This window comes from Coffea arabica, chromosome 2e (assembly GCF_036785885.1).
Source record: "Coffea arabica cultivar ET-39 chromosome 2e, Coffea Arabica ET-39 HiFi, whole genome shotgun sequence".
NCBI lineage: Eukaryota > Viridiplantae > Streptophyta > Magnoliopsida > Gentianales > Rubiaceae > Coffea > Coffea arabica.
The window spans coordinates 70,675,172-70,733,167 of NC_092313.1; the positions used below are offsets into that span (position 1 = coordinate 70,675,172).

The following is a 57,996-nucleotide window of genomic DNA, read 5'->3' on the forward strand; positions in this document are numbered from 1 at the left end:
ATTTTTACACTAATAAATTTACATTATGCCACATAACATAAATTTAAATTTAAAATTTAAATAATGTACATATGATGTACTTTCAAAACTTCTATAATAAAAAATAATTATATCGTCACTATATAAAAAATTAATCCTTGTTTAAATAAAATAATTAATGCATTTTGAAAAAATTTTCCATTGTATCATAAATATCTTTTTTTTTTTTTAAAATTTAAATTATTTTTTAATTTCATATCTATTACATCACCACAAGCACTTATTGCTATTTAAAAAAAAAAATCCAAATAACTTGTGAATGGAAGCTTTCATCACTCCCTTAACTTAACCACGAAGAAAGACAATAAGTTAAGTCAAATCAAATCAGAGCACCAAACGAATGAAAACTCTCCAACAGGCGTCAACACGCCAATCACCGCCATACGTAGGAACTCTCCGGCCCTTTCCTTAGCCCACACAGCCCACAAAATTCCACATCGTATGAAAGCCAAAACCTTCAGTTTCCTAGAGATGCGCGCCTAAGTTTCCGCACCTATAAATTATACTATCATCAACTTCCTCTGTTCAAATCAATTCAAATCACAAGGAAGGCAAAAAGATCCCTCAAATTCTTCTCCAGATCTACGATTGGCATCGTCTTTGTGATGGCGGAAACTGATCCCAAACCTCAAAACCAGATGGTAATTCTCTTTTATTTTCTTTTTCTGTTTCTTCTTGTAGGGTAAAATTTTTTTAATTGGGTTTGAATTTTATGGTGATTTATGTGGGAATTATTCTAACTTTTTTATGGTGGGTTCTTGATGATGATGATATGATGAAGGAGGGTAGCGAGGAGCAGAGGTTGAAATACTTGGAATTCGTGCAAGCCGCTGTCCTCCATCTGGTGCTTTGCGCTGCTAGCGTTTACACTTACGCGAAAGATAATTCGGGCCCGTTGAAGCCCGGCGTCCAGCGCGTTGAGGGCACCGTCAGAACTGTTGTTGGCCCGGTATATAATAAGTTCCATGATGTGCCCTTTGCGCTCCTCAAGTTAGTTGATCGCAAGGTATTCTTCTGTTTAAGAATTTGGTGTATAATTTGTTTATCTGATTATCATTCAAAATACATCTGTTTCTTGAATTGGATTTAATTTCTTTGTTGATGTATGGTTTGGCTGGAATTTGAAGGGATCTTGTTAATTCGAACGTCTCGTATCTAAGTAAAAAAGCAATGAAATTTAAGGGCAGATTAGGCAGTAGATGGAAGTGGATGCACCCTTTATTTATGCCTGTAAATCACGTTTTAAATCTCGCAATTTTTGTTTAAAGAGCTAGGATATTATGATTGGTTAATTAGATAGTTCATCTCTTTTGGGCCTCTCTATCACCTCGTTATAATTTGGAACTAGTATTGTCTTAGGCCAGGAGTTTCCTTGTGAGTTATTCACCGAATCCTTGAGGAAGGGGGCGAAGTATTGGTGCAAGGCTTGGTCATTTTACAAGAGTCTTTCGTTGTAGAAGACAATTGTTTACATGGTCTAAACTCTTCCAGCAACAACGTCAAATTTTTAGACTAAAATTGGATTTTGAGATTTTGTTTTCTTGTTTCATTTGCATAAATTGCCTGCCGGCAGAATGATCTTTAATTTTTCCACCTTATGCACAGGTCGATGAATCTGTGAGCAAGATGGAGAACTATGTACCTCCACTTTTAAAGAAGGCACCTGCTGCAGCTCGCACTGTTGCTTCTGAAGTTAAGAGTGCAGGTGTTATGGAAACTGCTTCAGGACTTGCAAAGAATGCATATGTCAAGTATGAGCCAGCTGCGAGGGAGCTTTACACCAAATATGAGCCAGTGGCTGAGCATTACGCTGTATCTGCTTGGCGCTCTCTGAATAAGCTTCCATTGTTTCCTCAGGTGGCACAAGCTGTTGTCCCTGCTGCTGGTTATTGTTCTGAGAAGTATAACCAGACTGTTCAGCAGACAGCAGAGAAGGGTTACAAGGCTGCATCTTATCTACCATTGGTACCCACCGAGAAGATTGCTAAGATATTTACAACTGAAGAGGTGGAACCTAGGGTTGGTGGAGGAGATTCTGCCGTTGAGGCACACTAATGTTTCCGGTGTCTGTCTAGACTGCATGCTACCTCTGCGTTATATCTAGAAGACAGTTAGGTTTGAGTGTATTGATATTGGACGGTGTTCTCTAGTCTCAGGACCTTCGTGTGGACATCGTGGTGTCTGGTATTTTGTTTAGACAAAGCTGTTTTTTGTTGTTTGGATTGATGCTTTGTTATTGTTAAAGACAAAGTTGTTGGGTTTAACTAGTGTCGATCCAATGTGCTGCATTTTTTGTTTTGCTTGTTCGTTGGTACAGGCATCATATCAGTGCAATTGGAACCATTGACATGTTATGTCAATTTTGCAAATAATTTTTTTAGCTTTGAACAGCTCGTATTATAAGGTTGTGGTTTCTTTGTTTTTCTGGAAGAGTTTGGTTCCTCTTCTCTGCCATTTGGATGCTACGAGGACTATAGTTAGAAGATACACCTGAAGATAAAAGTCCTAAATGGTGCTGGAGTGCCCGAAAGTTTCCCATTTAATAGGTATGCATATTTGATCTCGAGTTACAGAAAGTAATTCTCACACAACACCACTGGGCTGTCTAAATTTGGTTTCTTGATAAAAAGAATAGAGGTGTAATGCCTATTTCTATAGAAGTTGACCTTTGACCAAAAAAAAAAAAAAAGAATAGAGATGTCATGCCTACTTATGTAGGTTTGATATTCCAGCCCAGCGATGTGCTGAACTAGAACGATTATAATGCAAAATCCAACCCATCAAGCGACCTGGGTTTTCAGGAGGAGTTATGGGCTTATGAGCAGTCCTACAATCATTCTGCTAAATGGACCAAAAGGACTCCATGTTTGGGTAGTCATTGACGTGTTTGAGCCTCTTTGTTTTCCATCGGTCAAATTTTTGGGCCGAAGAGTGACAAGTGGGCAGTGGAAAAGCCTTCCACAGCCAGCCTCAAGTGAGGCCGAATTCATTGTTTTAACTAATTTTTTCGAGATGTGAGATGGGCAACGGTTTTCGTAGTTTTCTGTTCTGTTAATAGCACTTTTTCATTCATGTTATTTTGCAAAATTCATAAAGGAGATGTCGAGCTAATATCACTCCACCGTCTGAAATTTTTAGTGTTTGTTTTGGGGAAGGAAAAAAGGAAGAAAGGAAAAAAAAGAAAAGAAAAGTTAGGTATATCTTTTTTTTTAAGAAACTGAAAAGATAAAAGTAACCATTTCTTTTGTTAAGTTTCATAGTCTTCTTCGTTAAGAATCTTGAAGTAAATTGAACCAAACTACTTTAGTATTTAGTTTTCTAATTCTTTTAGTTTCTCATTTTGGTGTCTTTTTTGTTTAGTTTTCATATTAGTTTATGAAATGCCAAGTCAATTTTCAAGTAGGTTTCTGTTTACAATTGTGTTTGTTTAGAAAATGTTGCAATTTATAAATATTGCTAGTCTAGGACGTTGTTCCTTGAAGAGTTGAGTTGAATCTTAGAGAATTGAGTCGAGTTTTAAACAATGAGTTTGAGGGAAAGTTTTTAAGTTGATATTTGTGAGTTCTTATAAGAGAATGATTATAAGAGAATGACTACAACATGATATTGTTATTATTGAGTTTTGAGTTAATAAAATTGTTGAGTATTTGTTTGTATGTTTATCATCCTCCTCTTCTCACATATTTTTATATGTGTTAAAATTGCTTTTGTTGTGCATGCTTTTTTGTGCTAACAATTGGTTTAAGAGATCTAGGTTTTGATTTTGGGGTTTGATTCATGAAATTAAAGTATTGATTTGTATGATTTACCAAGTTGTGACGTTTTTAACTTCAAAGGCAAAAACAATTTTGAGATTTGGAGTTGGATGACAAAGACATTTTTTCAAACTATTGGACTTTGGAATATTGTTCAAAGGAGTTCATGGAACCTACAAAAGGCGCGGAATTATCGAGTAGTGCAATTAAAGAATTAGAAAAAAAATAGATAGTTGGATTGCAACGAATTCCATTATCTCAGTACCACAATCCAGTTGCATGTAACAAAAAAATTCGTTCATGCAAAGACCAAAAAAAAAGCCTTGAAAATTTTTGATGAATTCCTATTGTGCTCATGATGGAGAAGGAAATTGTGTCAAGAAAGAAGAAAAAGAATTTTTGGACAAGGCAGAAAAAGAAGAAATTGCAGAAATCGTGGGTGCATTTAAAGATGAAGAATTTGTAGCTGAAAAGAAATTTTACATGTGGTTTAGAAAGAAAGTGAAGTCTTTGATGATATGGAAGCTGTGATTGAAGATTGTGATGGATAGAAATTCTTGATAAATTATTTGAAGAAAAAAATCAAATAGTTGAATTGGTCGATATCAATTACGGAGTAGATGATTTAGTTAAAAATTGTGACCGTTTTAAAATTGATGCGATTGTTAATATGAATCAATCAACAAAAGAGTATGGTGATGTTGAAAATATTAGTGGTGGTAACTATGATTTTGTAATTATGGGAGATTTTGCTTGGTCATGCAAAGGAATTAAATTATGGAATATTGGCAGAGCATGGGTGAATATGTTTGAGTTTTTTAATAGAAGTGATCGAGCCAAGAAATTATTTGAGAAGTATAAGTTTCATCCACTAGTAGGTGAAGATGCAGTTGAAAACCAATCATATTTCAGAAGTATAAGTTTCATCCACTAGCAGGTGAAGATGAAGTTGAAAACCAATCACAAGTTGGTACTGAATGTTGTGTTTATTGCGACTGAATTTTCCATGAAGATTCAAGTCCGAGATGGCATCGGAAGTGACCACAATGAAGAACTTAGTTTAAGAGGTGCAAGGAAGGAAATTAAACCAATCTATCTTAGTATTTAGTTTCCTAATTCTTTTAGCTTCTTATTTTGGTGTTGTATTAATTTAGTTTCCATATTAGTTTAGAAAATCTCAAGTCAATTTTCAAGTAGGCTTCATTTTACAATTGTGTTCGTTTAGGAAATTTTGCAGTCTATAAATACTACTAATCTAGTACATCGTTTTTTGAAGAGTTGAGTTTTGAAGTGTGAATTTGAGAAAAACCTTTAAGTTGATATCTGTAAGTTGTCGTAAGCGAAAAATCACGACTTGATATTGTTATGATTGAGTTTTGAGTTAATAAAATTGTTGAATATTTGTTTGTGTGTTTATCCTCTTTTCTCTTCCTACATATTTCTAAATGTGTTAAAATTATTTCCGCTACGCCTGTTTTTTTGTGCCAACAAATCCCAATCAATTTTTTAGTGTTCATACTCCTAATTGCCTAATTGTCAGGCGGGCACCGGCTTTCAGAGATAAATATTCTATCTTTGTTCATGTCGTAATCTTTGTTGATATCTTTATTGGCCAAATTAAGGTGCTTGCTCTTTTTCGACTCAATTAGTTGCTGGAAAAGTTTCCACGATCTCTGCGTTCGCACTGGAAACAAAAAGTAAGGCTTCCATACAACAAGAAAGAGCGTGAATGATAGGGATTCGATTCGCCAAATTCTCAGGAAATCTGTAGTCAAGTGGACATGAAGGGTCGGTGAATCTTTGTTCTGTGGTTTCATAAGGCGTCTGGAAAGTGTAGATGAATATGAAATTTTTTACTTTTTTTTTTTTTTGAAGATGCAGGTGGCAACAATAATAAAATATTTGCCATAATATTTACTTTTTGAAGTTTACTTTGTCTTTGAATAATTTCAGTCTAATCCATGATAATTCTTGGCTTGATTTCATCTGTTATCTTAGACCAGGACAGCCTTCCATTTTAAAACAACACACATGCATGGACTTTCAAGAATCGACCACCCGGAGCCAAGAATGATTTTTTGTGGGCGCAAAAACAACGTATAATGTATTTGTTTTTTTTTTCTTTATATGTAGAGAATAATAATAATATGGATTAATTTTCTATATACTAATAGTATATATACTTTTGTCATTGAATACATCACACATAATCTGAATTTAAATTTTTTATATGCGTCATTCATGCATCCAACCATAGCAACGTATAACATTGTTAGTATATATAAGATTAACTTCAATAATATATCTAGTTTTGACATTCCTTTGCCTTTCTTTTTGAGTTTTTACTCGTTGTAAACTATTTATTGCTTTATTTTCAACAAAATGGGTTAAATTTTGCCCCGAAAGAAAATGTAAGAGTAATGCAACTATTTCATGAATAATATAGCATAAAGAGATACTAGAGTTCAAACAAAATAATCATCTTCCTTCAACACTCATATACAACCTTTTACAATTCTCTCTTTAAGATTTATAACCTTCTGGTTTATGACTCCATGAAAATTTTGAAGGCTTAAGCAGGTGACTGGAGGAGGATGCAGAAGAGTTGGTGAGAAACAAAGATAAGAGGTGCTGTTTTATGCGGTGAAAAGAGATCAGGAAGCAGCTAAATGTCTCATAGTTTCAGAAATTGAATATTGATTGCTCGTATCTATGGTTTATACACAAATTCTCGACTAGTTTCATGCTTCTGTTTTGTACTTTCTTTTTGTTTTCCTAATTAAATAGCAAAAACCATACTAGCAGTAACTAAGTAGTTGGTGACAATGCAACATGCAAATGGTGGTTTAATCACAGTTTGACCAATATGAAGTCAGGGAAAAAAAGAAAAGGAAGCCAGTTATAATAACTAAGCAATCAAAGAGAAAAGGAAAAAGAAGAAAGACAAAGTGGTCTACTGATAATCAATTTTCTGTGAGTTAGTTTTACCAAAAACTTTGGGACCTTGAAGTTAGTCGACAACCCATGATCCCAAACGTTGTGGACAAAACTACAACGTGGTTAGTATTCCCTTCAAGGCTAACTTGCAAGTTGTGTTACTATCAGCAATTGAAGAAATTTTGTACTGAAAATTTTCTCAACCGGTCGAAATTTAAAAGTTAAGAGGACCAACTTAGTTATGATCATACGCTAAAGCTTAAGCACAAGAGACCATTGTGGTCGACACTCTAAAAATAGTAAGGAGAAGGTGCAATTCTAACAAAATAGATTCATCAGACTATTATGAAGTTTGATTATTGATTTACCGAAAATAATCATACAGTTACTTAATAAGAGAATAGGATAAAACAAAAGGTACTAATGTTGTCTGTTTTGTGCCCTAAAGGCGTGTTAAATACAAAAAAAAAAAAAATTAAAAAATGAAAGGGTGAATTCACTATAAAATTATAATATTATCATCACACTCTTTAAATGGCGTATGCTCTTGAAATAAAAAAAAAAATCTTAATCTTTATATACAATTAAATTGGGCACCTTTTATCCTATGCGTCCTTAACTCGAATGGTTTAGGGTTTAGGGTTAGGGTTCATAGCTGATGTTCATTTATAATTCTAGTACATCATGTCAGCTCAAATAACTAATAAATGTCAATGGCTAATTAAAATGTGCAAAATCAGACAAAACCGGTAAAAATTCCAAATGTTCAAGTTAATACTTACTTTAAATATTTTTCTAGATAAATCTAAGAAATACTACATGACAAAATATTCCACACAATTTGACCTTCATGAACTCTCTATGTCCACGTGCATGCATGAGTTTCTGATTTGGCCATCTTGGAAAACGAGTACCACAAAATTTAATCTATCACCTCAATAATGTTTGTTTGTTTTTGTTCTTTTTTTGGCAAATAATGGCTTCAATAATGATATGTAATTCAAATAAGAGAATTGGCTTAGAGAATCCACCTAAAAATACCAACATATGATCAGCAGCTATCACTTTGGTACGCTCAAAAAGACAGAACCACGAGTATCACGAATTGCAAAGCAGCGCGCAGCCTGATCGTTCTGTTATGTTGTAAGAAAGAACGAAAACAATTTGATAGGGAATTTTGGCCAGCTTCTGTCTCGAAGATAAATTAATGGCCATCCTTCCTTTTATTCTCTGTTCTATGGAAATGCGGCTGATAAACTGTACGGTCCATGCCGTGGAATATTGACTAGAGATCAAGTTTCTCGAGAAAAGTTATCCTGATTTATTCGATTTAATCACAACATATGGTAACAAGTTCAATAGAGGATAGAAATTTTGTGGTCCGGTAAATAATTTTCAGTTAGAATTAACAGACCAATATATATATATATATATATATATATATATATATATATATATATATATGCACTGATGTTAAGGGCATATGTAATGTGTGTATAATTCAGAAATCATTTCATAGGCATTTTATTTTTTATATAAATTATAAATATATCATTATCAATCTTTGGTTTATTTTTAACTTTTTAATAAGGTTCCAATTAATTTAGAAATTACAATATTTAGAAGGAGCAAACTATTCGGATGGCCACTAAACATTTGAAATTGTCAAGTTTTGATTGTTGAATTATTAACAGTTTGATTTTGGCCATTGAACTATCTAAAATTTAGATTACAAGCTATTCTGTCAGATTTAATCGTTAACTATATCGCTTTCTTTTGTCTTGTGAATCGTGCATGCACTCAAATCTAGTATAGTTAACGATTAAATCTGACAGAATGGCCTGAAATCTAAATTTTAGATAGTTCAGTGATCAAAACCAAACTTGTAATAGTTCAGTGACCAAAACTCAACGATTCCAAAAATTTAGTGGCCATTCGGATAATTTTCTCTATTTAGATATGGCCATATTGGCAGAATGTGATTGGGTAATTAGAGTTGTACGTAAAAATTTAACTTTTATAAGGGAAGAATTAGAAGTTCCAAAGAAAAGACAAAAAAGTTTTTATACTATATTCAAGATTCTCCCTTTATATATAGTATAGCTGTCTTGTATGTATGAATATTTTCTTTTTAGAAAAAAATTTTGAGCAAGTAGTTGTATATATTTTTTAATTTTTTTAATATACACATATATTGATTAATTTTCTATACACTAATAGTTTATATATTATCACTATTAGATATACGATAACTAATATTAATTTAAATTTGAAACTAAAATTTTGTATATGTATCATACATCCAACCATAATAGTGTATACACTATTAATGTATGGAAAAATGGGTTTTGAGAAGCAGAAAGGGATTTGAATCCATGATCTCTAAATTTTAAAACTTCAATATAAGGCATTTAATAACTCAATTTAGCACATAAAATGAATGGGTTTAGATCGTAACATATTCAAACATGTTTGATAACCAAATGTAGAACATGTTAATTAATTAAATGGCTTTGAATTAACTAAGAAAAACTTATTTAAAAAATAAGTGATAAGCTAATCATTTATCACTTGATACAGAATATGTCAAATGTTAGGATTTCAGTACTTAACAATTCAATAATTTAATGGGTTTAGATTTCAAATTTTAGGCTCTAGATTTCAGTTTTATCAAATGCACCTTTTTAGTCACTATATCAAGACTTCCTTAGTGAGTTGTATGAATGTTCTATTTTGTTTGTTTATTAAACGTTACAAGAGGAAGGGAAAAATAAGAGGTTAGTGGAAAATTGAATAAAAGAGCTCAATGTCATCCACAAAATCCTATTCAATTAGTAGAGACGTCAATCAAATGACTATCAGGTTTCAGGTGCAATTCTCAAGATCTTCCCTTTCTATCTTCCCTCTTAGGAGGCTTTTTTTAAATTTTTTTTCTCTAACAGTTGAGGGGTGGGATTTAAGAAGTGGGAAAAGAGTAGAGATCAAAGTACAGAATTTCTAATTCTTGTGATTTTAACCTTAGCCACTAAATTATGAGGCTTAATGTCCCTCTTGACCCAAAGAATAAGTGCTTATGGTTACTTGATTAACCAGTGGAAAAAGCACATACTAAGTGTGTGCAAACTAAGAAAAAATTAAGTTATTTTTATTAAAACAAATGGAAGTTATTAAATTTTTTTGGCAAGCAAGCAAAAATAAAAAAAAGAAGTTATTAGAAGTTACTAAATTTAAATAGTTATCTATAGTAAATCTTTATTTTAAAAGAGGGTAAAATTAGAAAAGTAAAAGATAGCAGAAAATTTTAACAGCAAACTCTTCCTCATGCCTTATATGATTAATATTTTTACTAGTTGAGCTAAATTTTGGAAAAGTTAACCAAGAAATAAGTAAATGGGCATGCACAGAGATGCACAGAGGGGGCCAGGCTAAAATTTGGCTCAGCATACCCATTAATCATTATTGGTTCTTGAGTAATTATTAAATTATGGTATACTTATGGGCCAAATTCTCTCTTACCAGCAGACAGTAGGCCGTCATGAACCTTAGATTTTGTGCTGCGGCAGACATCGGAAGGCCCAATCATCTTCCTTTACCTTGTTGACAAGAATTAAGACATGTAGGAGTAGAAATTCTGATTTATGAGGATACTGCGTTGGAGATTAGACATCTAAATTGATTTAAATGTACCATATCAGTTCAGGGCCACAAGACATTATAACTAATGCTTATGCTGACCAAGAAATTAAGGACAGCAAAAGCTGAAGTTAGAAAAATTAAGAAGGATATGTACATACTGAAAAAAAGATAATAATTTTCTTTTCTTTTCTTTTTTTCTTGTTTTTCTATGGTCAAGATCTTAAAGGAGAAGGTTTTTTTTTTTTTTTTTTTTTTGGTCTGCATTGGGTAAAACAACCAGGAGTTTAAAAAGTTAATTGTACTTAAGGAAAACAAAATACTTTGGAGTTAATAACATAGGAGGGCTTTTGCCGGAGATGGCGCCAGCCAAGAATAGGGTTGGGAATAAAATTACTCAGAAGATAACATGTGGTGCTAGAGCAACTTGTGGTTTAAAAGCATATTCATTTTACAATTTCTTTTATTTTCAAATCTATTCATAATTTTTCAGATCTATCGTATCTGTTAAATTGTAGATCTGTTTTTTTTAGTGCATATTTAACTTGCTATTGGGGTAATGATGTAAATCAAATTGTGCTGGACAATTTTCAGCAGTCTGTTAATGATATTTGCTTTTTATAAAAAAATATATTCACATTTTCCAGCAGAAAGAAAAGGAAACAACATTTGGAAATTAAAAGCTCAACAACCTCACATTTTTTTTAAATTTTTTTGCGAGTGAGAGCTTCAAGTGTATCACAACATCATAAGGAAGAATTGCTTTCTTTTTTTTTGGGTGTTAGATTTTCTGGAGGCCCTAAGGTCCGTGAACAATTGAATTTAATCCAATAACAGTTGTGTCAATAGACAGATGTTTAATCTGACACAAGATTTAAGTGCAAAATACATCGATTCTCCGTTAATAATTGTGCATTTCTGCTATGCATCCAACTGGACTTCAATGGAACAGTAGCGGCTTTCTATTTTCAATTTATCCATGACGCATATTTGTTATTTATTGATTTCTTCTTGTGTCCTCAGTTAATGAATCATTATGATGGATGATAGAAGTATGATGATGCGAGAAAATATGGTTTAGAGGTACACCTAGCATATGAGAAATTATGCTGCAATTGGATGTTTCAAGTGTTAATTGAAATTGTCGTTGTACGACCACAAAATGTATACAAGAAAAAATAGTTGGCAATAGGATTTTTTTGCGTCATAAAAAATCATAAAAAATAGTGCCAACATAAGTTGGTTCAATTGACAAGGACGAATTACTTTCTCATAGAAGGTTGTATGTTCGAATCCTACTGTTGATGCGAGCGTTATATTGATGAGCAATCTGTAAGAACCTTTATAAGTGACTTATGATTTTAGAAGCATGCCCTGATCCGTGGTGACGATTGGAACTGAATCCACCCAAACTTTTAATTACCAAAAAAAAAATACAAGAAAAAATAGTATAGAAGTACACCTACGTGGCCATACCTAGCATACGAGAAAGTTGCACAAGAATATTTCTGTCATTCGTTGAAATTGTCGTGTACAAGCCATAGAAGTATAGCATATCATCCTTGTCCTAGTTTGGCAAAGGGTTGGGAATTGGGACTAGGGAACGTGGATATGTTCATCATTGACTGAGACTGTCTATGGTGCGCACAAGAAGTCAAGGACAAAAGAATTTCTTTATGGGCATATTCAATCTTCTTTCATATTGCAATGCTGATAATAAAATGGGGAAATACCAGCCCACCAAACAACGAATTTGTTAAAAGAATTTCGCAAATAATTTGTTAAAAATAATAATTTAAAAGAAATTCTTGTTTTTGCACACATGCGCATTAAGGATCTAATAGGAAACAAGAAAATAACTTTTAGAAAAAAACTCGAAATCACTTGTTTTCTCACAAGTCACATGCTTGGTTGAAATATAAAGTTGGCTAACAATGGATTACTTTCACTCATTATCACTTAACAAATGATACACACACATATATATACACACACATACACACACAAAGATAATCAAGCACATGCGTGCCATTAGGAAAAAAAAAACAATTAGTTAGGCTAGCTATGATGACTATTAACAGAAGATATACTCACTTAACAAATGAGTACATGATACATACATACATAAACACTCATTTACACACGGATATGTACACACACACATATATGTATATGTGTGTGTGTGATGTCACACACACATATATTATATATGTATATATAGATAGGTATACATATATGTATAGAGTAAATCTTTCCTACACTGACGGTGTATACACTATCATTGTTAGATTCATGACATGTGTGCAAAAATTGAATTTCAAATTCAAATTTTGCATAGTTGTCAATAATCCAACGTTGATAGTGTATACACTGTCAGTGTAGAAAAGATTAATCCATATGTATATGTGTGTATATGTATATATATACATACATACATATACAAGTGTACATAAACACACATACATGTATAAATACATGTGTGTGCATATATAAACACACATACACATATACACACACACAAAGATAATCAAGTACATGCATATCACTAGACAAAAGTCAATTAGTTAGGCTAGCTATGATGAGTATCAATATGAGATATAATATTATCTACTAGCATTATCTGATGTACTCTATGTCTTTATGCTTAAAAATCCGAATACTTTTCTCAACCTTACACTTGCATGTAACCTATGAGATGACCTTAGACAGGTGAATACCAAATCCATGCATACAGGTATGACTAAGGTTGCAATTCAAATCACTATCAGATTAATCAGTGCTGATTTTATTGAAAATCTTGGATTCCTTTTACCATTGAAATGTCGAGATCCAAAGTAAGTAATCCATCATGAATTTGTAATTAGAAGACTATTATTAGAAAGATGCTAAACAAATCAGAATGCTAAACCACTACTGCATGTTGAAGTTTTTATTTTTATTTTTTTTGGGTGATCTGCCCAAAGTGAAGTATTGCATGTACGGCTTTGTTGACGGCACCGGCCAAAATTATTGGATGATAAATGGCGCACGTGCATACATGTAGGAATCATCACAAATTTAGGTGCGTTGTTTTTGACTTTTTTTGAGGGTACTGTCTTACTTGACATTTATGGTGGGATGGAGGGTTCAATAGATGTGCCTTTTTATTCTTCGAATGTTTACTTAATTTATATCTTAATAAAGTTATTAAGCTACTTTAAAAGAAAAAGATTGCTTACGCCTTTAACTTTTGTGTAGAAGAGGTAGCCATTTTTAACGACTTTTGTTTATTGAAAATTGTTTTCTTCTTTTTGACGTTACTAATATGCATTAGGTGTACATGTCGCTGATTTAAGCATTTCTTTTAAATCACAACCTTTTTATTTTTTGAACTTACACTTACCAAACCATGGTTAACAGCACGTCTATTAAATGGGTGAATGGGCATATATATCTTTCTTGACCTAGGTAACAATGCCAATACATATCAATTTGGAACAATAAAATGGGCATTTGTTCTGATCTCATAACACTCTACATGGACTATCCAAATTTTTTTTGAGTAAATCTTATGTACACTTACAGTGTATACACTATCACGGTTGGATATACGATACATATACAATGTTTGAGTTTCAAAATTAAATTCGAATTATATGTCATGCATCTAATGGTAAAAGTGTATACACTGTCAGTGTATAGAAGATTAATCCAAATTTTTTTAGGAGTCAAAATACATCATCAAATCAGCTGAAGGGTGACGGTTCAAACTTCAAAGTATTCTCTTTTAAATCCACACAAGAATGATGTAAAGCTAATTCTATGCGTTCTTTTGCATGGTTCAAAATTAGTGTTTGTGAGCTGTGTATTTGTTTCTCCAAGTAACTACAAGACTTCGTCTGTTTTCTTTTCTTTTTTTTTTTTCTTTTTCTTCTTTTGGTTAAATGAATAACAGTAAGGAAAGAGTGGGACAATGAACCCCTTCCTACCACCATGATAGCTCTTAAGGCTCTATATATAGGTGGTCATTGAGCTTAATCGTTGAGTACAAAAGACACTCTATGGAATAAGCCGACGATATTAATTTTTATGATGCATATGATCAATCATTGATGAAGTCATGAAGTGGTTGTATAAATGTGGATGCCTTTTTGGTCGAACTGTGACCACCAATAATAAAGTCATGACTCAAACTTAGCCTTTCTAAAATATATATTTTGATTTTTTTTAATGATAGGATTTAAGAAGCGAGGAGGATAGAGAAATATAAATTCAAGATTTTTAATTTTTGAGATCTCAACTTTAATCATTAGATCAAAATCTTTTTGGCAACAAATCCAAAATATTTTTTTTTGGTTGACAAGGGAACCTGCAATTGCTTCTCGAGAGAGAGTGCGTACTAGATGAACCCCACCTAGTGCAATAGCCTTCCAACCACAAGAAAGGATAAGTTTTTGGCAACGAATCCAAAATATCTAAACATTTTTTTTTCTGGTTGACAAGAGAATCAATGTTTTTAAACTTGGACTGGAGAGTGAATCGGAAAACCTTCTGGTTCACGGTTCGACCTGTTCAACCGATTCAAATGTTTAATAATTTTTTATTCAATTTAGTATTAAAAATTTTGAATAAAACTAAAATATTTATTGTAAAAAATAAATACTTAATAAAAATCGGTTGAACCTCCCGATTTTTACTGGTTTGGACCAGTTGAACCTATTCTTGACCGGTTCAATTAATTCTTTGGATTTTTAATTGAACCGCGAACCAGCCATGCCTCCGATCCGGTTTTCAAAACATTGAAGAGAATCTACAACCGCTACTTGAGAATGTGCACTGGGTAAAGCCCGTCCAGTGCAATAGCCCGCCAATCACACGGAAGGATAAGATGCACTAGGCAAATCCTGTGTGACGGGCGAATGTGCAATGAATCCAAAATATCTAAACATGTTTTTTTTTTGGTTGACAAGGGAACCTGTAGCCGCTATTCAAGAGTGCGTACTGGATAAACTCCATATAGTGTAATAGCCCACCAATCACACGAAAGGATAAGATACATTAGGCAACCCCTATGCGACGGGTGAATATTCCAGACGAGATTCGAACTTGGGTTGAGAGAAAGGCATGACGCCAACTCTACTATCTTGGAATATCTAAACATGTTGTTACTACACCACATGGTATAAGAATCAATAATATTTTGAGATCCATCTTGAAATAAATTATTCCCATCGTTATTAATATATACACATATATTCAATTCAAGTATCTACTACTTCTATATATCTTTCAATAAATGCATAAACTACCATGGATGTATAATTCTTATACATCAACAGGTCGAATAGAATCACGGTGCATAATTCAGTCAGAACATCTATCTCTTTGCTTGGTCCTTGATCCTCTCTGTGCATGGCTACTCTGCAAAACACATACACGATCCACACGTCTGGCCTAGACCCTTGGATTTGCAAAGCAAACATTTTTTAACCATTTCTTACCACAAAAAAGTGTTAGTATCTAATTGATCAGTCTGCCTTTTAGCGCACACATGTACCCAAGTACACATCAAATAGATGTGGGAACAGGGCATCTAATTTTGTCAATGCGAATTGGAATTGACCCGAATAATTGTCCCGGGTAATGATCCTTAGCATGCGGACATGTTATAAATAGCATAACGTATTTCAACATTAAAATTGAGAAAATTTTTTTCTGGCATGTGGATCATTAGAAAAGTTTCTTTTGGGGCTTATATCTATTTCATTTGGCTCAACGAGATGCTCATATCTTCCAGCACAAATAAAAAACCCACAAGCATGTATTTGAGCAAATCATGTTGTCAGAAGAAGATTAGCACACTCCACTTTTGGTCATGTTCAGGTCAAGTACAGAGATACTCTTGAAGCTTGGGACATACATTCAGTCTGGTTTTGTAATTTTTTGTGGAAATAGTTCTCTGTATAAGCAATTAAATCGAACATTATGTACTTTTTGGCCAGTTGCTTAGTTTGGTAGATTCTTATCTCTCTTATTCTTTAGTTGTTCTGGATATTAAGTATTAGATACAAACACCTAATTTGTAATATTTTTCTCCTTTTTAAAGCAGCTGACCTTTTCCCAAAAAATATCAAAATTTATTTTAGATTCAAAAAATAGATAAAAAGCACAGTTTTGAAAACGATGCGTACATTCAAGTCTCAAAAATCATTCATTCGAATAGAAACTGGTCTCCTTGCCTAATGATCACTAATTGTCATACTACAGAAAATGTCACCATAAACTTATTTAAGGAAAAATCATTCAACTCACATTTTGCTAAATAAATTTTTTTGCCATTCACTTTTAAAATGTTAATTTTATGCCCCTTACAAATTTAGGTTAGCAAAATTTGATCCCAATTTAAGTTTTCGACCACTTGTTAGTTTGAAATCAGCACATGATGCACATGGAATCATTTTTTATGTATAGAAAAGTCAAATTCCACAAAATGAATATGGATTGGGTCAAACCTCCTTTATTTGAAAAAAAAATGAATATAGTTTAGATCAGATCCTATTTTTAGGAGCAAAAATGAATATGGATCAGATCATTTGTTTAACTACAAATAGGATTTAACTTTTTTGCTCGTAAAGAAATATTCATATGTGCGTTACGTGATGGATTCGAGATAAAAAGTAATCAAAAAAATTAAGTTGGGATTAAGTTTTGCCATCTTAATTTTGTAAGGGACGTAAAGTTACTATTTTAAAAGTAAAAGACTAAAAAATTTATTTGATGAAATGTGAAAGATGTTTTGAACAATTATTCGAATTATTTGAGAATATCATAATAAGATAGTCCCTTCATCCATGCTTTCATTTTAGATTGTCCCAAAATGTTTGTTGTCGTATTGAAATTAAAGCTACATTTGGTCTCTTTTTCCACTGTTATCCCCACCCTTTTCTATATATCATACTGAATTCAAATTTGAAATTTGAATTTTCAAGAGTAACTTTGGAAATAAATCCATTAACATCACCATTAAGTCACTATTTTCAAAGGGTTAGAATCTCGAAATACAATAATTAATTTGGGACGTAGGAGTACAAGTAAAAGGTCAATGCTACACGCTTGTATTCAATTCGGTCCGTGAAGTACGAAATGTAATGAAAGGGAATGTTCTCAACAGCTTCGAGTTTTTCTAATTAACTATCAGCAAGCCTATAAATAAATTTGTTCAGAAAATTAAAAGAGTGCTTTTTAAAAGCAAACATTTGTTTTCAAAAAAACTCCCAAATGCTGTCTGATACATTCAATTTCTTAATCCATATGTGTGTTAGCTTGAAAAAAAAGACAGAAGGAAAAAAAATTCAGGACGACAATAACTTTTAACTGAAAAAAGTCCAATACTTATTTGAAACTGTTTCGAGCAAGCCCAACTTGTAGGTTGCCACAAAGTGTTAAACTGATTGAGTAATTATAAAATGAGATTGTGAGTTGAGATTACCACATTTAAATTTTTGGATTAATTTTTTTATACTGTGTCATCGTAAAAATTTTATTATACTAGTAGGTGTAAATGCATGTCATTTAATCTACAATTAAATTTAAAATTTAACTTTTATATATATGACATGTATCTATACTTATTATTAGAATAAAAAATATACACACTACTAGTGAATAAAAGATCATCTCATCTCAAGTGTGTTGATCAATAACAAAGCATAAGATAGTGTACGTCACATGTAGTCAAATTCAGAAAGTGTATAGCAGTATATGCTTTAGTCTAGAGGTGAGTTTCTCTCTATGGCTCTAAACTCTCTTTCAATGCATAGAAAATTGATCCTAGATGTTTAAACCGTTGAAATGATTTAGGTACAAATCTTAAAAGCCAGATACCTGAAAAGTTAAAACAGTACGCATTAGCAATTCTAATGATACGTTCAATTCTTTAATCCATATATTTATCGTATGGTAGTATAATTAAGAATAAACTTAGAGTACAATTATGGAGGTCCTTGGTCCCTCTTAAACCATCAATTGGACCGCAGGGTATAAATGCAAAGAATGTGATAAATGCCGCTCCATTCTTCACTTTCAGCGCTCCATTGAAGGAAGCTCAAGAACGGAGCGCAGAAGGCTTCTTTTGAAGCGCTGATATCAATCTCCAGACTTCCATCACTTCTGCAAGCGGTACAGAAGCTCAATCATTGCCCTGCTCCAACCTACTAATCTATATAAGATGCCAAAAACCCCTTAGCACCTTTCCACAAGAAGAAGCCCACAGCTGCAGTTGTTGAGTGAGAAAGAACCAGTGAGTTCATTCCCCCTTCTATAACTTCTCGTCGTTCATTTCAATAAGGTCTATACTGGAACTACTACATTTCTATCATAAGTTTGATTTGATCTCTCAAGAAAAATCTCTTCATCATTTTCGTAGTAATGGAGCCCGTTTATTTATTGGTTATCCAGGTGCAGAAAGTTGCAAGCAGATTTATTTGAGGTGATGGATAATTCAGCTACTTCATGGTTCTCTGATCTGGTAAGAATTAATTCTCCACTTGATAATTACTAGGACCTTGCATCGTAAATAAAATGAAGCTTGAAAGTTAAGATGATCTATCTAATTTCATGAACCATTGATTAACTTCTGTTGCCTCTATTGATTTTTGTATTTCACGTATAGATATTGGCAGTAGGCACATGTCACAAGATGATTAAACTGTATATGCATTTTCTTTACGATGAATTTGATTCTCTTATATCACACGTACTTGTATCTCTATATTGTATCTTATTTTCTTCTTCGCTCATATTTTGAATAACTTAAGTGCCTATATTTTGGCACTTTTTCTATACATTTGTCAGAACTTTTGCTGGACATTATTTTTTCTTTCTCCCATTGGCTTGTCTATATATTTTGAGTGATTTTCTTTTCTGTAAAGCCGAAATAATGAGGAAATGACTGTACCTGGAGGATGAAAACCACCACATGGGATGGATGTTATATGAAGCCAATACCCCAAAAAGCTCTCTTGTTTGTTTCTTTATAGCATGTACCAAAATCCTACCTACTCAAAGGCAAATCTTGATCTGGCTATTCCTAATTATACTTAAAAACTTAGTTATAAATGTGTGAAATACATCTACTATCATGAAGCTTGCCACCTTGGATTTATCAGAGACTTCTAAGACAGATGACACCAATTCTTTCCAAAGCATGAATTGGTGACATTCTTTTACTTTATTAACAGGGAATGGAGGATCCATTTCTGAGTGACCAATGCGACATTATGGACTTCTTTGATGAAGACATCTGTGCTGCACTTGGAAACGACTTTCAGGGTTCTCTGCCTTCAGAAAGCAACTCCCCCACTTGCATTTCCCACCTGATTCCAAGAAGCAGTTCCACTACGGCTTTATGTAATGCATCATCTTCAGCTGTGGAAGTTCCTCAGCCAGCTGCCAACTTGTGTACATCTTCAGCCATTGAAATTCCTCCAGGTGAAGTTGAAAGACCAGCCAGACAGCTCAAGCGCAACCGCTCCACTCCGGTAATCCTCACTTTTGGCAACCCTAGTCCGACAGAAACAGTGAATCCTCGACAAGTTAGTCTAGGAGGCTTGAACCCTGAGGATGATGCGGTTTCTGAGGTTTTGACATCCCGTGTTTCGTTTCCAAATCTTGAGGAGGCTACTAAAAGTGCCCCGGCACCTAAGAAAGGTCGTACCAGGCCAGCATCACAAACATATGACCATATTATAGCTGAAAGAAAGCGAAGGGAGCAGCTCAGCCAACGATTTGTCGCTCTTTCAGCCATCGTTCCCGGCCTCAAGAAGGTCTGGATGTATTTTCTTATTCTGATTTTTCTGAGCATTATCTTTTACTTTTTGGGTAAATTACTAATAGCCGCCTATAGTTTCATTTATTATTACATAACACCCCTATTGTTTTAAAATATCCAACGCTATGGTTTCATGTAAAATGAAAATTTAACGACAACTAGTCTATATAATGTCATTTGTTGAAATACCAGTGGTGCTCTTACTTAAACACTAAATCAAATAGGGACTTAACCACCTCGTATAAAGGTACAGGAGAATAAAGTGAATATTTATGCAAACTGTAGAGGATTAAGTGGATATTATGATTTCAGCATATGCAATTTTTGAGCACGTGTTGTCTAATCGTTATAAGTAATTATGCATTTCATCCATTTTTTACTTTATATAAAGGGTAAAAAATAAAAAAGCCCCCTGTGGTAAACCTAATACACAGAAAAGCCCCCCATGGTTTCAAAATATACAACACGACCCCTCATGCTTTGAACTAAATTGTAAAGGTGACGGAATCCGTTAAAGTTAACGGAAATGGACAAAATGACCAAAATACCCTGATATAATTAAGCAAAAGACAGCTCAAAAAAAATCATTTGTTTTATTCTCTAAATAGAGAGAATTGAGGGTTAAGGGGTAGAATAGGTATATTTGATAAAAATTAAGTATAAATTTTTTTTTTAGGTTCCAATAAGTCATTTCCGTTAAATTTAACGGATTCCGTCACCTTTACAATTTAGTTCAAAGCATGAGGTATCGTGTTGTATATTTTGAAACCATAGGGGGCTTTTCTGTGTATTAGACTTACCACAGGGGGCTTTTTTGTTTTTTACCCTTATATAAAATCACAAAGGGGTTATGTGACTATTTTGAAAATTTAGAAAGATCATCTGACATTACATAAAATCACATGGGGATTATATTTAATTTACCTTCAGTTTACTAGTAATACACATCCATATATAGTAGTTCACAATTGAACGAATGGTTTCCAGATTTTGAATTATTTGGCCTCGATCCCTTTGGTGGCTAGCCAATTATAGGCACACATATAATATAATATCTCAGATCTTCATATCAATCCCACAGCAATTGTTGAATTTGACTCCAGTAAAATTTGACAGAATTTTTTCGTAAAAATGTTGGAGTTTGAAAAGGTTATTATTAGACATGATTCATGTGAAGTTTAGAAAGATTACAAGTGCTTTCGGCCGCCTGGAAATAATTAGTATGACAAAGTTTGTATAATTAAATGAAGGGAGTATAATTTAACAGATCTTCTTGTCCATTTCACCCAACTGATAATCACAACACTGTATCAAAGCACTGTACCTTTTTGGATTCTTTCACATCCTTTCTAATTTTTTATCAAACCAAATGACAAGCATGTACATATATAGTAAACAATAATCATTGTAGGGTGTACAAGAAACCAAAAAGTGGATGTAAATATTCGTTACCCTCTAGATAATGACCCTTTGTCGCATCAATTTATGTAGACCCTTGTTTACATATAAATTTAATCCAAACATTCAAGTATTTTAAGCCAAATGACGAGCATGTATAGGAGACAAAATTCATTTATGGCAATACAAGTCAACTAAAAAGACTGTGCGAATATCATTACCATCCGCATAACCACATCTTTCAATATGTGCATGCGCTGATTTCGATTTAAACTTTATTCAATTTATCTTGACAAAATCTTGTATTTCTTGCAGATGGATAAAACCTCAGTCCTTGGAGATGCCATCACATACTTAAAACATCTCAAGGAAAGAGTCAAGACACTAGAGGAGCAAGCCACAAAGCAGAAAATGCAATCGGTGGTGCTTGTGAAGAAATCCCAACTCGTAGTTGAAGACGAGGGATCTTCGGATGAGCAACGTCCACTACCTGAAATTGAGGCTAAACTTTGTGATAAGAAGGTTCTTCTAAGAGTCCATTGTGAAAATCATAGAGGAGTGCTACTTAAAGTGCTTTCTGAAATTGAAAAGCTCAATCTTGCTGTTTCTAACGCGAGTGTGGCACCATTTGGAAGTCTGGCTCTTGACATTACAATCATTGCTGGGGTGAGATTTTAGATTTTATTTGGAGCTGCCAAAGAATCTTATTAAATTTAATCTCTTTCACTGATTATGCTCATCATTGAGTGATTTTTCATTTGATTATTCACAGATGGATAAAGAATTCAGCCTGACCTTGAAAGAATTGGTTCAAGGTCTTCGATCCGCTCTTCAGCGTGCAGCACGGGATTCTTGAATTCTTGTCAGCTACCTAATGGAAAATATGTACCTATATGGGCCGTCTTGTTCTTTTTCTTCTGATTGATGACTTACAAAGTCTTGTATTTTGTCATGTGACTACTGAATGTTTATTATGCTCCATTGGTATTTATTTACTCCCTCCGTCCCACTTTGATAGTCCTGTTTTCCTTTTTCGTCTGTCCCAAATTGTAGTTCACTTTCCAATTGAAAAATGTAGTTGTATTTTAATTTTCCTAAAATGCCCTTATTCAATATAAGTTGTTGTTACTATAAACCTACCCCATTTAATGAGAGTTGATTCTTTTTTTACCATCAATTCAAGTTCCCATAAAGTTGTACTCTATTTAATGTGAGGGTATTTTAGGAAAATAGTAATTTAAATTTACTTTTCCAACAAAGTTAACTACTTTTTCTTAAACTGTGTGAAAAAAGAAATGGGACTATCAAAGTGGGACGGAGGGAGTACTTTTTTTTTGTTATGAAATAACTAAATGAGATGAATGTCCATTAAATTCTCCCATGTCCATTGAGTTTTCCTATGTCTATTGAATTCCCCCAAAATATAAAAGGATAAAAGAGCTGGTGTGGATGACCATTTAATTTCCCTGTACAATTAATTTTGTAACCTCTCTTATAATTAGAGGTTAACCCTTTAGTTTTCTTATATTCAATGCCTCTATAAATAGAGGTCATTGAACATCTTTTTGTAAGTTTTTGATCATTTGAGTTAATAAAAGAATAATTCTCTACTTTTATCTACTTCTCTCTTGTCTATATCTCTCTTTTATTCCATTCTACATTTTGTTATTTCATTAGTATTCATTTTACAATATTTTTAAATTAATTTCTTTCTTTTTCTTTTTTCTTTTTATTCCCTCGGGAAATCGGTCCTACGGGATAGGATTTTTAAGCGTTGCTTTAAAGTTCAAACATGGAGAAAAGAGTTTAAACAAAAGGACCAAAAAAAACAAAGAAAGGGGAAAACCTTAACTTTTTTTTTTCTGACCAATAATTAGGAAGCAATGCACAGACCAAAGATTCAACAGCTGCTCTTGTTCAAGTATCAAACTTGAAAATTTGGTTGGCTTATAATGTCTTCACCCGTTAGCCTTGTCCAACGTGATCATGTCACAAGCACCAATAATGAGCTAAATCTTTGTACAGAGATGTTTTGGTCATAAAGCATTACCTTAGAGGACAATTATTATCCACCATAAGATTATCGCGTATTTTCTTGATAGTTGTAGTCTAAGCTAATTCTAATGAGGGTTAATCACATTTTATCCCCTTAAAGAATACCCTATTTCTCAGTTTACCCCCTAACCTTTAATTTTGCTCACTTAACCCCCTTTAGGACAAAATTACTCTTGCATTATTTTGAATTTTCATTTACCTTGTTTTCCTTTCTTTTATTTCATTTTCTCTTTCCCACAAAAATCTTCACCTTAATGATTGAAATTAAAAAAGAGGAATTGCAGAGATCTATCTTCTCCTTAAATGATTAAAAAAAAATATTCAAATCACTTTCCTAAAATACATTTTTTTAGCCTTTCAATTCTTTTAATTTTGGGTTTTCCTCTTTTCTTTCTAGTTTCTCATTTTATTCCCAAGAAAATATCTTAAAATGAAATTGTGACCTGATTAATAATCATCAATTGAAATTTGTGGCATGTGACATCATACAAAAAATCAAAATTAGTTTTTGATGACTTTTAAACCTTCACCCAGAAATATGCAATTACAAACTCAAAACAAAAATTTTCGTTGAAATGGAATTTCTATTGGGAAGGATGAAAGAGAGAAGAAAGAGAAAAAGAAATAAAAGAAAGGAAAACAATTTCATCTTATGATATTTTCTTGAGAATAAAATGAGAAACTAGAAAGGAAAGAGGAAAACCCAAAATTAAAAGAATTGAAAGGCTAAAAAAATTGTATTTTAGGAAAGTGATTTGAATATTTTTTTAATCATTTAAGGAGAAGATAGATCTCTGCAATTCATCTTTTTGAATTTCAATCATTAAGGTGAAGATTTTTGTGGGAAAGAGGAAGAATTAAATAAAGAAGAAAGAGAAAAAGAAATAAAAGAAAGGAAAACAAGGTAAATGAAAAGTCAAAATAATGCAAGGGTAATTTTGTCCTAAAGGGGGTTATGTGAGTAAAATTAAAGGTTAGGGGGTAAACTGAGAAATGAGGTATTCTTTAAGGGGATAAAATGTGATTAACCCTTCTAAGATGTATTTGTGTTGCTCATTTTAAAAAGGGTTATTATCACTTTGCCCTTTTAACATTTGGTGTCACTATTAATTTCCCTCTTAAAGTTATTTTCTAGTCACTTTATCCCCAAGACTAACCGTCAAATTTAACGGAGTTTGTTAATTAAAAGGAAAAGACATGTTTAGCTCTTAAAATTATTTTATCACTTTACCCATATAAACTATAGTTTCATTATCAATTTATCATCTAAAGTTATTTTTTTAGACAATTTATCCCACCATTAAACCAATTTAGGAAGTTAAAAAACTTTAGAAAAAAGTACCCTCCTCTTTGTTTAATAAAAAGGGAAAATGACCTATTTCATCCCTCACATTTCGCAAAAATATTCTTTTCATCGCTCACTTTTAAAATGAAGCAAATTCGTCCCTGACATTTAAAAATTAAAGTTATTACATCCCTGAATCTAATTTTCAATTTGAATCAAACCATCCAATAACCCAGTAATAAATTTCGAAAATAGAATTGATAGATCATTCGGTCAACTTTATCGTATTCACATGACATTTATTAAACCAAAAAAATAAAAATTATAACATAAAAGGCCATTCTTTGTCTTGGAATAGTAGAGTTTTTTTTTTTTATAAATCTTTTCATGCATCGTTAGTATATCCGCTTGCGAATTTAGATGTGTATCATAAATATAAAATTTGGTGTTTAAATTAAAATTAAAATGATATGGCGGTACATAAAACCGTGAGTGTATACAATGATAACGTAGAAAAGATTAATCTTTCTTTTTTATATTATTATTTTTTATTTTTTATTTTTAGGTTCATTAAATTTGACATGAATATCAAGTTGAGTTAACCAAGTGATCTACCAATTACACCCCTAAAATTTGTAATCAGGTTGATTGGTGGTTTGATTCAGATTGAAATTTGGGTTCAGGGATGTAATAATATTAGTTTTTAAATGTCAAGGACGAAATTGTATCATTTTTGTGAAATGTGAATGATGAAACCGATCATTTTCCCTAATAAAAATAATAAAAAATTGGATTAGTCTTTTCTACACTGACAGTGTATACACTATCAGCGTTGGATGAATGATAACTATGCAAAATTTGAATTTGAAATTCAACTTTTGCAGACATTTCATGAATCGAACGATGATAGTGTATACACCATCTGTATAGGAAAGATTTACTCTAAAAAATTTAGAGTGGTTCTTCTACTTTTCAGTATCAAGAAAAAAAGTTAAAACATTAATCTCTTTCTTCTTGACAATTTTATTAATATTGAAAAAAATAGAAAGAAGGGGAGGGGGAGGGGGAGCGAGAGAGAGAGAGAGAGAACTTAATTCTTTTTTTTTAAATACAAATAAGAAAGAATTAAATACTTTTATTAGTTTAAAATTATTTCACTTTTCTGTTTACCACCAAATTCCAATTTTAATCCCGACAACTTTAAAATAATACGATAATGTTAGACTCTTCTTTATTTTCTTTCTTTGCAAAATCTAATTTTCTATCTCCTTTTTTCCTATCTCTTTTTTTTTTCCTTGTATTAATAAGTGTGAAAACATAAATTTGAGAAAATCCTTTTATTTTTATATTTTTGGATCTCTTAAAGTGAACAAAAAGAAAGAATAATCATTCTAACTTTTTTTATTTTTGATTATATATAAAAGGGTAAATATATTTAAAAATTTTTGACCATACTAATTAGATTAATGATGTGGTAAAATGGCTAGAAAATAATGATAGAAATTAAAATGATTGTATCACTATAATTTAAAGAGATATGATAATAACAATGTAGTAATACTATAGAATAAAAGGGTATTTTTGTCCAAAATTTCTTAACATGTTGAGTTGAATTATTTATAGGGGTTGAGTGATAAAAAGATAATGTTATGGGGTAAACTGAGAGTGGTGATATAGTTTAAAGGGGTAAAGTGATAATAACCTTCACAAAAATCGACTTCATTCCACTTGATGTACGTATGCCCTAGTCCTTGAAAATTATGTTTAATTTCAAAAATTGTTGTCATGATTCCAAAGTTATCATGTTTATGACAGTTACCCCTCAAAGAACATTTTCTGTTATTTGTGTAGGCAGGTTAGCTACTGCACCATTACTTAACCCTCGTGGATCCATCGCGGACCTCTGAATGATTTACACTACATAAAGAGTCTTGATACTTTTTGCTTGATAAATGACAGCAACTTAAAGGGTAATCTTCGTAAACAAACTATACTCCATTTCTCAAGGACTAGGAGGCACAAAACGCGCTGCGCGCGTTGGGATAAACAGAAAATATGCCCACTTAGACATATGGATTCATGGAACAAAAATGTTTGTCAGTTAATAATTTGTGTACACAGCTAAATATAAATACACATGAATAAGTAGGAGGCAAAATTGTTTCACGAAAATAGGAATCCAAATCAGCTATCTTATCTTGAGCTTCAAATCCATAAGCTTCATTTCAAAATTTACTCTATGGTCAACCATAGAGTTAACCCATATAGAGTATATTTGACCTGAATCCTGATACATGATCCATATCAAAATTTACACCAAATTTCCCTTTATTCATATAGCAGTTGTATCCATGAAATCCTCCTTGCAACCGGGAGAAGAACAAAGAGGCCCGTTTCTTTGACGTTGACATGAAAATGAAGTCATCAATAAACCTTAAAAGTGGATATTTGCAGTGGTACATGACAGCTTTGTTCTCATGGTGGATTGCTGCAGACAAAGCATCACGTGTATCTTGGTTGCCAAATGAATGTGTGGGAAGCTCCACAAACTTTCTCCAGATTTGTATCCAAAAACTTGTTCCTACTTTTTAACATCTCTTATGAAAAATCCAAAAGAAATCAAACAAAACTCCAGAAAAGATAAAACATCAAAAAGCAGCAAACAATCACAGCCAGATATTTAACATAAGGGAAAGAACAAAGCATACAAGGAAAAAAGATGAAAAAATTAGCATTAAGACCATTGCATAGCAGCATTAGTAAAGCAAGGATCCAAGAAACACATAAAGGAGTAGGGGGGAAAGGCAATTCTCTAAGATTCCAACTCCGTAAAAAAATTACCTACCATCGAACAAGCGAAAAATTTAGGTAAAGCAAACCAGCAAACAACTGCAACCTTGAATTTTGGGCCATGGTACAATTTAAGAATTCAAGAGGGCTAACAAGAGTCAGTCAAGCCAATTTAGCCAACATACCGCTTTAGAACGTTGATGGCTTCTATTGTACCCAACATGCCAACTACCCCATCATATTTCCCAGAATATGGTATTGCATCAGTGCGAGAACCTGTTGAAACTGAAACTGGAGCAAGCTCAGTTTTGGAACCAGTCCTACAAAAAACCAAATGACGATTTGGGTTAAGTACATGTATAACAAGCAGAAGAGAATGAACAATGGATTATTACAAAAGAATTTTTCAATCAGATTAAATTTTTCCTACATTAACATCCAACGTCATTCTGCGAAATTGAGAATAATTCTTCTTAAACCACCAGTTCACCCTATAAATATGAAGTTTGGAGTTGATGATACTTAAAGTTCAAAATTTGGAACTTAATATCAACAATGTAATTTCAATTATACAACTTTTGAAGGGATTTCATCTTTTATTGCTTGAAATATTCTCAGTGCCAATTATTCTTTCTTATGGACCATAATTCACCAAATATCTCTCAAATAATCTTTTTAAATAGTTCAAAAGTAGTCAATCACTTTTCGAATTTTCAGTACCTTCTCTTTAAAAAAAAATTGCACAAAGAAAACAAATGGAAACAAATATTTCTTTCAACGTTAAAAATGGCAAAACTATGCATCACTTCCAGAGAATTAGACCTCTTAAATATCCTCAAGGCCATTTATAACCTGGCAATAGATAGAGAATGTAAAGCCAAATTGCTATGCACCATGAACCAATTTTTTTTTTGAATCGGTGAACCAAATTTTTAAGGCAGTCGGCTGCATATATTACCTTATCAGCAATTACAACTTTGTCTGGAATTTCTAATTTGGTTCCAGGTTTTGCAGTTATTGTCACTTTCCCCTTAAAACAAGGGGAAAAAAAAAAGAAAAGAAGAAATTAATGCATATGCCATATGGACACTAAATAAGAAATAACAAACCACTGTACAACCACAAATTGCCACATCACAAGAAAATCTTCAAGGAACAGATACATCCATAAAGCTTCAGAAACAGGGTAACAGGGAAACAGAGTAATAGGGAGACAAGTAGTTAGTTTGTATTACCTTCAGGGTGATACCAGATCCAAACCACCATCACCACTGATCTTTAGGCTGTCTAGTTCAACAATACTGGGAATAGACTTGATACGACTTAAGAAGTTGCCTACCTAAAAAAGTGAAAAAAACAATTAGCTATATAAACAATTCAACCTGTGGAGAAAGATAGGGGGCTAAAATCTCAACCTTCTTAAATTCAGGTCCCAATTCATAGTTGGGTTAGTTGGATTTTTCCTAGCCTCGTTGCAGACCACATAGCCGTCATCAGACAAAGTGTACAGGTCGGACTGTAAAGGTTAAATGCATGAATAAATAGCAATTCATATAGTATTCAAAACAGAATTCAATAGCATGATCAAAGAACTGATTGGGGGTGGGGGCTGAAAGTAAATGATTTTACTTCTTACCTTTGGTTGTTGGTAGAGAGGAGACTGAATGTGAAATGCCATATTGATAAACCTAAATGGAAAGAAATGGAAAATAAAGATGTTTAAATGAATATCAAGAGATAAGGTTAATGTATCCTTGTTGTAGCGCCAGTAGCAGTTTCAAGTTGAAGAACTTTCACCCCATCTACTTCCTATTAATCAGACAAAATTAAATAGAAGAACAAATACATTGGTAGAATGCAGAACGGATAGTTAAGAAATAGAACCTTTGGATTTGGAATAATCTCCATCTTCAGTGCACTTTCTTGTACAAGTCTTTTGATTGCTTTCAAGTTCACCCATCTATATGATAGCAGAAATATATCATTCCATTGCATTTTCCATGAAGGAAGCATTGCCCACAGTGCTTGAAGCAAATAATATTTTAGCTTCAAATGAGAAGCATAACACTTACAAGTTGTTGGGATTGAAAATTTTGAACTTCCCTATCAACTTGAATTCATTCACCTGTAAAAAAAGAGGAGCAGCATAATCCTTTAATATCAAAATGATGCCTATGAAATTGTGTAACCCAAGAAAAAGATGTTACATCAAGAATGGGCTAATTCTGGATACCCTTGTTTAGTTGCCTAAATAGGTCGATGGATCTAACTCCACATTAAGTAAACAACCATACTGATTAACCTAACTGGTTATATGTAACGTGCTTATACCCTTACATACATCAATCCTGGGACCTTCTTATGTAGAAATAGTTATTTAAAGAAACAATGTTTAAATTGCACAAGGTTGCATGCAGTATGCCAACAGTTAAAAGCATTTCGTTAAAAGGTAAAGAAACCAGAAGAAATTGAATCTCACATGTTCATCAGGAACTTGAGCTATTTCTAGAAGCTGCAACAGAAGATAGAAAATGAATTAATAGCAACTATTAAGCATGAAAATAGAAACATTCCAGTGCATCATTGAATATATCCATCTATCTCATGGCATGGTTTAAACCATTTAGCAAAATACAAGTAAGAAAAATACCATGTAAACAATATAGCATGTTTATCAATCTTGTCAAAATTTTACAAATATACCAAGTTTGAGTAGCTATTCCAATTTTCTCATAAGTACAATTTTAAATGTTCAAGTATGTATTAACCTACAAAAGAGTGAATATGGCAGGTAATTGTCCCTTTTATCTTTTGTAGAGTATACCTGCCGGTTTTAGTTTGGAGTGGCCAAGAACTTTCATCAAATCCCCGAGAAAGCACTTTCTGCAGCTGAACCCTAATAGATCAACAATAATAGGAAAACAATAATAAATCATCTAAAAGTATAGAATACAGGGAAAACAAAAGGCAGAAAGTTAAAGAAGACATTATTCTAAATGCAAAGGCTGGTTCGATATTGAAAAAGAAGTAAATTTGCATCACTAATCGGAGGCAGAAGCCATACTAACACAAATAATAGTCATCTTTAGATGGATTTTATCGGACAAAAAACCAACAGAAAATTTCAGGGCAGAAAAATCAAAACAAACAACCATGAAACAAGCAAAAAGAATAGCTGATAATTACAAAAAGTAGCAACACCACAATAGTTCAAACATGGAAGGAAAAAAAATGGAGAGAAATGACAAAATAATGAAGGCAGTACCTTAAAGGACTTAAGATTCTTCAATGCTAGCAGCTATCACCACTATTAAAAACACCAAACCATCCATTCACCATACTATGCCACTTATATGCCCCCAACCCCACCTTTCCCCTTTTCCTGAAACGAATATTGACCCCCATACCTAGAATAAGCAAGTTTGAGCCTAAGCTCTATCCTTGAGGCTTCATTAGTTCTGCATTTTATTTTTCCTTATAAATGGCATTATTGTAAAGAAAGAGCAATCAACATAAAAGTTAGTTTAAGTAGAAAAAACCCAATTAACTTACTAAACAAAACTTACACAGTCATCATGCCTTCCTTAAGAAAATTTATGTAGTTTGTAAATTTCAGTAAACATGTAAATTTAACTTAAAAATGCATGCAATAACTAAACCGCAAACAATTGACAAGATAATGAACAAGAATGCCTGAAATGATACCATGAAGATGATCTTCCAATGATCCCAAGGGCATGAACTAATAGACAAGTAGCCTCTGGTCCCTATTAGCACAGTAACCAATTAAATTTACAAGGTTAGAATGATATAAAAGACTGAACATAAGAACATCAACCAAAAATTCCCGGTTACCTTAGAGTCTATTTCTATCCAATTGCTTAACTGCAACAACCTGTCCATTCCAGTAATCTAATCAATTAGCAATAATAAACTTGAAAAGCAGCCAGAAAAATTTCGGTAGAGGCATTTCTAATAAAATCAATATTGCCATTCTAAAAAAATTTCAGGAAAATTCAGAAAAAAATCCTATGAAATGAAATAATTAGGAAAAAAATTAGAGAAAATCACACATACCTCACTCTACTACTTTAGCTTGAAGATCTAGGATTGAATATTTTCTTTCAGATCATCTCTAAGAGGGCCACCACATATCTACACTCTAGCTGCATTCCAGAAAAAACAAGACAAAACATCGACGCAACCAAATAGAAGAGAGAAAAATAATCACTAATTAACGAAAAGTAACGGAAGAACCGAGGTAGTACCTGAAACAATAGAGAGGAAGCAGCAGTCAATGCTTCACTCTCGGTTCTATATTTGACCGAAAAATAAAAGTCAACAAATCAAAAGTAATCCCAACCAAGACAAAGTCGGCAGTCTCTCAGCCAAGGAACGAAAATAAAAGACGATTGTGGAAAAGGTTAGGTATCGTTTACAGGGTTTGAAGCTTCAAATGTTAAATGAAAACACGGAACAAATAGGCAGTTGGCACGGGTAGTGGAGGCCTATGCTTTGTTCCTTCATCTAGCTGTAAGCTTGGGCCGGATGGACGGGTGGAGTGCTGTGGATAGAAAAGAAAAGCCTAGGGACCAGCAGAAAGTGGCAACTGGTAGCTTTTAAATTCTGTGATGTCCGGAGCTGGGAGACATGACAAATTGGTCGTAGTAGCCGGTGTGGCGAGTTGAGTGGGGAATTGGGGACGGCAGGCAGGCGCAGTAAACATGAGAATAAAGAAAAAAAATAAAAAAGTTGAAGTAATATTCAAGAATAAAATCAAAGAGTTGGAAGGAAAGGAGAAGGAGAGATAATAAAGATTTTGAGAGCAAGAGGAAGAGGGAAAGATCTGATCAAGGACTGTTGGGATGGGTTTAGCTTCTGAGGATAAAGGTGAGGCGAAGGAGAGAAGGGGAGAAGAGAGAAAGCGGCGGCGGCGGAGGAAATTTAAGAAAACCCTAGAGAGGAAGTATTTGGCGCATTGCGCGGAAAAAAAGAGGCTGGTGACTCACATGTGCGGCACGTGAGAGGACGACGAAAACCATTCCAGGTCATCAGAGGCCTTCGGCTCTTTATCTACTTATGTTGAAAAGGAGTAATGCAGAGTTACTGTAAAATCCTCATCATCAAACATGGAAAGGGATTTGGGTCTTAGGTTTTGTCATTAATTACATGATTGATTAATTATTTCTAAGAGAAAATTATAGTTTTGGTACCAAATGTTTGAGATATCGGCAGTTTTAGTTCTCAAAGTTTGGGCGAAAGCAAATCTAGTGCTGAACGTTTCAATTTTTAAGCACATTTAGTCCAATTGACTGGTTTTGGCAAATTATTACTGGAATTCGGTCACATTTAAAGCAAGTACGATGGCTTAATTTTGAAAAAAATTAGAAAAAAGAAAAAAGTGTTGGTGGCCATAAATTGTAATTAAAGGGCACAATTAGTCACGAGCAGAGTAATTAATCTTTACTCTTTAGCTACATGACTACTGTATATGTGAGTAATTAGTGCCCTTTACTTACATATTATGTACAAACATTTTTTCCTTTTTTTCTAATTTTTTTTCAAAAGTCAGCTGATAGGCACGTGTACTTATGTGACCGAATTCTAGTAACAATTTGACAAAACCAATTAATTGAACTAAATGTGCATAGAAATTGAAACATTTAGTACTCTATTTTTTTTCCTTTTTTTTTTCAGAAACATTTAGTACTCTATTTGCTTTTGTCCAAATTTTAAGGACTAAAACTGCCACGGCTCAAAACATTTGGTATCAAAACTGCAATTTTCTGCCTTATCATCCCTATACTACTACTAATTCCTAATTGGACAATTTACTTGAGCATCTGGGGGGCCACCTAGGCCATTACTTCTTCAGTTTCTTCTTTTTTCTCAGGTCCAATCATCCCCGAATCTGATGTTCCAATTTTTGCTGCTACCAACCCCCGTCTTGTCCGTCAAAACCGTCTCACGGCAGAATTTGAGATCCATCAATAATCAGTTAGCACCACCTTTGAGAACATAACGGGATCAAGACATCAAGAAGTCTCTTTAAAGATCTTGAGGCCAGCCATGCAAGTACCATGTATGCTGACCTCAACCCGGAATCAGGAACCTTAATTCCCAAGTTAGCTTATCAAATCTAGCCAGCCCAAAATGTTAACGTGGATATTCCAAAATTCATTTTGTTGATTATAAATGTTCAAGGTTTGGAGGGTGACGCTGTTTGATTACCAAATTCAACACTTGCATTTTATAGATTCACATTTTTACATGTTTGAGATGTGTTTGATCATAAAAAATAGAACATTTGAATTAATTAAGTGACGTTAAATTTTCTAGACAAAATTTACTCCAAAAAAAAAGTGAACTGTTAACTTATCATTTAATGTAATATATATATATTTAAATGTATCAAATTTAGTACTTAACAATTCATTAACATAATAGATTCATATTTCAGACTTCAGATTTCAAGAATTATTTTATTTGTACCATAAACATATTTTTTAATTGCACTTTTATATTTTTAATTATCTTTTTTATTTCATGTATATTGCATCACAAAAAAGTTATAACACTTATTCTAAATAATATTTCATATAATCTCTTTGTAAACAACAGTCTAAGGCAAACAAAAAGTTGTGAATGATCGCTGTTTCTCTCCTGATAGGCTTCTGGAGTTTTTTGCCAAAATAACATTCTTGCTAAAAAATATTCCCGATGTGATTCACTTTCAAATTTTATTCCCATAATGATATTATTGTTGCCATCTAGTTATCCTGATTGCCATTTTCTAAATATATAAAACATATTGCATATGTTTTTTCAAAAAAAAAATTAATACAAAAATTGCGATGAAATTGTAAGCTATTACAACAATTTCAAGGCTATCATATTTGTTTATGCTATCCTTCCTACTCCTTGAAAAGACAAGAAAATAATTTTCATTTCTCTTGAAATTATCAACTAGAGAAGAATATTTTTTAGATGCTGTTAATATAAATATTAGTTTCTTATAATTACGCTTTAACAAGAGAAAGATATAGAAAGAAAAATGCGGGAAGGCTTAGAGAGAAAATTGAAGAAGATATTAGATGGACAGAGAAATGGAGGGTGTTTCTATCTCCATCTTGATACATATGCATTATGCAGCCTAAGTGGCAAAAAAAGAATTATAAATGTAATAAATTTTAAAATTAAATTACTTTGAGGATATATTTTGAAAAAAGAGTTATTTTGGCAATAAACTCTAGGCTTCTGATAGGCTTCCGGCCGATACTAATTTGACACCGGCGGAAAAGGACATTTAATTTGAAAATTATAACCTTACTCCAGTTAAAATTTAAAAAGGAGAGGCTGCACCCTCTACTCAATCTTAATCGAACTTTTCCTGATAGTGCCAGCTCACTACCCTGAAAACAGCCTCCTTTTCGAAACCTCGTAAACTAAATTTGATTTTACTCTTAAACTAAATTTGTAACAAATTCAGAACACCATATAATTGAGTCTATCTATATATTTATATGTATTGCAGAAGGGGTTTTTAGCAGAGACCCTCTCAATGGCTTCCAAACTTCTCATTCTTTTTTCTAAATTTTTGTATTTATTTTAACACATAAAAAGTAGTGGGTTATAACTTATAACCAACCCTATCACCAATCAAATTTAAAATTTAAAACATCCCCACTATCTACTTCATAAACCGTTTATAGTTTGTTATTTATACTTTAAATCCTTTTTACTCCTTAATTAAAGACAAATGCTCATTCGTATGCTATTTTAATACAATGTTACATTTTTATAATTAAGAAATATTTGTCACCACACTAACTCTATAACCACCCCTACAAATGAGCTTTGCAAATTACAATCACGTTTCAAAAAAATCACAAATCTGCAACTAAATGTAAAGTTGAAGGGTTAAAGTGCAGCTAAATGTAAAGTTAAGGGGCTTACTATATTTAACCCTAAAAAAATCCCAAGAACGGAACAAGTAGTGAGTTATAGATTTTTGTATTTATTTTAATACATAAAAAGTAGTGGGTTATAACCAACCCTATCACCAGTCAAATTTAAAATTTAAAACTTTCCCATAATCTACTTCATAAACCGTTTATAGTTTGTTATTTATACTTTAAATCCTTTTTACTCCTTAATTAAAGACAAATGCTCATTCACATGTTATTTTAATACAATTTTAATTCGAAAGCATACAACATGATCAAGAAACAGCAGAACCAATTAGGACTAGATTTTGACCAAAAAAAAATTAGGCCTAAATGCCACTGGCACGTTGCCGTAACTTGCGATACAAATTAGGACTATTTAGCGCTTTTTTTTTTTTTTGCAAGGAGCTAGGACACTGTAAAGTTTATTTAGACAAATTTTGCCTCATCGGTGATTTGAGTATCAAGTTATTGAATATACTACAAATCCTATAATATCAATGTGCTACAAAAAATAATATTTTACTAACATGTGGTATTTGCGTACGAAATTTCAGTGGTAAATCAAATGCTTTTACTTATACTCTATATAATTTGAATAGTTTTTTAGCAAATATAACCATACTATGTAGGACCATCACTTTGTACAATTGGAGCTAGTAAATTGTATATCAATCACAATTTAGATTTTGCTCGATACCTGCGCAGTTGGTGAGTTCCATCAGTAACACTGCATCAAACTTTTAATGTTATTTCATACTCTTATCAACATGTATTTCAAAAAATTGTAGGTTTGAAAATGATACATGTGCTCGAAAGTTAGTTATGTGGTTGAGGTCAAGCAATTTTACAACATCACAAGCATTGTTGATAGCAAATTCAAAGAGAGTATGGATATCCAAATATACAATCATGCATACGGTAAACTTACTCTATTCAATTTAATTACTGTACAAATTTTTTAAATTTATAATCATAACCTGTACCTTCTTTCATTCTTACTAGGTTAAATATTTTCGAATACTTGCTTATATTCAGAGCATTAATATAGAAAATATGTTCTATGAGCTATGCAAAAATTGTGGACAACTATGTGAAGGTCATTTTTCAAAAACAGTGTGTATGCATTGTAATGACGTGGTCGACACCGTTGTTAGATAATTAATTTCATGTACCTTTAATTTCAACAAATTTTTTTGTATTGTATATAACATTTTATTTGTCAAACATGTACAATGTTAACATACAATCAAAGATTCCAGTAGTAACATGCATCTTAATCTACAGGACAGACATGCACGATTCGTATTTGGTTGTGATGCTTCTTATCTCAGAGAATTACAAAGGAAGGTAGAATTTCTTGATATATGTTTATTTTTTATAATGTTATTTATAAACTATGGAAAAAAATACACTAATTTTGAATTTCACATGTACTTAATTCTCAGGACAATGGTGATAGGTTGTTCAACCAACGAATCAATTCATACAAAGATCGTGCATTTTCATTTGTAGTACGCATTCCACAAAATTCAACAAAATTAATTAAATCACTAATTTTGGCTTTTGTACTAAAAGTTGATTGGTGTGAAGAGTGTTCGCACCTTCATGCAAGATTATCAAATCGAATGCATAATATTTGTAAGTATTTCATTTTAACAACATTTAATTACATTCATTTTTATTCATATATCATTCATTTTCTAATATAAATTTCTATTATTTTTTAGGATCTATCTTCCAAAAAAAGGTAATTTTTGAATAATATATACATTCTACCATATTTCAAACTATTGTTAGACAGATATTATATTTTAATTGTGTTGGTACAATTTTTTAACCTTTTTTAATTCACCCATTTATTTTCATTTTTTCAATAATGTCAGCACCGTGCGTAGCACGGGTATTCACACTAATAGGACAGTAAGTTAAAAGCAATATATTCGTTAAAAGTGCAACTGCTCTACACTTACTTCAAGAATGCTATACTTCTTACTTAAGAATTTTTTTGATTAGTTATTTTGTTACCCTGAAGAATTCTAGATTTTATGTCATAATAACACTTAAAGTCCTCAGGTATATTGAATATTTATTTTATGATGATACTGTTTCATAATGGAGAATATTTGGGCAAGTCTTCTAGTCTATAGACCCATTTATAGAACATGTGGTATATTCAAGCTATTAATAGACCTGTCTAACGGGTACCCATAAGGCACTCGTTAAAATATATTTCAAGTGTTATATTTTTAAAAATATAAAATTAATTAAAGAAAGTAAATAAATATAAGGGAGAGTAGATAAAATTAAATAGGAAAAGTATATAAATGCAAGAGAAGATAATAATTATTTGTATGTGTGTGTATATATATATTAGATTAGGTGAATGTTAAGTGTGTTAATGAGTGCTCTAAGCACCTATTCTTCTTGCATTTGGGTTTGTTGGCAGGGAGTTTTCATCCATTTGTAAGGGGAAACTTTGTCAAAATTTTCTAAAAATAAAATAAAAAAATGAGTGTTCTAAGCACCTATTAGAAAAATTTCTCTTTTGTGCATAGAGATGGGAATAAATGTGCACATAGTGTAGCAAAATTTGCTGTCAAGCTAACAACAAATGTTGAATGGGATGTATGTTTTCCCATGTGGCTCCAAGAGGAAGCCCAAAGTGACCTCAGAGGAAGCGAATCTGCTGTATCTAAGTCTTGTAATATCAAGTTTACAAAATGAAATGAAGTTATGATGTATTCGACAAAAAAAAAAAAAAAAAAAAAAGCACCTATTAGAAAAACCTTTAATAGACATGGTGATGCATGATGATGTGAGACAACTGATGATGAATGATGTATAATTATGCAAGAAAACCTATTGCTTTGTTTGGATTCTCTATTTTATGAAAAACAAGTTTTACATATACAATACTATAATAATATATAAATAAAAATAATTTCAAAAACACGATATCCATAAAATATATCAAAAATAATTCCAAATATCCAAAAAATTTAAAAAAATAAAATTTACATCATCTTTTTTCCATATATCACCACCGCTACCACCTACCACCGCCACCGCCACCCATCACCACCACCATCCTTTCCTTTCTCCTCTTTCCTCCCCCTCCCTCTCGTTCCTCCCTCTCTTTCCTTTTCTTTCCTCTCCTTTCCTCTTTCCTCTTCCTCTTTTTTCTCTTCCCTTCTTCCTCTCCCCTTCCCCGCCACACCCCACCTCTTCCCTTCCTTACCCCCACTTGGATTTGACTAGATTGAGACCTTTGGCCGCGACCAGAGGCCGTGATTTGATCGAGACCAGATCAGGGAGGGGAGGGGGATGTGGCGAGAAAGAGAAGGGGAAGAGAAGGGGAGGAGGAGGAAGAAGGAGAGGGAGGAGAGAAGGGTAGTGGTGGTGGGTGGTAGTGCTAATTTTAAAAAAAAAATCCTAAAAATTTTTAAACTTTAAAAATATCCAAAAATATATCCCAAAAACACCACCAAAAAAATTTACAATAAAAGTTTTTCATATATATTGTTACAGTAAAATATTTTAAAAGCACCTCCAAAAACAGCTAATTCATATGAAGTGTATATGTATGATTCTTGAATAGATCGATTGCGTGGTGTACAAGTGAGTCTATGGACCCTGGGACCTAACCCACTTGAGCTTAAAATATTATGATCCAAATTTTTTAGTCCACAGGGTTTTAGGTTTAAAATGGATTTGACCCAATTTCGAGATTATATATCTATTTTATTCTTTAAAAAGTAATATTTTACAAAAAATATAAGATTGCAATTAAAGAACCAAAGTTTTAGATTAAACATAATAACGATAATCTGAATTGGTATCACAAACTTCTTAAATAAGACTAATTTTAAAAAGTAAGTAAGATATGGTATAATTACTGATGTAATAATCAGAATATATTTACAAATTTTTAACAAAATATAAAGGAATGTCGGTCGAACTTAGCCTTGTAGTGTGCAATCTCAGCCCATTTTAATTTTGAGCTTACATTTGAGGTTCATAGCCAACTTTGCCCATCTGTGTAAAATGTTTAGTTCTTACGATTCATAGTCCTATGCATTAACATTAAAATAGTGATTTTTATTTTGAAATATTGAAAAAGGGAATGCATGAGTACTTGACCGTGATAGAGGGATTATTTTCTAATTTGTGCAACGAATACAATTAAATTGCAAATCATCAATATTTCTACTTGCTAAAATACTCTCATTTTGGGGGATAAAATTTATGTCTGTTTGGGCAGTTTTTAAATCAAGGTAGATAAGCATTTGGTTCATGAATTCCTTTCTATCTGTGTTTTTTTTTTTAAACTCAAGGTAGATAGAATGCATGGTGTAAATTGCCCCAAAAAAAAAAAAAAAGAGGTAGGTAGAGTTTACAAATTACAACCTATGTTGAATGTGTACATGTTTCCATATGCTTAAAATATTAATACTAAATTCACATCCTAAGCATCAATATCTTTACAATAATAAAACCCGTATAGATAGTTAACACCAACTCGGTGTTAACTTTGTATGTTTTCAAATTTATTCTTATCTGTATTTTCAAATTTACCCTTATCTCTATCTATACTATATATATAAAGGGGTAGGGAGCCTTTTAGTGTAAATAAAAAGTTGTGATCTTCTTAAATTATTCTTTAAGTATAATTATCCATTATCATGTCCACTTTTGTCTCTCCTACCCACTATCATATCTACTTTTGTCTCTCATATCCAGTATTATATCTGTTTTTGCCTCTCTTTTTATAACTATCCACTGTCAATTAATAGTCTATTTGTATATTTTATTTATGTAAATGTCAATTTTCTGTATGTATTATACAAACTATAAAACCAAATCTCATCAAAAATAATTTGAACAAATATCTTTAAATTTTTTTAAATATTTATTTATTGTTGCACATGTATTGAGTGTGCCTTAAGCACTAGTTACATTAATGCTTGTAGCCTCCATGAGTTTCTGTAGTAAGTTTTTGAAAAACCGGAATGTATGTTTGTTTCACCAAATGAAACATGAATCAAATCCAATATGGGAAAGTCTGCGGTTGGCAGAGATCGAAAGGGACCATTGCCAGCTACTAATGCAACGAAAACTTGAGAGGTTTTACTTCTACCTTTCCAAATGAATTCTAATAAAATTGGTAATACTGATCATGATAATTACTTTAACAACAATGGTGCTGAAATATCAACCAGAAACTGGTAGTTGCCACTATAAAACTTGGGAAAGCAAGATTATGGTAGCAGTAAAAGAGGAGATTCTGTTACTTTAAAGGTGAATATATTATTAGACATAAGAAACCATTACATATAAAATTAGAAACTGTTTTTTTCTATTGATTTTTTCTTTTTGTACCTCCCTATCTTCCCCGATTCCCAAACTGACAGGCCAGAGGCTCGATCCTTGACGTCCCTAACTTGGCAACGGGAAAGAGACCAAAGTTTCCTTCCCCTAGCCACTAGCACAAGAGCTGATGATTATAAAATTATCAACTTTTAAAACAAGACAATCCACCAAAGCCAAAGTCTACATAAACCAAATGAAAAATACAAACCTACTAGAAAACAGAGAAAATCTTACCTATATATGTGTGTACATATATATATATATATATATATATATATTACTTCCAAGCGATATTCATCTGCCAATTAGCTTTACTTCTGCTCATCCGCCTCCAATTTGCAAAACTGGTCCTGACATTTTGAATAATACTGTAGCATCAGAGAAGAAGTCCTCCATTGGGGTTAAGGGGTTATTGTAAAGAAGTGGTGGAAGAGGATGACAAAATTTTCCTTTGCTTCTGCTTCTTTGAGATAATATTTGGGATTACAAGTAACCAAATATAAGAGTAAGGTATCACTACTGTCTTATTCATGTTTTGAGGTGGGAATTTACAGATCGCACCTCAAATATATATATATATATGTGTCTATATATATATATATGTCTTGAGCTCCTCTTTTTCTCTCTCTCTCTCACACACACACACACATCTAATGGTTGCGTGGTAAACTTGGGGATGTTAGCCACCGCATTGATTTGAAATTAGTTTGTTTCTTTCCTTCGGTGCTTATCTGTTTTGATGGTTGTGTTTGAAGCTAATTTTATGGTGAATTTTACGACAGTATTTTTTCCTGCCCCCACCCCCAATATTAGATCATTTCATTAATAGCCAACCAGGGCTAGAACCCCACAAAGTACAAAAGTTAATCAGCTAAGAACTACAAAAGACCTAACTACACTAGGACTAATATAAAGCAACAAACTAAAACAAACATGGGTGATCACAAAATTGAGAAAATAAACACAAGTGCTTTTAAGTGTGTTTGTGCGGGGAGGGTCGGGTTGGATGGTACGGAGGGAGAGAGTGTAAGTGAGAGGTTTTGGATTCGATCTCTCTGACTTACAGTTTAAAAAAAAGTGTGTCTGCAAAATTAATATAAATATTTGTTATGAGATAAAAATATGATTAAAAATATTTTCTAAAAATAACGTACTTTAAAAAGTTTCGTCTAAACAGAAATTTCTAAAGAGAAGGAGAAGATTTTTATTCAATTTCAAGTTGGTTTAGGCTGAGATTATGCTCGTTCACGACCTGGGATTTCGATGTTAAAAATTAATTGTTCAGGGATATTGATATACTTTCTTTTTCTTGTTTAAGAAAGCAATTAAGATATGTATTCAGTGAAACTTAAGGGGATTTTGTTTGTCTTTTTTCGTGTCTATACCCAGATCTTTAGTCGAGAAGTGCAATAATTTTGCCCTCGACATTTCTGACATTCTCTTCGCTGTAGATGTTTCGAACATCTATGGTTCCCAATAATTAGAAGCAAAAGTAAGTTTGACCATATAAAGGAGAGGAAAAAAACAAAAGAAAAGGAAAAAGCCGCCTAGTGGAAAGAGATTTGATTCAAAATGTTCTAATTAATTTGCTAGATCTACTGTGGAGCAACGTGTTTGGTATAAAGTGCAGACCAAGTTGTCACTAATTTACTCTTTTTTTTTTTGTCTTACGAATCTTATAGCTTAATTGGTATTTTGTGGTTGAAATAAGGCATCTATGAAAGCTAGAGTTGAGAATGACAGAATTATTAAATATTGGTGTTATTGTTACACTGACATATCTGTCGTTTTTTTTCCCTTTTTTTTTTTGAGAATGACATATCTATCATTAATTCAATTCTGATATCATTTAAAAATTGACCACAATACTTGCTACAAATTGTTCTTCGACTTCGTTTTCAATCAGCAGAGTCACAGATTTAATGGCCATAAAATTTGTAAGTGTGAGACATCGCTTACACCAATAAAGGTAGTAAAACCTAGATACCAGAAACAGTAAAAATGGTTTGGTGGAATTTAGGTTGTGTTTGATAAAATTTAAGTTTGAAAATTGAAATCTAAAATTTGAAATTTGAATCTGTTAAGTCATTGAATTGTTAAGTATTGAATATGATATATTTGAGTGTATATCATATTAAGTAATAAGTGAATAGATTATCACTTATTTTTAGAACATGTTTTGCCTAAGAAATTCAGTACTATTTAATTAAGGGTTAATCACATTTTATTCTCTTAAAGAATACCCCATTTCTCAGTTTACCCCCTAACCTTTAATTTTGCTCACTTAACTCCCTTTAGGACAAAATTGCCCTTGCATTATTTTGATTTTTCATTTACCTTGTTTTCCTTTCTTTTATTTCTTTTTCTCTTTCTTCTTTATTTAATTCTTCCTCTTTCCCACAAAAATCTTCACCTTAATGATTGAAATTAAAAAAGAGGAATTACAGAGATCTATCTTCTTCTTAAATGATCAAAAAAATATTCAAACCACTTTTCTAAAATACAATTTTTTTAGCCTTTCAATTCTTTTAATTTTGGATTTTCCTCTTTCCTTTCTAGTTTCTCATTTTATTCTCAAGAAAATATCATAAGATGAAATTGTTTTCCATTCTTTTATTTCTTTTTCTCTTTCTTCTCTCTATCATCCTTCCCAATAGAAAATTCGATTTCCACAAAAATTTTTGTTTTGAGTTTGTAATCGCATATTTTTGGGCGAAGGTTTAAAAGACATCAAAAACTAATTTTGATTTTTTGTATGATGCCACGTGTCACAAATTTCAATTGATAATTATTAATCAGGTCACAATTTCATCTTAAGATATTTTCTTGGAAATAAAATGAGAAACTAGAAAGGAAAGAGGAAAACCCAAAATTAAAAGAATTGAAAGGCTAAAAAAAATTGTATTTTAGGAAAGTGATTTGAATTTTTTTTAATCATTTAAGGAAAAGATAGATCTCTACAATTCCTCTTTTTTAATTTGGGTAAAAAACAAAAAAGCCCCCTGTGATAAACCTAATACACAGAAAAGCCCCCCATGGTTTCAAAATATACAACACGACCCCTCATGCTTTGAACTAAATTGTAAAGGTGACGGAATCCGTTAAACTTAACGGAAATGGTCAAAATGACCAAAATACCCTGATATAATTCAACAAAAAAACAGCTCAAAAAATCATTTATTTTATTTTCTAAGTAGAGAGAATTGAGAGTTAAGGGGTAGAATAGGTATATTTGATAAAAATTAGGTATAAAAAATTTTTTTTAGGTTCCAATATGTCATTTCCGTTAAGTTTAACGGATTCCGTCACCTTTACAATTTAGTTCAAAGTATGAGGGGTCGTGTTGTATATTTTGAAACCATGGGGGGCTTTTCTGTGTATTAGGTTTATCACAGGGGGTTTTTTTGTTTTTAACCCTTTTAATTTCAATCATTAAGATGAAGATTTTTGTGGGAAAGAGGAAGAATTAAATAAAGAAGAAAGAGAAAAAGAAATAAAAGAAAGGAAAATAAGGTAAATGAAAAGTCAAAATAATGCAAGGGCAATTTTGTCCTAAAGGGGGTTAAGTGAACAAAATTAAAGGTTAGGGGATAAACTGAGAAATGGGGTATTCTTTAATGGGATAAAATGTGATTAACCCTTTAATTAATTCAAATGTTCTTTTTTTTTTTTTATTATCAAACACGTTTAAACGTTTTAAGATTTAAACCCATTAAAATTTAAGTTCTGAATTATGTTATCAAACTTCAAACAGGGCCTTCGTAACGACAACTGATTACTTTTCATTTTTTGCCTAAATTGGTTAAAAAATGGGATTATGTACTATTGGACGCCTTTTGCATTTTAGCATCCACAAATTGTTAAGCTCATTTAACTCCACAAACTAGCAAATCAATAATTCAAGTTGTGTAAGGTCTAACAACAGCAAGAGGCAAGAGTATATGATCTATCCCTATGCCCCACGAACAAGCAGCAAGGGATTGAGATGTTTTAGACGGGATAAACATGGTTAAGGTTTGGGATTGCTGTCGGACAATCAATTAATGATGCATAATAAACAAATTGGAGCACATACCAGACGACAAAGATTAAATTCTTATGCAGCAAGCAATTACACTTGAAAGTTAAGTTATTGTCGTTTACAATTAATGAATGATCCACGATAAATAAATTATTATGCAATTCGGTGGCAGGATTAAATTTTTGTATAAGCTACAGATTTTTGCACTAATCAAGTCCTTTTCCCATGGCTTTTTTTTTGAATTCCAGATTTATAATAAAGTCTCTCCTAAAATTTCTTAGTGAGAATTTTTTTTCTTTCCTAGATATTCTTAGTAGGAATTTTTCATAGGTCTTTCTATTTCGCTGTTAGATCTTAGGTTTTCAGATTTAGTTTTCAAATTTGAAATTTCTTAAATCTATGTTGACAAACCTCACTCTCACCACTAATATTGAAACTTGAAATAGTTGATTTGCAGATCTTGGGATTGAAGCTTACATAGATCTTGTTAGGGTTATAAGTGTTACATTTGATTTTTTTTCCTCTTAGTACTTTGGAGCTTTACAGTGTATGGAGTAATTTTTATTAATTCTCTAGATCTGTAATATCTATTATTCAGATTTATTATACCTATGTTTGAGTGATTAATTTTTACCATTAGTTCAGATTCAATGAAAGTTTGATGTTTTATCAAAAATAAAAAATAAAAAAAAATTCCTTGATACGAGGCTTTGTACTTGTGAAAAGTGGTCTCTTTGATGTATGACCCAAGTCTAGGCATGTCAATGGGTAGGGTCTGGATTGGATCCCTTTGATCCAGATCCATCCAGATCCAGACCTATTTAATTTAGCTAGACCCAGACCTAGATCCAGACCCTTTTGGGTCTGAAAAAGTAAATCCATACTCAAACCCTTATGGATTTGGGTATCCAATGGGCATCCATGGGTATGTTTTGAAAATACTAAAGTAAAAATATATTAAAAATATATAGAGTTCATAAATAATAGAAATATCATTCAATTTTTGTTTTCAAATAATAAAATTAACATTCAACAAATTGAATGCAATATTTTGAACTCAAAGAAAGAAGTATTATTGACTACTTATATATATTTTTAAAGATTCAACTGCATCAACATCAATATTTCATTTATTTGCCTTTACCTTTTCTCCATTTCTTGAAAAAGTCTGTACCAATTACAATAACAACTAGGATTAGTTTTTAAAAAAGAAAACAACCATAACATATATAAATATTTAGTTTTATTAAAAAAATGTAATTTTGTACCTCTTTTGCTTATTTAAACCTCAATGTTAGCAGATGTCTCGCAATCCAATACTAAAATAGTGAATGAGATAAAAATCTTTTGATTAAGGACCGATGGCAAATAAATAATAGCATAAGAAGATTTATAAACACTTACTCATTTTTTCTTTAATTCAATCCAATCATCAGTAGTCACTAATGTTTCAACAACATCTAGAAGCAATTTGGCATGAGTCTCATTAATCATCCAACCACCAACATTAATTGCAGACTCTGATGCTATAAAATCTTACTGTATTTGATCCAATAGCCATAAAATATTATATTATTTTATAAATTTTCTAATATATATTATTTAATTAAATATATATGGGTCTGGGTAAGGTCTAGTATAGGTCTAGATTTGGATATGGATTCTAGAAAACCAGACCCTACCTAAACCCACGACTCTCTCATAGGGTCTAGGTCTGAATAGGGTCTGGATTTGAGAAATTAAATCCAAATCCTACCCAAATATATTGGGTTTGGATTGGATTTGGGTAAGACCCGACCCATTGACATTAATAGACCCAACTGCGGCATGTGATACTGATCAAAGATCGTTATCGCTGCCTTGAAACGCTATACATGATGATAAGAAGCTGGTGAATTAAAATTAGTATCTAGTATAACAAATCTATTGAGAACTACAGAAAATAACACATATATAGGTTCGTTTGGATTCCTTGTTTTTGCACCTATTTTTGAAAAACTGTTTTTCACATTCCAAATGGTACAGTAAATGTGTATTTCAAAAACAATTCCAAAAGCACCCATATCCAAACATTATATCAAAAACAACACCAAATATACAAATTTAATATGTATATTTCAATTATTTATATTATATATATTATATTAATATAAATTAAAATATACAAATTGAAAATTATATATTTATATGTTATATATTATATATTATATAAATATTTATATACATTAATATTATACATAATATAATATACATAATATGTAATATTGTATACATAAATGTATAAATATTTATACATAATATATTATGTACATTATATTATAATATATACATTATTAATGTACTTTCATTATAATGTACATTATTGTGTATAATAATGTATAATAATGTTATGTATAATATATAATATACATAATATGTAATAATGTAATAATGTAATAATGTATATTATGTATAATATATTATATTATGTATATTATATTATATATATACAATATTATGTATATTATACAAATTGCAAAATTTTATATTATATATTTATATATTATATAAATATTTATACAATGAAATATACAATAAATATTACAAATTGAAATATTATATAAACACCATATTTATTAATATTCAAATATTTATAATTAATATTAATGTATATTATATATATTAAATATTTATAAATATATACATAATATATGTATAAATTTATTTATTCATATTATATATAATTTATTTATTTAATATATATTTATATAAAAAATATATTATAAAATTATATATTATATAATATATATTATATTATATAGATTATACATTTATATAAATGTACATTTATACATAATATATATATTTATGTATATTTATAATATACATTTATATTATGTATTTTATATAATATAATACATTTATACATTTATATTAATATACATAATATTAATTTTACATTTATACATAATATTAATACATTTATATATTGATATTAATTATATTAATACATTTATACATAATATTAATATATATTTATGATATATTAATTTATACATTTATATAATATTCATTTATAATTTATATATTTATAATAATATACACTTATACATTTCTAAATATATTTATATTATGTATTATATATAATATAATACATTTATATATTTTTATATAAATATATAAATATATTTATTTATAAATATTTATAAATGTATTATAAATGCATAAATATATATTTAGATAAAAATATAAAATTTATAATTTTTACATTTATATAATATTCATTTATAATTTATACATTTATAATAATATACATTTATACATTTATAAATATATTTATATTATGTATTATGTATAATGTAATACATTTATAATATATTGATATATTTTTATATAAATATATAAATATTGATATATTTTTATATAAATATATAAATATATTATTTATAAATATTTATAAATGTATTATAAATGCATAACTGTATATAAATATAAAAATATAAAAATTATAAATTATAAAATACTCAAAAATATGATTTAAAAATACTTCTAAAAATAATGCAAAAAAACATTTACAGTAAAAGTTTTTCATATAGTTTTTGAAAAACAACCCCAAAAACAACTAATCCAAACGGACTTGTATTTCAAAAACGAAATGCTACAGTATTGTTTTTGAAAAACAACTCCAAAAACAGCTAATCCAAACGGACCCACATATATAGAATAAACACAGGACAGTCTGGCCCCAAGCCATCGCGCGGAGGGCACATGATCTTCCTAAGCGCGCGACCACACACCCTTGGGAAAAAAAAAAAGAAAGAAAGATATAAGACACTCCGTTTAGGGCGATTACATTCGTATATGTTGTGAAACGTTTTATTGAAATTATTTCTTCTTCTTCCATGTTTAAATTGCATATCTGTATTTTTCTAGTGCATGTTTAATCTGCCATTAGATCAGTGATGTAGATTAAATCGTATTGGATAATTTTCAATAATTTGTTAATGAAATTTGCTTTTTATCAAAAAGATTTCTTTTTCTAGCAATATTACTTTGTGAATCAAAAAATGTAAACCCCATTTGTATAATTAGTAGGGGCAAATTAGTTCATTTATTATCATATTATTATGTGAGAGTATGGTTATATAATATTTAGTATGAATTTGTATCATTCGCAAGGGCCAATTAGTTCAAATTAGTAAGACACTTTATTTGTAATCGAGAAGTTACATATTTGTATCATCAAGGAAATAAGTAGAAAACTGGTATTAATCATTTAAAAAAAAAAGAAAAAAACTAACATATTGCTTATAAAAAGTAAAAGAAAATTGTTTAAGATATATAGTTTTTTTTTCATTTGATAAAAAATGTTCAATGCTTCAAAATATTCATATGTACATGTAAGCCTGTTTGCATATAGTTAGGTCTATAACCCAAAATCTCCTATATATAATCTCTCTCATTTTAACACCCAACCCAATCCTCTCTTGTACGTATATGTATATTTATAAGGGTAAATTACTCATAACCCTCCTGTGATATTGCATAATGCCGGATGATCTCCCTAAAATTTCAAAATAGCCATGTAATCTTCCTATGGTTTTATATAAAATGAAAAATGGACGGAATGCATAATCAGTTACGATGTTTATACCAAACGCGCTTTAAAAGTGCATGTGATAAAACCTTAATCTTCATGTAACTCGCTTATGATTTGTATAAATATCCATTTTACCCCTCTATAATTTTTGCATTTATCGACATAATTTGCTTATACTTTTATACAAGGTAGTTAAGCCGTTGATTGATTTAGTATTTAAGTAAGAGCACTATTAGTATTTCAATTAATGACATTATATAGGTTATTTTTCATTAAATTTTTACTTTACATAAAATCCTAGGGGGTGAAATGGACATATTAAAATGTTAGGTGATCATGTGACCATAGATGAAATTATAGGGAGTTATATGTAATTTAGCCAACTTATAATGACGGAAGATAGTTAATCAACAAGTGTCTCTTTCTATAAACACTTTATAACACAAAAAGTAGCTTTGAGCAATTTATAACATAGATGAAGTTCTTCCCAGATCTAACTCAACTGGTAGAAACATTAATTAAATGACCTAGAAATTCTTAATTTGATTCTCAAGCCCTCCTCTTTCTTCCTTTTCCCATGTAAGGTTTAAATTATGTAAGAGGCATTTGGTTTTGCTTAATTGAGAAATTTGATGAAAGATTTGAAATTTATCCAAATCACTGTCGTTGTTTGGATTGCTCGTTGTTTGGATTGCCTAAGAGGCATTTAATTTTATAATTCATTAATTATCTAAATACATATTCAATGCTAGAATAATTAATAATTTACAAATCCAAATATCTCCTAAATAATCTAAATAATTAGAGGGATTTGAGAGAATTTCAAATCCTTCATTGAATTCCTCAATTCAAATGCAGTCTTAAATAATGAATTTTTACACTGATTTTTTGCCAATGCACTTAAACTCACGTACTCTTTTTTTTTGTCCCACCTCTTCTTATATTTTTCCCATTTCCAATTGTCAAATTTAGTATTCAAATTCTGAACCTGACAGTGGAGAGAACCCTAAAAACCCTCTTCTTACCACTGGGCCAATTAAATTGGAAGTACTGTTAGTCTCTCTCATTTTTTTTTGTCAACACTATAATTTCTATTCCATACCTATTCTTACTGTATACTAGGAGGAAGGGGTGGACTCAAAGGGATCAATGGGGAACCTGGATCGTGACTAAACCAGACAGGTGCCTATCCGTCTATTGGTGAAATTTTCAAAAGATCCTGAAGAAAAATGCAAACCAACAGATCTACACCCAAGGAGGCTTTAAATTTCTCGGTGGTGGCCAACTAGTAGTTGGTTATATTTTTTACTGTCTCCTGATTGTCTAAAAATTAGGGGTTAAATATAACTAACTTATAGGTGTAAGGAAAAAAAATAGTTAAGCTTGAGAAATTAAGTACAGAACTTAAGTTATACGTGTGTAATTGTCCAAATTATATGTCTATTACTTCATTATTTTTCTAAACCTAATTGGAGTAATTATTTATGTAATGATTTACTCAATTGTCAATAACTTTTTCTTATTTGATTTCTTCAAAATTTGAAGTAAAGACAAAATAGAAGGGAAATTTGAAATTGGAAAATATTAGCTTTCACAAACTGAATGGAAAATGGTTAGAAGTACTGTCCAAAATTTCCCACAGCTATCCCCTTCCTGAACATTGTAGAATTTTTTCAAATAACTAGAGGAGTCCTACAAATTTTAGCATTAGCTTTGTTCTACCCAAATCTTTCAAGTCTATATCACAAATTAAGAACGCCACGAAGAATTTTCAAAGATGTCCATTCATCTATCAGCATAATAAAGAATTTATCCTCGATTAAGTCAAGTCATTTGCTAACATATTTTTGGTCTGCCCATTCGATAACATTCGACTGTCAGTATCACTTGCACTATACAAAATAAACGTAAAACAAAAAAAAAACCAAAAAAAAAGAATGACAAAAAAAAAAAGTAAAGGTAGACAGGCAAAAACAAGAAGCATATAGACGCATGAACAGGGTAAATACACATTCATGATGTCATACGCTGTTCATCAACAGGTTACATCACTTTTGTGGGGTTCATCCAAAAGAGAATCCAAACCATTTACTTTCAAAACGGTGGAATTCTCACCCGTCTCACCTCCCACTGAATTATTCTCTACAACTGGTAAAAGGTTTTCCGAAAGTCCCCTCCACTCAAAATAAGCTATATAAATGGTCACCATCTGTCACCATCTCACTCGTACTGTTGCTAAATGATCGAGAGTGTGATGCCTGCCGCCCCGATCTTGGCCTTCTGCACTCCATTGTAGAAAGCTCGTAAAATGAGAATAGAGTGCAGAAGGCTCATTTTGTAGCGTTGATATCAATGCGTAGATTGTCATGGCTTTGAACATTTAGATGAACTCAATTATTGGCATGTAACCTTCCACTCTATATAAGAAGCCACATCTTCCTGCTTTTCAAGGGGAAGCCCTTAGCTCAGGTGAGAAGAAGATCCTTTATTCTGACACTTTATCAGTGAACTTCCTATTTTGGGATCTGTCACTTTTTTGATTATCGTTATTAACCCTTTTTTCCCTCTTAATTTTGTAGTACACACTTTTTCGGAACAACTGCCACTCACTGGATTCTCATAGTTTGATGGAGAATTCAGCATCATCACGGTTCTCTGCACAGGTAAGAACTTTGCTGGCTAACATTATTGTCATGTCATAATTCAAAAAAATTGTTTTGTCTGTCCTGTTTAACAACGTGATTACCCTTTGTCTGTGTTTGACATATTAACCATCATAATAACATCAGTTAGCTTCAATGTTGAGATGACATGTCATCGGCTTCATGGGCATTGTTGCCCTTATTTAGAATTCCACTTTCAAACATGAGTATGCATGTCAACAGATTGTGGAGATTAGAACATAATTAAGTTGAGACAACAATTTCAAAGCTTCGGATGATACATGTGATAATGGACTTAGATAAGCGCGTACGGTTCTTACCCGACCGTAAACAATAGCTTCCAATGTTTGCTATCCAGTGTTGCATTAACATTTGTTTTTATGATTAGTCTACTAGTATTTGAAAGAAAAGTATGTTATATACATATCTAGTAGCATCCGAGAGTGGAAATATATTGAGGCGAGTGCATTACTATATTAAGATGGTATTGCCTTGTGATTTTGTCGCATAATAACTTTTTCTTTCCTGAAGTAATTAATTTATGTAATGAAAGTTCTTGTAGCACGCACTTAGATCGAATAAGCCAAGTTCAAGTCGGAAGGTGAGCAACATAACTATTGGGTTATTGCTTGTCATGCTTAAATGTTCTATGTTTGTACTCTTGTTATCTTTAGCATCGTCCATTTGATTCATGGGATGACAGAACATAAAATTACTAACGTTTAATATTATATATGTGTATACAATAATAAATATAGATGCATATCACCTAATTTAAATTTAAATTTTATATACAATGATAGTGTCTACAAAATTCTCCCGTACTTATATTTTGGGGTTGGTGGTTTATGGGTCTACATGGTTTACCCTAAGAAACATTTGTCCTTTCTAAAGTTGCTTTGAATATATCATGCTTACCAATTAATTTGTCATATACTTTCCAAACGTGGTATCCAATCAATTTTGGTTACTGTTCATAGATTCTCAAGAATAATTCAATACTAACCAAACTTCACATAATCAAATTAGATTGGATGAGAATCTACGAATACTATCTTGGAACTTTAATCCTGGGTATATCGTCACTCTTCATCCCATCCACGATTTGTGAAATTTGAACTTAAACCTGGTATAAATATGAATAACAAATTTTAGTTATGCTATTTTTTTCTCAATCAATCTATATATAATTTTCCTTTTGAGTCGTGGCTGACAAACGAATTACTGCTTATCCTCTGTTGATGATTTTCAAGTCTTTATACGATTTTGGTTGTATCTTCAGGAAATGGAGGACCATTTTCTCAGTGACCAGTGTGATATCATGAACCCTTTTGAAGAAGACTTATTTGGTGCATTTGGAGACGATTTACATAGCTGTGATCTGCCTACGAAAGGCAACTCCTCTATCTCCCCTATCATTGCAACAAACAATTCCACTACCAGATTATGTGTATCTGCAGTCATAGAAGCTCCTCCAATAGTAACTGAAAGACCAACCCAACTGCAAAACCCAAATGGCTGTAGCTGGTCAACCGTCTATAACTTTTCTAGTTTTGATCAACCTTCTTCTTCTCCAATGCTTCTCACTTTTGGAACATAGAACCCTGGCGCGGATAAGGTCTGTGATGTTCTGACGTCCAATGGCTCATTTGTAAAATTTGATCATAGGACCACAAGAATTCAAAAAAGAGGAAAGAGAACTGGGGGTCGTACTAGCCACTAGGTCGCCTTCCCAAACGTACGATCACATAATGGCAGAAAGAAAACGACGCAAGCATCTGGGCCAGCTATTCTCGTCTCTTTCTTCCATACTTCCTGGCCTCAAGAAGGTAGCATCTGATATTTCACGTCCAGTTTTAAATATTTTCCTAATTGTATTTAGGTGATTCATATGATATTTTGAGGAGATTTTAGTCTAGTGATTAAAGTGCGGTCCCAAAAATTAAAGATTTTATATTCAAATCTACCTCCATGTTTTTTAATCCTTATCCCATCCCTGTTTAAAAAAAAAGAAAAAAAGTAAAGTAGATTAAACGAATTTTTTTTTAAAGAAAAGGTGATCCATAAGATACATTAGTAGTAAGATCCCGTGGGTAGTCCAACTGGTTCCGTAATCTGGTAGTTACTGGCAGATCTCATGATCGACTTTTGTGTGTCATCTCACTGTGTATCTTTGGGGTAAAGTTCTGCATAGTCTTAGAGGATTAGGTTGACTGAAAGTCTGGAATACTCTTAAGTGAAAAAAAAAAATACAGTAGTAGTAATAATCTTCTTGACTAATTTGGTTGCTATTATTGTGGTAGAATTTTCCTAGACAAGATCTCGTATCTTTCTTGCAGACGGATAAAACTTCAGTTCTTGGAGATGCCATAAACTAGTTGAAACATCTTCAGGAGAAAGTAAAGACACTAGAAGAACAAGTCACAAAGCAAACCGTGGAATCCGTGGTTCTTGTGAAGAAATCACAACTTCTGGTTGCAGATGATGTATCTTCAGATGAAAGGGGGTGCAACAATAATAATCAGCTAGTGTTCCCTCAAATTGAAGCCAAAGTTTGCGACAAGGAAGTTCTGCTAAAAGTCCATTGTGAAAATCATCAACCAGGACTGCTGATAAAATTACTTTCGAAGGTAGAAAAGCTCAATCTTGCCGTTACCAACACCAGCGTCACGCCGTTCGGAAATTCGGCTCTTGAAGTTACGATCATTGCCGAGGTGAGACATGAAGAATTGTTTTACAGCTCAGTTTAAATGTTGAAATTTTACAGATCACTGTATTTATGAAGGGTTGAAATGTTTTGTAGATGGAGAAAGAATTCAACATGACGACCAAAGAACTAGCAAAAAACCTTGGATCTGCCCTTCCCCTTGTAGCGCAAGAATCTTGAATGCAGAGTTGCCACGATAATTATTCACGGATTGATGAGATTAATGTTTAATGTCAACCCTCAACTGCAAGATCAATTTTATGCAAAGTCGAGGTTGAAGTTGTTCGTTCCTTTTGTCCTGGGAACGTGGACCTTGGACCATGACAACTAATGGTTTAACCATTTTTTTTGGAGTTAATTACATTTACTATCCTTGTGATTTGACCAAATTACCAAATGATTTGACCAAATTACAGTCAAACTCCCAGAATGCCAAAACGTTTATCAAATACCCCCCTCACATTAACCACCGCTAGAAATAGTGCCTGTATGAGGAAAATATGGCTAACTACTCAGAATATTGATAAAAAAAAAAAAAAAAAATCGAACATCTAGTGGTCTGACAAGGGATGTGTTTGCAACTATTGCACAGCCCGGCAGCAAAAGGCAATATTTTTTAAAAAAAAATCGGGAAAATGTATAAATTTCACTCCTGTCTGAGACCCACAAACTGCCTTGCATCTTGTAAGTGGACAAGCCAAACGGTGGGAGAGGAATGCCTTCCCCTTCCTTGCGTTTCTTTACAAAACTCACCATCTCATCTCAAGGTCTGTATCTGTAAGTCAAAAAAGGGCTTCATCATATGAGCATACGCTATCCTAATTATTCAGCCCGGCATTGATTTCTTTAAACCAAAATTTCACTGCTGTCGGGCTGACACAGCCCGGCAGCCAGTGATTTTTTTTTTAAAAAAATTATTTCTATTTGCTGCCGGGCTGAGTATTTTAAAATAGGATTAATCTTTCCTACACTGACAGTGTATACACTATCAGCATTAGATGAATGACAACTATACAAAATTTGAATTTGAAATTCAACTTTTGCACACATGTCATGAATCCAACGATGATAATGTATACACTGTCAGTGTAGGAAAGATTTACTCTTTAAAATATACTCCCTCCGTCCCACTTTGATAGTTCTGGTTCTTTTTTCATACAGTTTAATAAAAAGTAGTTAATTTTGTTGGAACAATCAATTTAGGTAGCTATTTTTCTAAAATACCCTCACATTAATTAGAGTACAACTTTATGGGAACTTGAATTGATGGTAAAAAAAGAATCAACTCTCATTAAATGGGGTAGGTTTATAGTAATAACAACTTACATTGAATAAGGGTATTTTAGGAAAATTAAAATGCAACTACATTCTTCAATTGGAAAGTGGATTACAATTTGGGACAGACGAAAACTATCAAAGTGGGACGGAGGGAGTATATATATATATATATATATATATATAGCCTTTTGTCAACCCGGCAGCAATAGTTGCATACACATCCCTTGTCAGACCACTAGATGTCCAATTTTTCTTTTTTTTTTCGTCAATATTCTGAGTAATTAGCCGGAAAATATATGTCTAAAAGCTCCAAAATACCCTTTTGTAACCTCTCCTAAAGTTTATCGAAATTATATTTGCTTTCCCTGAGGTTTATCCAAAATGATATATAATGAACACCATATTTTGTCCAAATCAGTCCAGTGCTTTACATGGTCAATCATTTATTAGATAAACATTTTCACTAGTTATTTGCATCAATTGCAACAAAAATTTTGATGAAAATCTTAATATTCCCAATAATTACAAATATTTATTTTTTTCCGATCATCTTTTGGTCGCTCTAACTTATAGTTAACATAACCAAAATCCTAGTCACATAGGATCACAAGAATACTATTTTGCTCACTGATACAATTCCTTTAGCTACCACTATTACATTTATTATATTGAAAACCTTTTTCCATATCAATGTGCAAATAATTAAACTCTATTTTCTAAAAAAGAAAAGAAAATATTTATTTTAAATGCACCTAGAAGCATTTGATTTTTATTCAAAGAAAAAAATTAAAAATCAGAAGTAAAAGTCCAAAACAAAATACTTATCTAGAATTAAGGATAAAAAAATAAATTTTATTTTATGGATAAAAAACCATATACTGTAGCTAAATTTTATTATCATACACCAAATTATATATTTAAATAAACTGGATAATTGTTGTGTGGGAAAGATCTTTGTAGAGCTTTGTAGCAGCTAAAATAAGTCTTAGGCATAAATTTTCTCAATTTTTTATTTTTAGTTTTAGCAATGTAATAGATTGTTTTTGGGGGGTTTTTTTTTTCTTGGATCACAATAAGAGATTTTCTTATAAAGTTGGCTATTCAAAAGTTAAATTGCAATCAGGTCAAATTATAGGGTCCTTTTTATAATTTGGACAAACTTCAAGAGAGATAAATGTAATTTTTGCAAAGGGCAGTTATGTCATTTCTCTGCTTCCATTAGTCGGCTTTGAATGCCATCACTTATAAGTTAGTGATTGTAATTTGGCCAAATCACAGGGTTAGTTTGATAATTTGGTCAAGCCATAGGGAGGTAAATGTAATTAACTCCTTTTTTCTTTTAATTTTGAAAAAACAATCATGGTTTAACTTGAGAATGTGGCTCGCTCTATCCGCGAGTTCCTTTTATATATAGGTAACCAAGAGTGTATAATATATGGGTGTATATATATACACACACATACATACATATACATATAATATATGTATGTATATATATAATATATACATATATATATATGTGTGTCTATATATATATACATACTTGGTTTTTCAGAGAGATACTAAGGATGGGGACTGTGTACCCTTTTTCTTCTCATATGTTTCCCCACTTGGCATACAGCAATGCTTGTGGGAATAGTGGAATGTAAGTATGTTACTTTGTCTCGGTAAATTACATGGTGTCCATGTGTCTTCCCATTTTGAATGACCTCTTATTCTTCGAACTAGA

At 31.8% G+C, this 57,996-nt stretch overlaps 4 protein-coding genes across 16 annotated transcripts; 3 read left to right on the forward strand and 1 right to left on the reverse strand.

Moving 5' to 3' along the window:
• Positions 1-350: 350 nt before the first annotated feature.
• Positions 351-2,411, forward strand: LOC113732870 (stress-related protein-like). The gene is made up of 3 exons (XM_027258886.2): positions 351-680; positions 821-1,045; positions 1,645-2,411. The coding sequence occupies exons 1-3, from the start codon at positions 645-647 to the stop codon at positions 2,092-2,094; spliced, it is 711 nt and encodes a 236-aa protein (XP_027114687.1). The 5' UTR covers positions 351-644; the 3' UTR covers positions 2,095-2,411.
• A 17,142-nt stretch (positions 2,412-19,553) lies between these two features.
• Positions 19,554-22,600, forward strand: LOC113729421 (transcription factor bHLH18-like). The gene is made up of 3 exons (XM_027253721.2): positions 19,554-20,167; positions 21,886-22,236; positions 22,343-22,600. The coding sequence occupies exons 1-3, from the start codon at positions 19,586-19,588 to the stop codon at positions 22,424-22,426; spliced, it is 1,017 nt and encodes a 338-aa protein (XP_027109522.2). The 5' UTR covers positions 19,554-19,585; the 3' UTR covers positions 22,427-22,600.
• A 4,353-nt stretch (positions 22,601-26,953) lies between these two features.
• LOC113729423 (UTP--glucose-1-phosphate uridylyltransferase 2) lies at positions 26,954-34,053 on the reverse strand. 13 transcript variants are annotated; one of them, XR_011840941.1, is made up of 13 exons: positions 31,969-34,036; positions 31,778-31,866; positions 31,556-31,595; positions 31,406-31,467; positions 30,525-30,596; positions 30,180-30,212; positions 29,773-29,825; positions 29,585-29,660; positions 29,337-29,388; positions 29,116-29,216; positions 28,936-29,039; positions 27,886-28,020; positions 26,954-27,491 (listed from the first exon to the last, which is right to left on the reverse strand). XR_011840941.1 is itself a non-coding variant. In XM_072080897.1 (13 exons), the coding sequence occupies exons 5-11, from the start codon at positions 31,437-31,439 to the stop codon at positions 29,194-29,196; spliced, it is 336 nt and encodes a 111-aa protein (XP_071936998.1). In that variant the 5' UTR covers positions 31,440-31,467; positions 31,556-31,595; positions 31,778-31,862; positions 31,969-32,014; positions 32,140-34,053; the 3' UTR covers positions 26,954-28,020; positions 28,936-29,039; positions 29,116-29,193. The 13 variants fall into 13 exon arrangements, 10 of the variants coding, with proteins under 10 accessions (XP_071936998.1, XP_071936997.1, XP_071936996.1 ...); XM_072080897.1 differs by having other exon boundaries at positions 26,954-28,020; positions 30,180-30,205; positions 31,778-31,862; positions 31,969-32,014; positions 32,140-34,053; XM_072080896.1 differs by having other exon boundaries at positions 26,954-28,020; positions 30,180-30,205; positions 31,969-32,014; positions 32,140-34,053.
• Positions 34,054-51,853: 17,800 nt separating this feature from the next.
• On the forward strand, positions 51,854-55,386 carry LOC113732872 (transcription factor NAI1). Its single transcript, XM_072081490.1, is given in 6 exon segments — positions 51,854-52,088; positions 52,199-52,282; positions 53,565-53,993; positions 53,995-54,111; positions 54,622-54,996; positions 55,086-55,386. Coding segments are annotated over 5 exon segments (1,041 nt in total). The 5' UTR covers positions 51,854-52,088; positions 52,199-52,246; the 3' UTR covers positions 55,170-55,386.
• Positions 55,387-57,996: the final 2,610 nt, after the last annotated feature.

Coding starts and splice junctions, on each gene's coding strand:
- LOC113732870 (XM_027258886.2), top strand. CDS start 645: ATGGCGGAAACTGATCCCAAACCTCAAAACCAGATG. Junction 681..820: donor CCAAACCTCAAAACCAGATG/GTAATTCTCTTT, acceptor GATATGATGAAG/GAGGGTAGCGAGGAGCAGAG. Junction 1,046..1,644: donor TCAAGTTAGTTGATCGCAAG/GTATTCTTCTGT, acceptor CCTTATGCACAG/GTCGATGAATCTGTGAGCAA.
- LOC113729421 (XM_027253721.2), top strand. CDS start 19,586: ATGGAGGATCCATTTCTGAGTGACCAATGCGACATTATGGACTTCTTT. Junction 20,168..21,885: donor TCGTTCCCGGCCTCAAGAAG/GTCTGGATGTAT, acceptor TATTTCTTGCAG/ATGGATAAAACCTCAGTCCT. Junction 22,237..22,342: donor ACATTACAATCATTGCTGGG/GTGAGATTTTAG, acceptor GATTATTCACAG/ATGGATAAAGAATTCAGCCT.
- LOC113729423 (XM_072080897.1), bottom strand. CDS start 31,439: ATGCCCTTGGGATCATTGGAAGATCATCTTCATG. Junction 30,206..30,524: donor CTCCAAACTAAAACCGGCAG/GTATACTCTACA, acceptor TGCAGCTTCTAG/AAATAGCTCAAGTTCCTGAT. Junction 29,661..29,772: donor ATTTTCAATCCCAACAACTT/GTAAGTGTTATG, acceptor GCTATCATATAG/ATGGGTGAACTTGAAAGCAA.